We start from the raw sequence: 67,825 nt of genomic DNA, 5'->3' as shown, positions 1-67,825 counted from the left end.
CAAGGTCATCATTATCCTCATCATCCTCATCACTCTCGGAGTTTTCATGAGAAGGAGTATTTGAAGGAGGGGAAGAACGGATTTTTCTCTTCTTTGAAGGAGGAGCAGTTGGTTTTTCCCTGCGAAGAGCACCTTTGCCTTTATCACCATTCTTTGCAACATTGGCAGGCTCTTCTATTTCAGCAATAACCTTCACACACAGATAGAAATAAGAAATAGAGGCAACAATATATTGTTTAAAATCATAAGAGAATATTTCTTACCTCATCTGTGTATGAGCGAAGAGCTAACAAGGTGCTAGCCTTACCAGTCCTGTGGTAGCTATCTTTCAGTTTCTGGATCTGTAGAATTACGCAAGAGTCAGCGAACAAAAGAATAAAGATAAATAAAGAAATGTAAAGTGGGCGAAACTGGAAGAAACATACCTCTTTCTTATTCTCGGGCCAAGAGAATACCCAAGGTTGATAAGTACCGAGATTCTCAGGAAGAACATTTGACCCAGCAATGTAAGGTCCTTTCAACATCAAGGGAAAAACGCACCATTTATCATCTTTGGATTGGCGAGGGGTTGTGTTCTTACCAGAGTGCCAATCAATGTCTTGTATGAGTATTTTACTTTCATCAATATTATCTTTCCTTTTCAAGCGAATACCCTAGCGAGTATTCTCTTTCTTCATGGAGATCAATTCATAATTCTCAAAGAAACTCGCTACTGTGTATTTTTCAGCGATTATCTCCAAGTCTGCGAATTTAGGATCCCTAAGTTCTTTAGAGTAAAGAGATCCTTTACCAGCACCAACATTAGCGAACTCCAGCATCAGACGGATATAATCCCCACTTAATTGAAAGATAGCTCGCCAGAAGTTTGGATGAGCGAGAATATCATAAAATAAAGGAATATCTGGGTCATAAAGAGGAATGGGGAGACCTGCGAGAATTTGACCCAGCGAAACTATGATTATCTGATCATCACAGTATTGATCATAAAAAAGTTTAATAGAAAGAATTGATTTGGCACTTTCACCAGGAATGGTAGAAAGTGTAAAACCTCTCTCGTCGAGATCTTCTTGGCTTTCCTTAAAAGTTTCTCATGCTTTTGACCGCTTGGAGGCATATCTGAATATAGAGTATGGGAATGAATGAAAAGTAAGAAGATTGAAGAGGGAAGAATTACAGTAGTAGAACTTACGGAAGAACAATAGAGTTGCAGAGATGAGGGAGTAAAAAGAGAAGAGAAAGTAAAAAGAAAACGAAAAGAAGAGTAAGAAAAATATATAAAGAAGATTTTTTTTTTAATCGAAGAAATAAACACCATTAATGCGAAAAGACGTGAGCGGTTTAAAAACAGCGGTTACAGAAGACGTGTCAAGAAATAGATGGAAGAAAGGATATGCGTGATAAATGCAGAATATGAAGAGATGAACAGCTGTGGCATTTCTCACATCGTTCTCTACTTCGCAGAGAAGATATGAGAAGAGGCAAGATGTAGGATCAGAATCTCGCAACAATAATACCTCAGCAAAATTGTTAATAACACAACACAGCAGTGTCGCAGAACAACTTCAGAAACGAAATAATAAACGACGTCATCTAAATCATGAGAAAAATGTGATGGTCCTGCGAAAATTAGGGAGTCTGCGAGATTAACATTTGTAAGGTTGCGAGAATGTCGCAAACCATATCCGAAAATAAAGGACATATTAGCTGTCATCCACTATGTATTTCCCTATAAATAGTCACTCAGTTGTAAAGAAAGGGAGAGAGATATCTTTTGAGTGAGAAACAAGTAAATAGGAGAGAGAAAATCTTGAGCAGTAATTATTCTTGATTCCTTTATCTTTTCTTGTAAGATTGTTCAAAGATTCATCAATAAAATTAAAATTGTTAATCCAAAAATGAGTTGAATGTTAATGAAATCTTATGAGGGATGTAGTGTAGGATTTCTTCCAACTACACTCTACAACAAAGGAAAAAGATGTTGCATTTTCGAATTCTAAACTGAAATCCCACAATAAATTTAATTTTAATTGAATGTAAGCTTGATTATGTTTATCGAGTGGAGAATGGGATGGTGTTGTTATGATGGCACTGTTTGGTTTATAGTCATAAAACATTTGCTGTTATATAGAGTATGCTGGATTAACCATTTTTAGTCTCTCAAGATTAATGATAACAGCCCGTACATTTGCACGGGCATAAAAGGACTTGTATGTATATATTTTAAAAATTGACCAAACTATTATTTCTAGTCAATTGTCACTGAATCAAACTCTCTCTAATATATTATTTTTAGGACCATATGGTATTTCCAACTAAAATCTATAGTTGCTAATTCTGTAGGCTTCGGATTATTAGTTAATCTGTCTCAACATTGTAAAACAAGTGGAAATATTAACGGAAAATGGATCATTTGTCCAACTATTTTTAAAACGTGGTTAAAATGGACGAGTAAAAATTATTATGGGTGAAATGGACACCAAAAAAATAGCAAGGATGAAACTGGATTCATCCTGACTTAAACTTAAAAAATAGCAAGGATGAAACTGGATGCATCCTGATGTAAATTAAAAATAAGAAAAAGTATTTGAAAATGGGTATGATGAAACTGTTACATCCTGGCTATTTTTACATTTTTGTCCATTTAAACAATATCAAAATCTAAATGTCCTTTTCGCCTAGGAATTGTTGATTTTGGTATTTTTAATCAATTTTGTGAAATATTAATTTTGTTGGGAAACTTCATAATTAAATCATGTGCAACTGAGTTCAGATGTCTTTGTTTTGATTAGCACCTATGGTGCTTGCAGTTGCAGCATTAATTAAGCTGTTTATTCGATTCCTAATTAAGAATGCTTTCTCATTCAGCTTGTACTGCTTGCTGCTAATCCCAATTCTAGTGTTTTTCTTCTTCTTTTTTTTACGAATATGTTAATTACCATTCAAAGCTAGTGCTGGGACTCTGTCCTGAACCAGAGCCAAACATAAAAACAAGTAGAGACCCTTGAACAAGCCTCAAGGGTGGCATTAACGGAAACTGACAAGAAACTAATCAGTAAATGTAACTACTGGAAATCCAGTAGTACACCCAAAAAGAAAACAATCAAGATCTAAGACATGTTTAAGTAATATAAATTAAGAAATCTTTATTGATGAATTTTAAGGAAACAAAACAAAAGTTCTTGAACACATGGAAACCCTAATCTCGATCTCTACACTAAGCTCTTTTTTCTCTCCAAAATCCGATCTCCCATGCCTTGCCCAAGGATCTCTATTTATAAGCCAATCAACCCTAATGGAATATAACTCATTTTTCTTCGCCAGATCTTCTCGGGAGCGCTTTATACTTCGTCCAGGCCATTTTCCATAAAGTTTTTCCCCTTCTTTCGCTACCTTCACATGGATTTGTCGGGACAACTGTCTCTTTTCTTGTTCCCGAATATATTTACTTCGCGATCAATCTTTTCAACCAAGTTACCGTACTTCGCCCTTTCAGTTTTTTCGTTGGCATCTTGTTAGGTACTCTATATATCTTGGTTTTTCGTAACTTAAATTCTTCGTGTAAGTCTCCTCGCTTCTGTATGATACTTCGCGGGATCGATCGGTGACGAGGTAATTCTGACATTCGAATTGAGAAGTCCCTGACTGAGATCTTTTAAGAGAGATTTCCTAGTCATGCTTCTTCCTTTTGTGTTCGACACGTGGCGAGTCTATTTCGTGTACCCACATTTTGCCTTTTCTTATTCCATTCGAGCTATACAAGAACGGAATAAGAACCGCTTTGGATTCCTTAACCGCCACGTTCCCCACTTTCCTGCTTCTATGTGACCATGTTTTCTGAGTAACCGTCGGTTACCGGTTAGTATACCTCGAACGTGTCGTCGACCCACTAAGCCGGTCATCTTTTCTGTGTTATTTATATCCCCCTTGACTTAGGTCTGGCGTTTCTTTTCCTCTTCCCTTACTCTGCGTCTATCTGGTTTTTGCGTTTTCTCTTTCTTCTGCCATTGTTACTATCCTTCTAAATCTTTTACTCTTGTTTCGTTATCATGGCACCCAAGAAGGTTTCCGCGACTATCTCACTCAAATCTCTTGAAGAAATCCAAGCATATTTTTAAAGGATGGGTTTAACCCTAACTCCCGCCGTCGATTTTTCTGTGAGTCCACCCGTTACCGCTACTCATGACATGGAACTGAACTACAGGTGGATTCAGTAGGATATTTGGATGTCCGACAAGATGATTGTCACTCTGGGTCAATTGAGGGATGGGTTATCTTTCCCTCTTTACGATCCTTCTAACCCCATCTTTCTCGAGATTCTGGGTAAGCTGCAGTGTGGAGTTTTCCAACTTTATGGTAACGCAATTCGCATCTGCAGCGAGTTTAGGATTCACTCAGGTAATGGTACTTCGCAAGTCCCATCAGCAGCTGAAGAATTCAATTCTCGTGACTTCAATGTGGACTCTTTCGTGGCCAACTACTCAGATAAATTCACCAGCATGAGAGAGTACCAGGAGTGGGGCATTGATCTTGTTCGAAATGTCGTTGTAACTCCGACCAAAGCTCTTCTGTTAGACGTGGATTCCCAACTTCGCCTCTCTTGTGATGATGATTGGGCGATGTTTCCTTTGGTGGTTGGTGGCCCTTTTGTTTGGGGTTTTGACGAAAAGGGGGCTCCTCGTCAGGGGCCTCTTCCAAAACACTGTTATCTCGCTGGTTGCGACCCCTAGAGATTTCGGTGGTCTGTGCCAGCCGAGGTATAATTTTCTTCCTTATGATTTATCTCGTTTCGTGGCTCGACTCGTTCTTACGTTCCCCCTTTCTTTCAGTTCGTGATGCCTGTCGCTGGTCTTCTCAAGATTTCCAAGGGGAAGGTTGTTACTTCCGAGTATTTAACTCCCAAACATGTATCTATCTCGCCTATTATTTTCTTTTTGTGATATCTTTAAATTCTAACCTTCTATTCTTCACAGAATGACTCCCTTCTTGCGAAGCAGCCTGTTCATGAGTCAACTAAGGGGCGGAAAAGGCGTGATCATCCTGTTCCACCTCCTCCTTCTTCTCAGGTATTTTTACTTCGTCATTATTGTTACTTCGCAGATTTCATCTTTTTAGTCATTTTCCCTGACGAACTCGTTATCTCGCAGACTGGAGTCCCCTCTTCTGGCGGGTCCAAAAGGCAACGAAAGGTCTTGGATCTGGATGCTTTGACCGCAGTTCCAAGTTCAGTCGTACTTTCAAGTCTCTCTACCTCTCCCAAGCTTCAACCTTCTCAGCCTCGCACAACTCCTCCTTCCAAAGTAGTTGATCTTCCTGTTCATCCCAAGGTTGAACGTTTGAAGAAATCCATAGAGGATCCCTCTGCTGGCGAGAAGAATAAGCAGGCGACTCCGCCGGTGCTGTCTAATCCTCTCCATGATCCGGGCATGAAGTTCCTCCAAGAGGTCTACGACAAAGCTCGCAAAGATCCAGCCACGAGGTCTCGTACCTTAGAATCTCTGGTGACCTTTAGTGCTGATGACTTCCTTTCTCAAGAATCGTCCATAATGCTAAATGCCTCTATGAACTTGTCTCTCCAAAAACATTCAACTTTAATGAACCAGGTGAGCTTTTTATGCTCTTCCCATTATGTCTTCTTTCTGTCCCGAGGTACATGTTTTGAATCTCGATTGTTCAACTCGTAGGAGGTTCACCGTCATATGGCCAGCCTCGTGGAAATTAGACTTGTTCGCGAGAAGGCTAAAAGGGACGAGGCTCAAATCAAAGTTTTGACAAAGGAGCTTCAAGAGGAAAAAGAACATTCCAGCAAGAAGAGCCATAAGATAGAGAAGCTTCTAAGTAAGTTCTCTCCCCTCTCAGAATTGTTCTTTGCCTTTGCTTTTACTTCTGTTATTTTCTTATTTTGTATTTCGTCAAGCTCGCTGTATGCAACGCCAAATGGATTCCTCCGAAGCATCTGCCTCCCTAGAAGATATTCGTGCTGAGAATATGAACCTCGTGACCCAAAATGATTGCTATGTGTCGGAGAATATGATTTTGAATGAGAAGGTCGAGACTCTTTTTTTACAAGTGGACCGCTTGTCTATTGATTGTTCTCGTAACGGGGAATTAAATTATCATCTTCACGACGAGAATGAGCGCCTTAGGTCTGAACTTCAACGGGTCAGCAACTCCCTCGCTAATTTGAGGAACCTTCATTCTTCGTCACTAGCTAACTATAAGGGACTGGAAGAAGATAACAAGCGCGTGATCAAGAGTAAAGATAAAGTCGTGGTTGATCTTCGCAAATCTCGTAACAAGGTAGTTGGTTTAAATGAAGAGATCGACTGTCTAAAGAAGAAAGTGGAACTTCTTCAAGCTCAGTTAGATAACTCATCTCGTCCGAGATCTATCAAATCTTCTTCTCAAACCAAGTCCACAGGTTCTCGCAAGAACAAGGGTGCTCTTGTCATTCAATCTGACAAAGATACCTCAAAGTCAGGTCACGGTACAGGTTGGGACAATGCCTACCACGAGTTATGTGTTCAACTCCACGAGTCGGATCTAACTATCTCCAGGCTGGATCATTTTCATACCGATGTCCAAGAAACCTTGAACACCACTATCTTGCAAATGGAAGGTAACTTTAGGTGCAGTGCAGAATACTATTGATTATGTTAGACTTCTAGTTTCTGATGTAATTTTGTTTGGTTTTGCAGAATCTGAAGATCGTTACAAGAGCCAAGTCCTTCGCCTTTCCCGTGAAAGGGATGAATTTCGCACAAAGGTTTCTCGTCTGAAGAATGAGGTCAGTGATTTGAATGCTGACATGGATGAGATGATCGTGACTTCTGCGAAGGTAGCCAAGTTAGATCGCAAGAACACCCAGGACTATCTGGTTTCTCTTTTTGGTAATTTCTGCGACGAACATGATCTTCCTCGTCCTGTCTTTCCTCTGGAGGTGTTCTCCGATGATGAGCAACCAAAGGACGATGGAATCATCTCTGGAGAAGAAGAGAGGCTCGGCGAAGATGACGAGGAACAGAAAATCGACGAGGCGAAGGTCGAGGAAGAAGAATTCAAGGGTGCCTCTGCCAGTACTGGTGCTGGTCCTGGTGAAGCGGGCGATGACGACATCCTTCTTCGGCAACAATCTTAGTTTTTCTTCCTTCATATTTTAGATTTTTGTTTAACTATTTTTGGAAACAATTTATCTTTCAAGGCGCTCCCAAGCTTGGGGGGAAAAACATCTTAATTTCTTTGGGTAATCTTTTGATTGAATTGTTAGTATTATGATTTTCTATTTTGTCAAGTATATGCTTACCGAGGAAATACTCAAAAGAATAATGAAGTTTAAAGTATATACTTGCCTCTTATTCTTTTGTGTATTTCTGAGCTGTGCCCATATGAGCCTTGAATCTTGCGAGGTCCTTCCTTCCCTCGGGGTTCACAAGGTATCTCGCCGCGTCTGTCTATACTTCTCACGTTGTCTCCCTCTTCAACTTTCTTATTTTCCTTGCTCTTGCTTTTGCTTCCTTGACAGGGTCTTATTTTGGCGGAACTCTGAGTATTACGAGGATAATGCTAAAGAAGAACATAAAATGTAAAAGTATATTCTTGTCTCTTGTTCTTGTTGAGCATTACCCGACCAAGGCGAGGTTGTACAAGTCAAACTATCATTTTTCCTTGGTTGCTTTACCCTTATCGCGGTTTTACAAACTTTGAATCTCGCTAGATTTGTTATCTGCCTTCTTTTCTTTTTGGAATTCATCACGTGTCTCGTTGTAGTTAGTCTTTATTTACTTTCTGATTGTTACATGTTACTTTATACAAGGTCTTAATGCGCCTCCTAATTAAGATCTTATTGTGCCTCATCCTTCTTTAAGGATTTTAATTCGGTGAAGTCTCAGGCGCTTATTACCCTTTCGAATAATAATCCATCAACCTCACCTTAACATTTATTTTTCCCCATTTCGCGACAATGCGACAGGTCTAGCCATTCCCATGATATTGCCGTCTTTTTTGGTCACACAACTCCCTAATCTGGAGGGTGCCATCCCTTTATATTACCCCTGATTTTCCCTTCAAGGAGGTTAACCCTAACATGCATGTTGGTCTCTTCCCATCCAGTTATTACGACATTCAGTTGTTTTCGTGACTTCTTGTCACCTTCGCCGATATGGCTTAGGGTTAAGAAGTCACACCCTAAGTGAGGTTTCTTTGGGATCGAGTGCATCATAGCCAAGAATTGACATACGGACATGGCCGGTAACGCTCCAAACGTCCCAGGCACCCGCAGCTCAACCGAATACATCGGTGCCTTGGTCATATTTCTGCACCCCTTACCGAAGGCCATCACAAAAGGGACCCTCGGTGGATAGGTCTTATTGTTGCCCCTAACTTTCTCTCTGAGAGTTGTTCACGACATGCGTCAGGTCTTGCCTCTTGCACTTTTATGCGAACTAGGGTGCATGCCGTGGATTCTCAGCCTTCCTAGGCGAAGGTTTTAAGTTTCCCTGGAAACTGTTTACTTCGTGAATCTTATCTGTCTCCTAATGCGAGGTCTTATCTTTCCGTGGTTATCTTGTAAGTATAAAAATTCATATTTATGATACGATTCATCAAAATTTCATTACTATCCTTTTGAAAATTTGATACATTATCATTTAATGAATTAAAAGATTGATATCTTTCCTTGATTATCAGTGTTCAATCAGAGTATATTCGCATGGAATAAGTACATTCATTTTATTCCTGCAATCCTTCCTTGATTATCAGTGTTCTTCTTCCATGCGAATATACTCTGATTGATATCTTTTTAACCACCTTATTTTTACTTCGTTCCTGATTTTGAACAGAGTCGGAAATAATGGCTGCCTAGTTGACAGCGCATTGATGAACGAGCGCACTAAATCTTCCTCTGAAATCCTTCCTTTTAGTTCTTCACAAATCACGTCCCATCTCGCCACTAGACTTCGTAAGCTTTCATTTTCCCTTTGCTTTAACGAGAACAATGCCGCTATTTCCGGCTTGCACGGTTCGTAATTCACGCATTTGTTCATCATTTCTTGCTGCAGTCCGGTTGTCTTTTTTGTCACTGGCATATTTCTTCTTTTCCCACCGTCCATCGTCGATTGATGCATTAGATACTCTGTTTATCTGAATTCCCTCCTGCTACTCTCTATGTCTCTTTTTAGGTCTTCCCATTCATTTTGTTCTCCTCGTCCCTTGTTTTCTCGCCGGTATCTGCGACGTCCTTCAATTGCAAATGCCCTTTCTGGAGAATATTTTCCTCTTTGTGCATTACCTTCCGTTTGCTTTCTTTTTAGATGATTGTTCTTAATAACAAGTTTCTCATTTTGCATTTCCAATCTTATACGCTCCCTCACCAAATCCTCCTTCTTTCGTCTTTCTTCATAGAGTTCTTTCTTTAATTGTTTCATCTCTTCTTCTTCGCAAGCTTTTCCTTCCTTATCTAGAGAGTCATGTAGTTCAACGCTCTCCTCAGCTTCTTGTATCAATACTTTCTTGCGCTTATTAGTGTTTTTTTTTGCTCCTCCTCGTGGGGTTCGTTTTTCCTTAATGGCAGGGGTTTCTTTCTCATTTTTTGTTACCTCGCTTTCTTCAGCCGTTTTTCCCTTCTTCGCCTTTCCGCTTTGCTTTACTTCGGCTTGGCTTCCTTTTTCTGGAGTCATCTCGCGGTTCTTCTCGCCGTCCGTCGTTGTTTTCTCCGTCTCTTCTACGTCTTTCTGCGTTGCAACTAGATCTTCACTAATCCCTATTGTGAATAACATCATCCGCTCTGCTCTTCTTTCTTCGCATGCCTTCTTTTTTTGTCCTATTTTCTTCCTTATTTTCTCCTCACAGTTATGGACATCCTTTTTAATACAATCTTGTGCGTTCTTAAGATCTTCCCTTATTTCGCCAATTGCACTTGGCATAGAAAACCGTATGGCCTGATGATATGTAGATGGGATTCCTTTTATCCCGTGTATCCATGGTCTTCCTATAAGAGCATTGTAAGGTGAGTCTATGTCTATCACGCAGACGGTGACTTTCGTTTCCAGCTCGCCAGCAAAAATCTTTACAACTAGTTCTCCCTTTGGCTTAGACGCAACCCCGCTAAACCCATATATGTTGTAAGTCGATGGCACGAGATCCGAGTCTTTATATCCCATAGTTCTAAATGTATGATAAAAGAGTATATCAACCGAGCTCCCCGTATCCACCAAGATTCTGTCAATTTCCCAGATTTTTGCTTTCTCGGCTGGATCTTCTTCCCATCTTGAATATTTCCCGAAATTCAGGGTTATAACCAAAGGGTTTGTGTGCGAATTTCCTCCTTCAGGTGCATCCTTTGATGAGAACTTTATTTCTCTTTTCTTCCATTCCTCCAATGGTTCCTTCGTATTGATGCTGAATATTTCGTTTCCATCGAAGTCCCTCTTATGTACTCTCTTGAGTATGTTGTCGTTGAAATTTCGGATGCTCTTCGCTGCATGTATTATCGTATTACAATTCGGTCTTTGTGCACCTCGATCTATTTCAATTCGGTATACCGGCTGATTGTCACGAGGTGGTGGTGGTGGTGGTACATAATTTTCTAGGAAAGGTGCGAGTTTCCCCTTCTCTATCAGACGAAGTATAATTCGCCTGATGTTTCGACAATCATTTGTATGATGCCCATGAAAGCGGTGAAATCTGCAGAACTCATGACTCCCAGTTCCCAGAGGTGGCTCTCTTCCCAGATTAGGTGGTGGTGGGATCTCCTCTGTTAATACCATTGCCTCCCATACTTTTTCCACGGTTGTGTTAAGCCTAGGGAGCTTTATGTCTTCAAAAGCTGGCGCACTTGGTCTTCGCTCTCCAAATCTGGGCCCTTGGTTGTTTTTTTTGTTGATATCCCGTGTTGTAGTTTCGTGGCTCATAATTCTTTCGTCTCGACTCTGCATATCTTTGTTGATCGATCCACTCTTGATCTCCACTTGATACAGCTACTAACTTTGTCGGGACTGGAGTTGAAGGCTCTCCCTTTTCGTATTTCAGATCATTCTCCACGACATGAACTGCCATTGGTAATAGCCTCGAATTCCCTTCTTTTGATGGAGTTGGTACTGCTTCGCTGACTTGGCTCTGCTTTTCTTCTAGCGCTATGTACTCCTCTTGGTACTCTCTTAATCCATTCCTTGTCAAAGAGTTGCGAATAATGAATATTTGAGTGTACAACAGATCAGTTGGGATCAACGTGTTCACGAAATCTAGGATGAAATTTTTCTCGTCAACTCTCCCTGCAAGCTCGCTGCATACGGTCCTCCACCTCGTTAACAATCCTCACAGGCTTTCCGTAGGTCTCCTCCTTAAATTGAATAGAGTCTCAATCCCCGGCCTTAGCATGTTGTTAGTGATGTAAGTGGTCAGGAATATTCTCTGCAAGTCTTTGAACGACGAAATTGATCTTTCTGGTAGCCCCTCAAACTAAGCTAATGCTTCCCCGACCAAGCTCGCGGGGAAATGTCGACAAAGTACCGCATCATTTCGTCCCCATTGCATCAAAAAAAGAGTGTATCGTTTCAAGTGTTGCACAACACTTTAGGATCCGCTAAATATGCTCGGAAGTGTTGGTAGTACACATTTCTCTGGGATGTCAGCGTACATTATCTCATAGGTAAACGGAGATTTATCGGCCTCCTCTATTGCCTCTGCCAGCTGCACTCTGCCGCCTCTTCGCGAATTATTTATCAACGTCCTCATATCTCGTAGCTCATCCAAGACTTCCTAGTTTAGGTTTCCTCCGTTCTCTTCTCGACGACCACCTCTCATTATGCTGAGTCTTCCTTCACCCCGTCTTCTTTCTTCCTCGTTCCTACGGTCGAGTTCGCGCTTTCTTTCATTCTCCCCATATCTCCGCTCTTCTTCATACGTCCTCCTTTGATCTTCCCAACTTGATATTTCCAATGCTCTTCTCAGCTCTATTTCTTCACTGCTTTCTCTTCGTCGTCTCCTTCTTTGCTCTCCTCCGTCGTCCTTGCGGATATGTCTCCTTCTTCGTAACTCTTCTTCTCCTGATGATATCATGTCCACCTCTGAATCCGTGACGTCAGCTGCAGCTTCCTCGTTTAGTTGGCGATTTTGCAACATCAATCGGGCGTTTTGTCTCGTCAATCGGGCATGCTGCTCCGCTAGATCCCTATATCGTTTCCTTTCAAGGCGAAGTGTCTCCCTTAGTTGTTCCAACGTCATGTCTTCTTCACCGATATTCTCCTCCATTTCCTCATGAGTCATCTATTCTCCTGCAATGGTGTCCGTGTCGGAAGTGTGTACAGAACACTCTCTGAAGTTATCTTCATTGACCTCCTCAGTCCGCTGCTGGTTCATGCCTTGCCTTTCTCCTGTAGCCGATGTTCCTCCCTTTTCCATTCTTCCTCCTCTTTTGGCCTCCAGTCGCTTGCTTCTCCTCGCCGCTATCATGTGTGCCGCTCGATCTGGTGTTCTAGTCATCGACTTATCCTAGTTTCAGTATCAATCACTCTTAAAACCCTAATCTTAAAAGGACTCACTCCTACAACTTCAGCTTTTCTCCACTCCTTAGATGAGGATGAATCCCCAATCTAAGTTCCCTGTTCGTGGACGCTAAAATGTAACTACTGGAAATCCAGTAGTACACCCAAAAGGAAAACAATCAAGATCTAAGACATGTTTAAGTAATATAAACTAAGAAATCTTTATTGATGAATTCTAAGGAAACAAAATATAAGTTCCTGAACACAAGGAAACCCTAATCTCCCTCTCTACACTAAGCTCTTTTCTCTCTCCATAATCCGACCCCCATGCCTTGCCTTAGGACCTCTATTTATAGGCCAATCAACCCTAATGGAGGACAGCTCATTTTTCTTCGCCGGATCTTCTCGGGAGTGCTTTATACTTCGTCCAGGCCATTTTCCATAAAGTTTTTCCCCTTCTTTCGCTACCTTCACATGGTTGTTGGGACACATGTCTCTTTTCTTGTTCCCAATATATTTACTTCGCGATCTATCTTTTCAACCAAGTTACCGTACTTCGCCCTTTCGGTTTCTTCGTTGGCATCTTGTTAGGTACTCTAGCTTGGTCTTTCGTAACTTAGATTCTTCGTGTATGTCTCCTTGCTTCTGTATGATACTTCGGGATCGATCAGTGATGAGGTAATTCTGACATTCGAATTGACAAGTCCCTGACTGAGATCTTTTAAGAGAGATTTCCTAATCATGCTTCTTCCTTTTGTGTTCGACATATGGCGAGTCTATTTCATGTACCCACATTAAATATAACGAAGACAAATACAAAGATGCAAGGAACCCCCTAAGCCGAAACCGGATCATGCTAATAGGCAAATAAGTGTATAACAACCGATTAATCCCAATTCCAGTCACGGGGTGCAATTCTTGTACTCTCGGTGACTAACAACACACGCAATCTTAGTGAACAATTTAAGTTAGGTGACTATTGGCACACCCAAAAAGGTGGCAACAGTCGGCATTGTCCCAAAGCAAAGAAAGATGCGGTTTGGATGGAAAAAAAAGGGAGGGCGGCAACAGTTGAAAAAAAAAAGAAACAAGATTTAGATGTTGATTTTGTTTGTGCATATATAATTTAGTAGTAGTCATAGAAACTCCTTGGTTAAATTTTCTACTTTAAAACGTCTCGCCTAAGATGTCACAGCCCCTAGCTAGCTATAATAGAACAGAAATGGGCAACAGCAAAGCCAAAGTTAGCACCAGTTTTCTTCTTTTTCTTTCTATCTCTAACCTACTAACTTAAATGTGAGCAGACCATTGTCTAGGAACAGTTACATTACGGATTTACTTTAGTTACCTCCTTTGTCTAAAGGATTCGTGATCTCACCTCACGCCTACTGGTTATGCCATTTTATGCAATCAATTTGACGTTAAACAATTACAGATTTACCTAAGAATTGACTGTCCAGTACGTGGCATTCAGCCATCGGTTGTGCATGGCATTTGTGTGGAACTCATCATTTAAAAAGAGTTTGCCATCTATAGGTTGGTATAGGGTCTAGATTCGGGTACATCTAGTGATCTACATTTGAAAACCTATCGGTCAATATCTAGCTAGTCGCTTCCTTTTAACTACGATTCCTTGTCCAGATGATCTTCGGCTACAAATGAGAGTTGCATGGCTTTGGGAATTTATTAATCAGGAGGACTATGTTTTAGTTTAGAGCACCCACAGCCCAGGGGTCCCTTTTTTTTACTTGAAAAGGTTAAAATATATTTAGGTAAAAAGGGTACAGAAAAGAGCACCTAGGCGATACAAAATTTGTAAGCACCTTCCTCTGCCCAGTTTGTGCTTGAAATTTGTAAGCACACACCACGATATCCGGGTAACTAGATTTAACGAAGTCTAACACCGAGACAAAACAATTTTTATTTGTATTTTTGGCTTTTATCGTGAAACTTCTGACTCAATATTCAAAACAGAAGACTTGATATCCATGGATGGTCGAATAACTGAGTACACCGTCTTAGCCGTGAGCAGGGCCGTTTTATAGTTTCAGGGTCCTCTTGGCAAACTGAAATTTTGAGGTCTTCTTATGCGATATGAAGTCAACAATGGAGGAAAAATTTTAGTTTGAGAGATAAGTTTATACCATTAAAGCCGTAATTCTCATTGCCAAGGGTTTTCTGTTGGAACCATTTATCTTCTTTTATCTTTGGTCATATCTGACTTTCAGCCGGGACAAAGCAACTCAAGACAGGTAGGCAGTCACTCGACCAGGAAAGAGGAATGACACGTGTCGCATTAGTTATACAGGTGGAAGAAAGTAAGTCAACAGTTCCAGGGCAAGTCGATCCGGAAGGGAGTAAGCGATGATCGGTTGCGCGCGGAATGATATTAGATGACTATGGAACTTAGGGCTAGTTTGTAAGCCCCTCTTTCGTGTGCTAGCCGACCCATAACTAGTCCAGTGATTCAAGCTAGCGAGAAGCAACCCCGCTTTTGTTTGCTCTGTCCAGTCAGTCTTTATTACATCTAGCTGCTCCATGCTCTCGGCCTCGGCACGAAAGGTTAAGTTCCTTCTTTTCTTGAAGTGTCTAGTGGAACATCGTATATAATAATCAGTATGGGCTCCTGGCCTCGCTCGAGAGGTAGAATCCGTATTTGCATTCTTTCTAGATATACGAGGTTAGAAAGCTTCGATCCCCTTCCTAGGTTCAGTTAGCAGCTGTGGGTTGTTGTTCTTGTAGGGCCTTGGTTTCGCCTTCCTGGTGTTTCAAGTTGAACAATTGAGACTGTGCGTTGACTGTGCATTTTGTTATTGATCTACGAGTTCTTCTTAGAGAGATGCCTCTGGCAAACTATATGAACGGATGTCACACATCCTTCTTGGTTACAATACTTGATCTGTCGAATAATGCCAACCACTATAGAATAGCGCTTTCTTCCTTGACAAATAGGTTGTTTTCACTTGATGGAAAGTAGATCCTAACTGTGAGGTGGGAAAAGTTAATTTGCGCGACCAAGATTCGAGCGCTAACTTTACAAGCTATGAGCTATAGAGAACTACGACTTCTTTGACTGGATATTCCTGCTTCTGCAAATCTAGCTTATCCTATTATGGCGAACTTCTTCTCCAGCTTATTCGCCGAGCAACAGTCTGGCTTTATTCTTTGCTCTTCAATCGATGCCTAACTCAAGCTGGTCCATAAAACGAGCTCCGCTAAGCAACTAGCTGCCTTCTTTCCTAAGTCCGTAGCTCCCTAGCTTTTTTAGGGTAGATTCTCGGTTGCAAACTTTCAATTTGGCCTAAACATTCAAAAATCACAACCAATAGATAATTAGTTATACTTATAGTTGTAACAAATGAGTTTGTAAAAACTATAATTGCCACATCGTATGTTACATTAATAAATGTGATAAAAACATTTAGTAACACTTACAACTGTTACAATTGACTTATAAACAAAACTTGTTTTTTTTGGGCCCAACAATTTGGGGCCCGCCTAGTTCGCCTGCGGGCCCGTGACTATATATTGTAGAATATGGACATCCAACTCAAAACCAATTGGCAATGAGTGGAGAGCTCTAAGGGATTATAAACCGCAAGATCTTAGATTGCCCAACAATGTGGGAGTAATAATCTCAAGACGCCCACTCACGTGTAGCCTCGTTGGGTCTAACACGTGGACAATTAAATTGGGTGACGCGGGAGTAAAGACGCGGTCAAAGACTCGTCACAAATAGCCTGCTCTGATACCATCTTAAAATATGAGCATCCAACTCAAAACCAATTGACAATGAGTGGAGAGGCCCTAAAAAATTATAAATCGCAGGATCTTAGATTGCCCAACAATATGGGAGTAATAATCTCAACATATATTATGGAACTAGGTCAACAAAAAATTATAAAACACACATTAAAGCAACTTATAATTGCAACATAACATAAATACGAGTATCATGTCTAGGACCCATCTATACCCCTTTTCTTTATTCTGCTTTTGTGGTTCTTTGATATCTTGATTTTTAATGTTCGTAAAGCGATGGCGCGGACCTTATGTCGATCAACATATTTATATAACACTGCAATGTGCTCTCCAATTTTGGTTATGATCAACGCTAAAGGATGACCTATTTTTTTAATCAATAAAAAAATTTGATGTTGAAGTGTTTCGAACTCAGGGACCTAATCAGTTCTGAAGGAGCAGACCCTTACACTCTATCGAACCTTATGTTCATTGACTGGATAACACTAAGTACGTATTCCGACGGTATAAATGAGTTCGAATATATGCTTTCCTTTGGGATTCTTAAGCTATAAAATTAGTGTGACTCTTCTGCGTTCGCTCTACTCGGAACCAAAAGCTAATAAAAGGAGAAAGAGGTCCTATAAAAGGTAGGGTGCATGGGAGGTGGACAGTGGTAGCTTATCGCAGAGACATTACTTTTCACCTTTTCTTTAGGTAGAGAACCCTAAACCACAAGTCGGCAAAAGTACTCACATTTTGTGTTCTTGTTAAGTAAAATGAGTTTCGCATGTTTACCTCTTCTTCAATCCTGGTGGAACCCCAGTTCGTAAATCTTGCTCCATAATGTTAGGGATTTAAGGAAAGTTCAGGTGGCCCAAGCTTCCATCTTTTTTAACTCATAATTCCTCCTTCAACTTTTTAAATTTGTATGATCGTTCGATGATTTACCCATTCTACTACAGTAGCATTATTATAATTATCTTCATTTAATATATTGTTTCACTGGTCTAACTGTATATTTATGGCACAATGCCGCTGAAGTTTGACCGGTCAAGTATCTCATACAATTTTTTTCGAAGAAAAATGTTATATTAAAAATCTTTGCACAAAGTAAATGGAGTTGCACAATCATAAAAGTCACTGAATTGCTCCAAATAAGACTAGAAGAGACAAACTTAAATGTATGGGACTCATAAGATCATACAACTACAAGTTGTTTGATAAGATTAATAATCTCATTTGCCTCCTTTTTTCTAACTCCCGTTTCCTTTCTTCCACAGCCTCCAACAAATTGCATAATGGATAATCCCCAAAACTGCTTTACCTCTATCTCACAAAACATTTGTAGTCCAAGCTTCAAACAAATCAAAAAATGACCTCGGCATTGACCACGAAATCCGGAAAGCTTTAATGAAATAGTTCCATACCTCAAAGAAATAAGGACAATGCAAGAACATATGATCCGTTGTTTCTCTTTCAGAATTACAAAAAACACACTAAAAAGTTACTACATTTGATAATTCGGCTTAGGGGAGCTTGTGGCTAACTCTTTTTTTTCTTTTCTATTTGGTTGATAAAGAATTTGATGGCGACAAGTTTTGGACTCGAGTTATGATATCATCACCTAAATTTTTTACCAATACTATAGTGATAAAAGAATTTGGTGCTTACTGCCAACAACATAAAAGAGTTGGAGGGTCTACCACTTTGTGTCGAAAGTGTGGGTTAGCTAAGAAGTCACTTTCCTTCTCAACCATATGCAGTGACAACAATGTGAAGATGTAGTAATGTTAAATGCAAATCTCTCAAAAGTACTATCGTACTATTTGCTTTGATAAAATGAATAATTTTGGACCAGAATCCTCCATAAAATTGTTCATGCGCGGTTAACTGTAACAAACTCTTTTAGTAGTTATAACTATTATGGCATCATCAGTTCTATTAATCCCAAATCTGATTACTGTGTAGTAGACTGTAGTGTACATATTCATTTTTTACAATAACTATTAATCCCAAGTCTAGTCTCGGTGACTATAGGCACAACCAAAAAGGAAGCAACAGTCGGCATTGTCCAAAAGCAAAGAAAGATGCGGTTTGGATGTAAAAAAAAAAAGGATGGGCGGCAACAGTTGAAAAAAAAAGAAACAAGATTTAGATGTTGATTTTGTTTGTACATATATAATTTAGTAGTAGTGATTGAAACTCCTTGGCTAAATTTTCTACTTTAAAATGGCGTATCCCCTAGCTAGCTATAATAGAATAGAAATGGGTAACAGCAAAGCCAAAGTTAGCACCAGTTCTTTTTTTTTTCTTTCTATCTCTTAACCCAAATGAGACCAGACCATTCTCTAGGAACACTTACAACGGAACTACTTTAGTTTCCTCCTTTGTCTAAAGGACGAGTGACCTCACCCCTACTAGTTATGCCATTTTTTATGCAATCAATTTAACAACAATTACAGATTTTTTATCTACGAATCGTATGTCCAGTACGTGACATTCGGTCATCGGTTGTACGTAGCATTCATGTGAGACCCATCATTTAAAAAAAGCTTGCCATTCTTACGTATAAGGTATAGATTTGGGTACTAGTGATCTAGGTTTGGTCTGATCAAAATGGTCAGTGTCTAGCTAGTTGCTTCCTTTTGCCCATTCCTTTGTCCAGATGATCTTTCCACCTTGGCAACAAATGAAAGTTGAATAGCTTTGCTAATTTATTTAGAAACCGGTTTTGAGGTATATCAATTTTTTTAAGGCATACTCCTTAAGTAGTTGTAGGTTGATAAGGGGTGTCTAAAACTAATTAAATTACTTAGATAACCTTAATTAATTAATTTTTTTTAATTTTTTTAATTTTTTTATTTGATTTTTTAGATATACGTAATTTATCAACAAAGAAAAATTCATGTGAATATATAGTTTTAACGTTGTCTGTTTGCTCGGTTCATGAAGAATTTTGCTTCTAAATATAATTTCAAACTGCAAAAGTTGAGTGTGTAAATTCGAAGGTGCAACTGTCTATACACAGATCCGAAACTTGGTTCACAAGTTAAATCAATATTTGGGAAAAAGAAAAAGGTTCTCATACGAGAAAAATAGGAACAACAACCATGAGCGTGCAAAACATTCGCCTTCAGAAACAAAAAAGGAAAGTCTAACAAACACAAGTGAGTTCTGAGATGATAACTTTTATTTATTAAACCTTAATTAATTAATTTTATTTAATTTTATTAATTTTTTTATTTGATTTTTTATATATACTTAATTTATCAACTATATTTTTTTATTATTATTTAATTTATAAATTTTCTGAGTTCTCCTTGGAGGTAGGTTTTTAACTGTTTCTCCGTATACATACTCTATAAATGTTTATAATAGTATTATGAAAAGAATTTTTGTATTTTTTTATTTACAAATTGTTTGTGGGTAGCCTAGCAACAAGTTGGACACCAACCAACACCTTTTTGAATAGTGGCGCCTAATTTATGAAAGAGGGAAAAGACTGATCCAGAAGTAGCATCATAACTATCTAGGCAGTTCTTAAGACGCTTCAAAAATAGAATCATATCGTCACCAGGTTCACCTAGAGTTGAAAAGGCCAATACCCCAAAACTTTAACCATGTGCAGTACATTTTTCAAGATATTTGTTGCATTTGCGCGTAACTGCATCACTTATGGCCTGACCGGGTGTAATGTTGCGAGTTCTAACAGTAGTAAAGGGTGAGACCCCTGTAACATCAAAGAAGACATCTTTCTCGTCTTCCCAACTGTAAACAAGAATATCAACATGCTTTAGGGCAGTAGCATTTTAAAGAAAACCCAACGGAACTTCTTTTCCTGCAGCCACACCAGACTTATAACACATATCGGCCAAGACATCTCTAACCAAATTATGCCTGAATTTGGGCCCTACATCTTTTGCACAGTGTAGCGCATGGTCACCAAGTATGTCCATGCCACGATGACAACTTGAGCACAAACTGCCTTCCGTGAAGAAATGAATGCCAAACCTGTATTGAATGATGGACCGAAACTATCTCGGTCCAATAATTTGGTTCAGATCTGTAATAGGAATGGCTTTGAGGAAACCCATGGAGTGCTTATTCCTGTTGAATTGCCACAATGTAAAATCTCGCTCAGATAAGGTGAAGATGGTTGACACTTTCTCCTTGATAACACTAAAGTAAAGAACTGCCAGTGATTTCATGAAATGAGAGGCAGCATCGTTGATGTTGAAATTAATTGGAGGTAGAAAGACCACAAACTTGTGTGAATATCTCTGTAAGGCATGCTAGATTTTGTAGCTTGAGTCTGTCTGTGGAGGGAGTCTTAGGAAGATGTCTTGCAGGTGCTGTGTCTGGGCATAAGATACTAAGTAGCAGTAATGGCCAGTGTCTTCCATTGTATGAACACCCAGGCCATCGTACTTAATTGGTAAAGTAGAAAGTCGCTGATGTAACAAACTAAAACCAGCGCCATCACCAACAACAATCTGTTGAAGATATTGCAGTAGATTCTTGTCGAATAAAGCTGTTGCAACCTGAATTGCAGTGGATTTGGTGGTACGGAGAGTGAAGTATAGCTTCGAGACGCCAACGCAGTTGCGTAAGAAAATTAACTCACATTGCGGGTCTTGTAACTTCTGGATATTTTTCATGAGCTGGATAGATTTGTCCACTCTCCCGAGGATAATATCGCTGCAAAACTGTGTGTCGAGGCTAACAGGACCTCCAAGGATCTTAACCCTTATTTGTGGCCTGTCGATATTAGCGGGGAAAACTGCATCAGCATCTCTTCGTGGATCAGAACTAGGCCAGAAGATTTCAGTCTTTGTAATATTCAAGTGCAAGCCTCTGCTCGGACCATCATCCTGGATAATCTTCAGGGCCTTAGCAACTTCTAAAGTATCACCTGATATGGTTCCGTCGTCCAAATACCAGGAATTAAGATCTAAAGAACACTATACATTAATCTTAGTCACAAGGGGGTGTAGGGCTAGAGCAAATAAGAGGGGACCGAGAGGGTCACCCTGTTGCACCCCCTGTGCAGATGAAAGGACATGGTCGTTGTAGTATAATGATGAGTAGAAAAACTCCACCCATCTGGAGATGCTAAGTCAGTAAGCTCTCACTTCTCTAATCAATATAGACCTATTAACCAATTTAATGGCATTAGTGAAGTCTGCAAGCAACATAGTGTGAGTGTTATGACGACCTTTCAATTCCAATAATATGTTAGCAGCGTGTAGAATACCTTCACCATCGCATGGAACTCCAACTCCTGGTGGGTACTGTGAATACCAATATTCTCATGGGAACATGTCACGTATCTGGCGGTCATATGCAAGTTAACAAAGTATCCCTGGCGATACACGGGTATCTGAGAAGTAGCTGATCCCTTCCTGATCTACTTTACCCCATCTCGAGGAAGGATACCTCTTTGGCTTAGATGCTAAAGTAGATCCTAGCATAGGGAGGTGGCAGCTGTTGAAGGGACAAAGGTAGCTGAGATATCCAATCAGCATTTAATGTCGCGATCCTTATTTACACATTTGGTCAAAGCGTGTGGAGGAAAAGTGAGATGACATTGTCTGACTGGAGAAGGCATGCGGTGAATGAAGGTACAAACTGTACTAAGGTTGGGGAGTTCACGAGGGAACGTGGGATGGCTGAGGTGGCAGAGCTCGACTAGAGAAAGCGTGTGGCCAACGAAGGTACCATTTGTACGGAAGATACATCAGGATACGATGGACCCAAAGACAACGAAGATGTTTTTAGAGCAAAAGGGGCTATAAATACCAAACTCCACCAACAAATAAGGGCATTCAATGCGCGAAGGAGAGAAGATCTAATATTAAGCTTATATCTCTTTAATGTTTAGAACTTAAATATTTATTATAGCTTGAGTCTCTCTATTACTTTGGGAAGCATTTAAGATCTTTGTAACCCTCACTACTTAATACAAACAAACACTCATTATCCCGTGGACGTAAACGAAAGTCGAACCACATAATTTCTTGTGTCTCTTGATAACTTAGTAGCATTTACATTACCTAAGTATTGTTCGTTATTATTGTCTTTATATTGAGTATATTTTATTACTTAACCATGTCATTTCAAATGATACATCTTTACTACTTAGTATCGGATTATCTTAGCTGTTCACATTACGTAGACTATGGGAAAAATAGTAGTCAAAGTTTAGCACTAGAATACAGGCTCTGTAAGTCTGAGTTATTATTATCATTTTCATTTTTTACAAACCCTTCTTTTGAAAAAGAGATCTTAGTCTAAAAACAATGGATTTCACTTCCTAGTGATGCGTTTATATCTTTTTAGGTATACCACAAAAGACTCGCACTATTATGGATATACAAATTTTTCCTCTCAAATTTGTTCAAAAACGTTAAAATTTTGTTTCTACGAGAAAAAGACTTTTCCGATAAAGTATCATTTGGATGTGAGTATCCCTGAACATTAGGGAATCTCAGTGAAAATTTTAGCAAAATTAACAGACCTTAAAAAACCATTTAATAACTTCAAATCTTTAAGGATCTGACACCTTTTTGGGTTTTTACCAACATTTATTACCGCTTTTTCGCATACGTGTCAGCCAAAAGTTAAGTACCCATATATTCAAATCTTGTCTTGGTAGCTTTATAAAAAGCTTCTTAGCCTCCTTCCGTGTCAGAGCATTAATTGTTACTTTAACGAAGTCCCCAAAAAACGGACCTTATCATTTTACTCCGTGTTTTCACGACAACGCCGAAGATATGCAGAAACCAAGTGACGTACCATCTAGTTCAAAACCCGTTGTTACCAGAGGAAGGCCACAAAACCCGTCACGTGCAAATCAAAGAACCAAAGAAAATACGGACAAAGCGACCACCTATTCGTGCTGAGGGGATGGGACAAACATCTGTAGTACAACCACCTTACGGCATGTTGTTACCGGAGACCGCTCATGTTACGCAGCCTCCTGCTGCTAATAGAAGGTTACCCAGAACCTTAGCTCCTAACCAATGAGGGTTGGGGAACCTAACACCAGTTCAAATCAATCCCAATGCTCCAGTAATAGAAGAAAAAGAAGACTCTGAGGACCCGGATGACAGTACTCCTAGGGGTGGCGGAATCAACAACGAAGTGCAAATGGCAGCGCAGATGGTAGCTTTGATATTGTGCAACAAGGAGCATGAGGATGCGATGCACGCGATGGATCAAGAGAATCCGAAATTGAAAGATATGCTGGACGTACAGATCTAAGGTTCGCAAACTCACCCTTCCTTAAAGAGGCGTGATCAAGGAGCCGTCTCCGGACAACGAAGGGGTGGTCTCAACCCACCGAAGGCTCACCCACCAGGAGGATCCAGGAGAAAAAGACACGATCCATATGAGACGTATCCCTCGTACAGGCCCTCTCAGTATCACTACGATGAGACGCGGGGATAGTCAGGGAGAAAGATGCGAAAAGAAATCCAAGGGCTAAAGACTGGCCATGCATGCGCAAGATTGGATGAAGTACTTCAGGAGGTGAAAACATCTCTGTTATCCTATCGCATTTTAAGGGAACATATCCCTGTGAAATACCTGGTACCTACGTTCTAGGCGTACAATGGTACCTCAGATCCCACAATTCACCTACGATACTATACTTGTGTCCTTGCCCATTGGGAAAGAGATGAGGTAGTACTTTGTAGGTACTTTCCCGCAAGCTTAACAGGATAAACGCTAGCATGGTATGACAACCTGCCGTCAAATTCAATTGACTCGTTTGTGCAATTGTCAACCGTGTTCTTGGAGACGTACATATACAACACAACTACGAAGGCAGGGTTAGATAGGCTATTTGCTTTAGCTATCGGACCCCGAGAAACATTGATGCAATACACAGACGGGTGGGAGAAAACATGTCAAGCAATTGTCAAAGTCAACCCAGAAATTAGCATTAGTTTCTATAAGTATGGCCTTGATAAGACATCAGCTATCTTCATGGAGCTCCACAATTGGACACTTGATTCCGAAGGGGAGCTTCGGGTCTTTCAAGACCGTTACATCAAAATTGAAGAGATCCACAAGGACAATCCCAGAGCAGAAACCAAAGCAACAGTTGCTCTGCAACCAACCAACTCTCTAGAACCAATTCCGTAGCAACCTAAGAGGCAGGACGAATTTGTGGGCAGAACCAACTCTAGGGACAAAATATCGAAGTACGAAGATGGAAAAGGTAAAGGAAAAAGAAGGGACGACTTTGCAGAAGGAATGAGAGAATCCAGAGTTTCCATACCCTAACACTAAGGGAAAGTAACCAGATAAAACGAAGGAGAGTATTGTGTTTACCACCAGCACTACATGCATACAACTTACGCTGTTACCACCTAAGGAAAACAATTCAACGACTCATAGATGATGGAAAACTCAGGGAGTATGTGCATCTACCACCTACCAGCACCGATGAGACATCAAATAAAAGGGTGGAGCTACCACAAGACGACAAATACATCAACATGATCACATTCTCGGACGAAGCTCAGGAGGAGATACTCGAAGATATCCTCGAACTTGCCCGGAACATAAAGAAGATAGAAACATACAAAGTGTTTAAACTAAGCGGACCACCAACTAGAACATGGGAGGAATGGATGACCAAACCATTAACATTCTCAACAAAGGACGTCAATCAGGAGGTCGAAATGCACAATGATCCACTGGTGATCACTCTTACCATCCACAGATGGAACGTTACCAAGGTTCTTATCGACGTGGGAAACTCGTTAAATGTCTTGTTTTACGAACATACCTACGTATGGGTTTAACAAACGAGCATATGGATCCATCAACTTGCACAATCTACGGTTTCAACAGAGCAGTCTCTAGACCAAAAGGAGAAACCTTTTTAGAGGTACGCGCAGGCCCTTTGGTGAGTAACACAAGGTTTTTTGTTGTGGAGGCGCCTTCTCCTTACAATGTAATTATGGAAAAACTCTGAGTCCACCTCCTGAGGGGGAGAACCTCGAACTACCATCAGTACCTTCAATTCCCAACACTTATGTGTGAAATGGAAATCAAATGTGATCGGCAAGATGCAAGAGTTTTCAATCTAGCGGAGGTCAGACTAAACGACGAGAGAGACGCAACACAACAACAGGCATGAAAAAGACGAAGGGAGAATGCCAACGAAGTGAGAAAAGGAGATTTCATGGTTACCGAATCCCCTCAGCTGACGGAGCCATCACTTCCACGTACTACTCCGGTAGCGGATACCTCCTCCAAATGACAGTTACATAAAAACAGTCATCGATAACCTCAAAATCCAACCTTCTTACCAGTAGAACCAACGAAGAAAATCAACATCAGAACAAAGGAGCATCCAAAGATGATCACCATCAGAACTTTATTAGACGAGGATGAGGAAGTGCAGTTGCAGAAGTTACTCAAAGAATACACAAACATCTTCGCTTGATCTATGGAAGATATGCCAGGAATTGATCTGAACTTAATCTCACACCATATTCGGATCAAACAAGAGGTCGCACCTTTCAAGCAGCGCAACCGCAAAGTAGCAGATATCAACCAAGAAGCGGTATCAAAAGAGTTGCAGAAGATCCTAGAAGCAGGATTCATACGTGAAGTCAAATATCCCACATGGTAATCGTACCTAAGAAGAACGGAGGTGTGCGCATCTGCATCGATTTCAGCAACCTCAACAAAGCATGCCCCAAGGACAGCTACCCGCTGCCCAACATCGACCAATTGGTCAATGCAACTGAAGGACATCAAAGGCTATCCTTTATTGATGGTTACTCCAGGTACAACCAAATAGCACTTGCGGAAGAAGACCAGGAGCACACTGCGTTCTTCACTCCACGCGGCATGTATTGTTATACAAGTCTAGGATGCCTTTTGGATTGAAGAACGCGGGGGAAACATACCAACGATTAGTAGATAAAATCTTCAAACAATGGATAAGCAAGATATTAGAGGTCTACGTAGATTATAGGCTTGTCAAAAGCAAGGATGCAAAATATCATCTGTCAGACTTAAGGGAAATATTTGAAGCCATGAGACCCACCACATGAAGGTCAATCCTAAGAAATGTACGTTCGGAGTAACCTCAGGAAAATTCCTAGGATACTTGGTAACCAAGCGATGAATAGAAGTAGATCCCTAAAGAATCACAACAATAATGAAGATTCCATCACCAAATTAAAGACGCTGAAGGAAGTGCAAAAGATAAACGTAATCCTATATTCAATGAGAAGATTCATAGCAAGATCATCGGATAAATGCTAAGCATTTTTCGATACGCTCAAGAAAGGAATTTGGTTCATGTGGACCTCAGAATGCGAACAAGCCTTCCAAAAGATCAAAGAGTACTTAACTTCCGTCCCCATCTTACAAAAACCGGAACTAGGTGAGGTACCCACTCTCTACTTAGCAGCAATATTGGTACAAATCCAAGGGCAATAAGAAATGCCCATCTATTACATCAGCAAGGCACTTAATTCAGCGGAGCGTAACTACACTAAGGTGGAATAACTCATATATGCCTTAGTAGTTGCAACAGAGAAGCTGAGGATCTATTTTGACGCACATACCATCCGAGTCTTAATAAAGGCCCAGATAGGTCAGATCCCCGAAAACACGAAGAAGATATGACGAGTATCAAAGTGAAATGCATTGATCAAGTAGCTCTAGATAATTTTTGAAACAAGGAAAGCCGAGAAATCGCAGATACTAGAAGATTTCTTGGCAGGCTTACCCGTCAACGACGAAGCATAAATAGACGATATCCCGGGAATGGTAAAAGACAAAGAGGATTCTGAGAACCTGCTGGAACCTCAGAATCTACGAAGGTGGGAAATATTCGTAGATGGATCCTCCAACAGAGAAGGCGCATGCATATGAGTGGTGATAGCAACACCCACGAGAGATCGATTAATCTATGCCTTCAGGCTAGAGTTCGATCGATACACTAACAACATTGCGGAATACAAAGCAGTGATACATGGCTTGCGCTTAGCAAGGGAGCTCTGCCTGACAGATGTCCGATTAACTAGTGAGTCTCAGTTGGTCATTAGGAAAATCGAACTCAAATATCAAACTTTGGATCCGGTACTATCCACGCACTTAAAGCTAGATTAGGAGCATGCGTCCCAAATAAGGAACGTAGAATTCAAGCATGTTTGTCGAAAGGAAAATAAGCACGCACATGCCCTAGCATACATATCATTTATGCTGAAAGACAGAACCACCTCAGTTGTGCAGATCAGAAAAATATATGAACCTTCGATAGAAGGACCAGTCTCAGGAACGGAGGAGACATTGGATGTCCGAACTCGGGCCATGAGAAATCCAAACGAAGACGAGCCAAACAATGAAGAATCCAATGAAGAAGATAAGGAATAAGATGAATATCATCCCATGACGGAAGACGACGAAGGGAGCGAACCATAGGATGATTGGAGAATCCCAATTCACCAATACCTTGACGAAGGTACCTTGCCCGCAGACATAAAGGAAGCAAGGAAGATCACATCCAAGGCATCCACATATGACCTACATGATGGGATACTGTATAAAAGGTCATTTGTTGGACCTTTAATGCGATGTCTCTTAAGAACTGAAAGTAAAAGGATACTTAACGAAATACATAGTGGAGAAGCTGGCAACCACAGCGGAAGAAGGTCACTGGCCGTCAAGGAAAAAATGCAAGGATACTACCGTCCTTTCATGGATGAAGATTCTAAGAACATGGCTAAGCGCTATGAAAAATGCCAACGGTTCACCAGGAAGATTAAGGCCCCAGCAACGGAGCTCAATTTGGTTATCATCCCTTGGCCATTTTTCAAATGGGGGGTTGATATAGTCGGACCCTTGGTGGAGGGAACATTGAAAAGAAAATACTTGATCGTGGCTAAGGACTACTTCACTAAGTGGGTCAAAGCAAAACCTTTGGCGAGGATCTGAGACTGTGACGTCTTCGGATTCTTGTTTGAGAAAATCATATGCAGGTTCGTGAAGCCTGCACCCATAGTTTCGGACAATGGAAAATAGTTTCAAGGGAAGAACATCGACATGCTAATCGACACCTTCAACATCAAGACGAACAAATCAACTCTGATTTATCCAAAAAGCAACGAACAAGCGGAGGCAACAAACAAAACCATAACTATGAATCTGAAAAGGAAGATTTGTACGCACAAAAAGAGATGGTGCGAACAACTACACAACGTCTTATGGGCCTACAGAACAACTACACAACGTCTCTGGATCACCTACGGAGCTGAAGTAGTCATCCCAAGTGAAGTTCAAATGATAAGTTATCAGCCGAACCTATGTATGTTTTAAAAAAAATTAGTTCAGCTGATATGTTATCAATCTAGATCTAGGTTTTATAAATACAGAAAACACTTTAAAAAGCTAAAAAAAAAACTTTAAAAAACTACCAATCTGGCTGCCCTTCAACAAGCTACAAATCTCTCTGATGACCATTTGTTCAAGTATTTGAGACTCCTAGTTACTGGTGATGGTGCGGGCTTTGGGCCATTGCAACAGAGATTAGCTACCTTACCTATCAAGGGTGATGGTCTCGGTATTTATATTATGGCGGAAACTCGTACCTACTGTTATCTTGCCTCTCAGATTCAGACTGCTTCAGTGAAAAAGGTGATACGTGGTATTTTATTCTCTTCATCAAAAGGTTATGCATATCAGTTGACTATTCAGAACTTTATCCAGGTATGTGTATAACCTTCTAGTAATTGTGTTGACAGTACTAACCCCCCCCCCCCCCCCCCCCCCCCCCCCCCCACACCCCCCCACCCCCCCATGCATTCTCTGACAGTTACTTATTTTGATGCAATCAAGAAGTAAATCCCCATCTTATTTTCCATGTTTGAGAGAGATTCCATTTTGTGGCAATGTAATCGCATTAAGCATGCAAAAAATTATTTGTTAGCTGTACCAATTAGTGGGCTTAATCAATGTCTTGGTCGTAGATAGTTCAGAGCTGTACTTTGCTATCGTCTTGGCATCCCTTTGTTTGTCGAGAATGGTTTGTTCTCAAGCTGGAATAGATATATGAATATCTTTGGTGATCATGCGCTACGTTGTGATAAGGTAGTTGGACTCAAGTTTTGACATGATCTTGTACATGATGTAATCACTGACATTTGGTACAAAGCCGATGTGCTTGCGTAAGGAAGTGGCTCTTGGGTTTTTGTCTGATAATGACAAAAATTTACTGCATGCTGACATCCTTGTTTATAACTGGGAGAGTGGTCAAGATCTTTGTATAGATGTCACAGTCGTCTCGCCCTTCACTGGCGAAGGTACTTGTGCTTTCGTCCCAGGTAAAGCCATTGTGAATGTTGTTTCGCGTTAACACACTAAATACCTGGACAAATGTGTCTTACATGGTTATGGTTTGGGTGTTCTAGATTTCTCTATTTTAGGAGAACTCGGTGAAGATAATTTGTGTCTTCTTAAGCGTCTGAAAAACTGTCTTGTTAGTAATGATCCTAGTAGTGGTCTAGGAAGTTTTATTTTTATAGGTTAGGTATTGCATGCTATTCAAAAGGGTGTTGGAGCTCAGCTTGTTACTAGGCTACCAAGCAAATTTCGGTACGAGTCATAATATGTATATTTGACTGGATCAATTATAATAATAAAATTAAAAAAATTAATAAAAAAGGGCTTCCGACGATTTAAAAAGGGCTTGCGGCGCAGCTTGTTGCTCGCTTGCCTGCTATGTAAAGACAATTATTTTTAAAGTTTTTATTTTGGTAGTTTTCTTTTTCATAGATTAAGTTGGTTTTACCTAAACACCACCCACACTTTACCTAAATACCACCCATGGTCTAAAAACTTAATAATTGTAAACCTTCTCTAAAATGGGTGATTAAAACTCATCTCCTTCTACGCTACCAATACCAGCCGTCTTCACTTCCTGATGAGTGCCAAATATTGTATATATTTATCCCTTTTTGTTGGCATTTTAACTCATCTTTTATGCATTAATTCTACATTTTATCCCATATTCTGTATTTTCATTGTTTTCAAGAATAAATATTTTTATTAATTAATTTTGCATTTTTAGGTAATAAATAAAGTTCGGATGAGTCGCGGAGCGAAAAGAGCAGAAAAGTAGTGAAAAGCCGGGAGAAATCACGCAAGGAAGCCGCGAAGAATGGTGCGCACAACCTCATTTTCTACACACAAAAGCGCCTCCGTTCTCAGCCATCAGATCAGTTCTCAGAAGCATCCGACGGTCGCTCCTTCATAGAGCATCAAAATCTGAAGTCTCTGCCGAGCACCACAGCACTGAAATTCCAAGCCTTCAGATTAGATGGTAGTTGAATCCAACGGTCGCTCCCTTGCTGTTCATCAACGTTTGATATCTCCGCCTTACACTACAACACCTAACCCCATCTATAGCCGTTAACTTCGTTGTATCAAAAAATCTGACGGTCGCTCCTCGCTTGCCTCCGAATCACCATCCGATCTACCTACCATCTTCGCATCTCGCAGCTCAGAGTCACAGAACATCAAGATTGGATGAAGCCGCCTCACACCCTAGCGACCGAACCCTACCACCTAACCAAACAACCCCCTTCTCTCCCAAACCATCGAGCCCTCTCCACCATCACCTCCCCTCTGCAGCTCTGCAGAAACTCCACCAGCTTCGCCACCACCCTCTCCACCTCTGTCACCACCTGCTCCGCCACCCACTCTCTGTCACCACGTCAAACAATGATAACCCATCATTGTTCCCATCTCCCTAGTCCATCTAATTCACTTATTCCACACATTTTCAACCGAAACCCAAAGTGTGAAATAGGTAAATTAGGTTGAGCTAGAGTGAAATTGAAGGCATGGAGAGGTAGAGAAGGACAAATAGAGTAATGGGTCGAGTTCAATTTGATGTTGCTACATCAAATTAGGTGAGTAATTACCAAACCCTAGCTCTGTCAGTTTGGGGATTTTTATTGTAGAACCCTAATTGTCTGTGGGTATAAATATGTAGTGTTGGGTGTGATGTAAAAACCATGCTTGGAGTAGCCAACATCCAGGACTTTCATGTCCTGTTAATTTTCAATTTCAACTCAGTTCATGTTTCAGTTCAATTTCAGTTAAATGTGTATGTTTTAATTTCTTGCTTTGTCACTGTTAAATGTGCTTATGTTATGTTCTGTTAATGTTATGTGCTTGTTTAATTTCATGTTTGATTTCCAATTCATTCCTGCTAATGTCCTGTTTAGGTTTAGTTCATTGTTAGTTCAGTTAGTTATGTTCATGTTTGTTGTTGCTCACTGTCAGTTACATGTTCACTGTTGTGTTTAATTTGCTGTTACAGTTGATGGAATGCTAGGCTAGATACATTTGAAGCTTTGAACTAATTGTGCAATGGAAGAAATCAGTGCTCATAGCAAGCTGATTATCTTGCCATTCTTGTTGTATGCTTAGGTTGCAATGTGATTGAGCATTGGGAGAAACTAGTGCTCATAGCAAGCTAGTTCTCTTCCCATTCTTTTAGTATACCTCCTGAATGCCTTAGCCTAGCCTTGCTTCATTTCAGTTTCTCCACATCCCTGCCCTTGGCCTCAGGCCTTGGTTCATCTTGTTTTGTTTTGCTTTTGTTCATTGTTTTGTTGCTGTTTAGTTTTCATTTGCTTTGTTCCTTGTTTTTTTTCCCTGTGTTGCTTTTGGTTGCTGCTTTCTCTGCTGCACTGCTGCTGCTGTTGCTGTTGCAGCTGCTGTTGCTGTTGCTGTTGCTTGTGCCCTGCAGCTGCTGTGCAGCACTTCTGCTGCTGCATTGCTACTTCTTTCTTTCTTGGCCTTGCTGTGCAGCTCTTGCTCCTGCTACTGCTACTACATGCTGTGCAGCACTTGTGCTGCTGCCTTCCTTTTCCTGCCTGCTGCCAGGCTGCTGCTGCTGCCACTTCTTCTCCTGCCAAGCCAAGTCCAGTTCCTGCAGCCAAGCTCAGATCCCATCCAACTGAGCCCAAGTTCAAATCAGTAAAGCCCAAAGGCCCAGTGCAATTCCAAAACAAAAGCCCAAGGTTTAGTTCACTGAGGCCCATTTCATTAAGGCCCAAAGCCCAGTTTAGGTTAAGGTTAAAAGCCCAATCCAATCAACTGTGGGCTTAATCAAAAGCCTAAGTTTAAGGCCAAAGCCCATTTACATTTCAAAGACCAACTGAGCCCAAGCTCAGTTCATTTTATTGTGAACAAACCCATTAGTATTCAAAGCCCAATAGCAAATTTAGAAACCAAAATAGCTAGAAACATTTCCAAAACACACCCGATCTCTGTGGATCGACCCGTACTTGCACGAGCTACAACCGACGACCGTGCACTTGCGGTATTACTGTAGGCCCCCGTTTTTATCACGCTTCATTTCTATACCCTTTTCTAGGCCTGCCAAGTTTTTGGCGCCGTTGCCGGGGACTACCACTTCCACTTACGACAGCCATTGTTATCATCACCACCACCCCCTACGCAACATATCCATGGATCTTAAATATAATGTTCCCAAATTATAATATATCAAATTCAGGGGCGGAACTACCTTGTGACTAGGGCCAGCTTAAGCCAGCCCCAACAAGAAAAAATGTCATTTTTTTCAAAGCCTTTTTTAAGTTGGGCCATAATTGGTTTATGAGTTTTACGTATAAACAAGCCTAAAAAAAACTCAAGCCATCCCTATATCGAATGTATAGTTCCGCCACTGACCAAATTCGAAAGGCCCCGATGTTTTTTCTTATACTGCGGTGCATTTTGCGCATCTAATCGTTAATGCTCAGTCATGCCGGGTTTTTTTTGTTGAATTTGGTCTTTCCGATTGATGTTGCTCTTTTCCATGGTAATTCGAACAAATTTTATGGAATATACCTATTTAGCAACAATTGGTTTGTAAGAAAAGCAAATCAAGTTAAAACCATCTAGGAATATTTAGCACCCTTATGTCTGTTTTTAAAAATAAAACCTAAATAATGAAAATAAAATAAAATCAAGACATAATTTCTCTAAAACAGATATGATGATAAGATTAAGTCTAAAACTTAAACTTAAATCTGAATAAGATTATGATCTTGATTTGAAGGTGGCGGCTATTATAGGTGATACTGAATCACTGATACGGGGTATTAGGTGGAGAAGAAGGTGAGTGTTCACCACCCAACTTGTAAAATATGGGTGGTATTTAGGTAAAATCATTAAGTTTGGTTATTTAGAAAGGTATTGATACCCAACTTGTTGCTAGGTTACCCATTATAAATATTTTTCCCTTTTTTTTCAATAATAAAAATAAAAATTTTATTTTATTTTATTCTTTAAAAAAAATAAAATAAAGAGCATAAATAATAAGGCATTACTGTTATTATCAAATATCGTTGATATGGGGTTATTGATTTTACTACCTAGTGACTCTATTTTATCCTTATTTTTTCTTTTGACAGAAAAAGTTAAAATATTATTAGAAAGAAAAAAAGAAGTACTGAGAAGAGAAGCGCCGAAGCAAAATAAGAGGAAAGGCAAAAGCTACTCCGGAAACTATTTTATCCTAATTGAGTATGACTAAAAAAATTTGGTATGCCTTAAAACGAGGTTTCTTTATTTAGAGGACGATCTTTTAGGTTAGAGCACCCAAAGCCCAGTTGCTGTTTAGAATTTGTAAGCACACAAGAAAACATACATCTATGATCCATGTAACTATATTTAACAATACCAATATACGCATTTTTTTTTTTTTTTGAAAACTCAACTACGCTTATAGTGGTGACCGTAATCCATAATCATACATTCAGACTACTTTGGTCGACTGTTTGTCTTTGTCATCAGTAATTCTATCCACAAATTCCATGACTTCAAAAGCTTAACTGGAAAACAAAGCCCAAGCTAAGCTATATGGGTACGTGAATTTGACCCCGTCAATTTGATCAAATTTTGATAATTATTATTTTTATTTTTTTTTACTTTCTTTTCTAAGGAAAGTTATTCTCCAAAAACATGTGTAGTTACACACAATACTCTCTTATTTGAGGTTAGGGCGGTCTTAGAATTAGATGGCCGCCAAACCCTAAACTCATTTTTTTTTATAAAAAACCCTAAACTCAAACCCAAACCCAAACCCAAACCCAAACCTAAAACAAAGTAATTGGGGTGATGAAAAACCTATTACAGATACATGTCTTCTGCCGATATTAAGAAGAAAAGTTTTAAAGATACTCAGATCAATGGAGAACTTACCTTTAGAAACCACTGAAAATATACTTTCTCGCTTGCCAATGGTCTTAAAAATACAATCTAGAGAAGTATGCAAAACATGGCGAACTTTGGTACCTAAACCCAATATTGGTTTAATCTACGGGGCTTTACAGGGAAACCCTGCTCTTCCAAACCCACTCTTCGGACACAGAAGAACCAAAGTTGAAGCACAATTCTACTTTTCAGAACAGAATACTAGTAAGGTTAATGACCACACGGGAACAGTTACAAAGTTAAAACACATAATCTTGCCATTATCACCTTACTCCAAAAGTTTCATGGTTGGTTCTTGTCACGGTTTAGTTTGTTATGCCAGTTACTCCAGTTCAAGAGCACGTGAAAAAAAAATCCAAGTCCCAAGAGTATTGAAACCCTGGCCTTCAAAAAGAAAGACAAAAGAAAAAAGAAAAATCTGTATTTGCAATCCTGTCACTGGAGAGCAAATTCAATGGAAGGATGATGCTTACGCAGAAGACGCGATTGGAATTGGTTACAATCGTTCAAATAACGAGTACAAATTTGTTAGAATTCTGCAGGATAAAACCTTTCACGTGAATACCCTCCGGAATGGTACTGTGTGGAGAAACAAACCAAGTAAGATAAATGCAAATGAAATATGCTTTAAACCCCGATTGGATGCTTTACCATCAGTGGGTGTTTTAGCAAGTGGAGCTCTTCACTGGATGGATAAGTCTGCGACTGTAGTAGCTTTTGATTTGAAACATGAGACATTTAAATTGCTCCCACCAATACCTTCTGCAGTCTGGGACGGTAATGTGGATCTCATGGTATTGAGAGGGAATTTGTGTGTTCTACAAGTACTTCCCAGTAAACATTTCAGGATATGGCAGTTGGAGAATAGGAAGACTGTCAAATATACACAGAAACATTCCCGTTGGTTTATGAAGTTTAGTATAGCATGGGAAGACTGGAGGTGGTTAGAGCGAGTTGCGCTGCCAAAGAGCGACAAGTATTTCTTGTGGTACAATGCTATTCTCTCTTGTTATGACCCTGAAACTAAGACTTTGAAAAAGCTAGAGGAGACTTTGAAAACTTAATAATTTTGCGAACCAACCGAACTTCTAACACTAGGTTACTTTTAACCTGATGCTTAGTTGGGAACTTGGTTGCGTTGAAGTTTGTGAACTAACCGAACACACAAGATGTACTCAAATAAATTGTCAAGTTCAAAGTTCGGTTACCTACCATTTTATCCTAGGTAACCGAACATTGCACCGTACGACCAAAACCTCCATTAACGAGCGAGTTCGGTAACCTGCGTGTTTGGAAAACATAACCGAACTACACTTTCAGGTGAGTTTGGTTACATGTTCTTGACATATGGTAACCGAACTACACTTTCAGATGTGTTCGGTTACATGTGGTTGACCTATGGTTAACCGAACTGGCCCAAATTTACATAAAAAATTTCATTTTTTTGAAAGTTTGGAGAAATTCAACCAACATTATCTAAGTTTGAAGCATACCTGGGTACCCAAATACCTTTCCTCCGGTTGTGGTTGGTAAAATCCATCGTTTTTCATGTTTTCCTTCATCTTCTCTAACTTTACTCTCTCAATAATTCTACTTCTTTAAAAAAAAAACTCATCTGATTTTTTAATCTCACTAATTATCTTTAACTTAATCATCTCACTAATCATTACACTAACTATTGTTAACACTAGCTAATCATCACCCAAAATTAATCAGGAGGGTAATTTAGGTATTAATATAAATATCTAGATAAGGGGTGACCTAGATTTACTTCTAATGTCTTTACCCAAAATAAAACCATGGTCCCCAAAAAACACCATGGTCCCAAAAAATCGTTCAAATGAAAGTTGCATAGCTTTGCGAATTTATTTGGAGGACGATTATTTAGAGCACCCAAAGCTCAGTTGCTGCTTAGAATCTGTAAGCACACACCAAGAGAAAACATACACCCATGTAACTAGATTAGTCTAACACCAATATATACATTTATTTTGAAAACTCAACTGATACCAAGAGAAAATATTTATAGTGGTGACCATTAATCCATCATCAGACTACTTTGGTCGACTGTTTCTAATTCTATCCACAAATTCCATGACATCAAAAGCTTAACTGGAAAACAAAACCCAAGCCAAGCTACATGGGTTTGACAAACAGCCAGTACTTATTGGGCTCATAAGTCAGTATTGCATGATTGTCAATGTGCATGTCAAGGAGAAGGCAGTGAGAGGAGTGTTCTGTGGAACGGTGCGTAATTTCGCAATGAGAATCTTTCATTTGTATTTTTGGCATTTGAACCTTGTATCATGAAACTTTTGACTCGATGATCTTGTTAATGCAACACTGAAGACATGATGATATCAATGGACGGTATAATAACTGAGTATATGTTTTATACGATTGTCTCTTGATTTTACTGTTATTTGTATTCTTATCGGTCCAACAACTGAGAGTTTAATTGATCAGTGAACAGTCACCTTCCGAGAGACCTGCGTCTTACTTGGTTGACGCGTTCCTGGAAGGCGAAATGAACAAATGGTTGGCCAACTTGACGACTTGAACTAGTCTTTGGTCATCAAAAAATTATAAAATGGTAGAAATTTTGTAACTATCCGGAAGTTGTTTTTATTTATAGTCGGTAAATGTTGAGAGAGTGAGAGGCAGACCAATTACATTGGTGTTTCCTATTTTCTTACAGAAAAACATATGTCATCGGTGGTTCAGAGTGTGACGTTTGGACCATCAAGTTGATTGCTGGGAGTTGGTAATTCCCCAACTTGACTACATTTCCACAATTTAAATACTTGTGTTCCTCCCTTTCTTTTTCTCCACTCAATCTCTCGATTTTTCTTCTTCGAATCTCCAATCGAGTCTCTACTTTCTCAACGTCAGGGATCTCAGAAGTATCAGACAAATGCAGGTGAGTGAACTCTATAAACGCATGAGATTGGTGAAGTCTTTTTTCAGTTTGTATGGTGGTTTTGCAAGATATTTCAAATATTTAGTTTTCAAGCTTCACACAATCTAGTTTTATAATGTTTGATGCGTGTTCTTTTGTTGTTACAGAAAGCAGTGTTGAAATTAGATGTACATGACAACAAAACCAAACAAAAGGCCTTAAAATCTGTTTCCGGCCTTGAAGGTACTACAAGTTTTCACCACACCCTCTCAACAAACGGTTCTAACTTCTCACATTTCTTTTGCTGATTATTTTTTCTTGCCATTATGTTTGTAGGAGTTAATTCAGTATCTATAGACATGGAAGCGAAGAAGATAACAGTAATCGGGGATGTTGATCCAGTAATGATAGTGTGCAAACTAAGAAAAATTTGTTTTGCAGACATATTGTCTGTTGGTCCTAACAAAGAACCTGAGAAGAAGAAGGATCCGTGCGAGACAAATATAGCAGACATCATTTGTGCTTTAAGCAGGGCAAACTACGATCCTTGTTACGCAAGTGGTTATTATGTTGAAAACAATCCTAATTCATGTGTTATTTCTTGATGTAATCTCATTTGGAGAAAAACAACAATTGTTATATGTGTCTGCAACAAAATGAAATTGTGCTCACTTAAGAGAACCCTTTTTGTAATGTTCCACTGAAATGAAATTGTGTTATTTGTTGATATATATCACATTTTGTGCGTCATCCTGATCCTTGTCTTAAGTAACTTTTCACAGGATAATTCATAATTCATTAAGATTACTTACTTATTGTTCATTTGATACATTTTTGCCTAAATGAAATTGTGTTATATTTTATTTTGTTCTAGATTGTTATTGGTTCAAAAATCATAACTATTGTACTAAGTTTTGTTTTTCGATTTATGGATGTACTGAATATATATTTTTTATGTATTTGCAACTTATTATCGATGAAGAATTGAGGCATTGCTTCTTCCATCAAATATCAAATAAATAAATACAACAAAATCTTAGAGATGAAAATCTTGGAGATGAAAATCTTATCATGTTCTCCACGTTATGGTCTGTGTCGTGTTTGATAATGGACAACCCATCCAGTTTAACTTGGTTTATTTCTGCAACGACAGTTGTTGGTTAATGTGTTTTATATCTTCTACAACTTTTCTTAAACTTCTGTCTTCTTCTCTCTGAGTTGCTACAAGATTCATCTTGGATAGGATACAATCTCATTTTCATTCTCATCATTTTCAATCTGCTTAATTAGTATCCTCTTAATTATTATGGCACAAGATATTCTTGTTAGTGGCGCGTCCGGAGCTTTGAAAAAGCTGGTTTCTGTTGTTGCAAGTGAGATTAGTGGTGCGTGGGGTGTCAAGGATGAGCTGAAAAAGTTTCAAGAAACATTAGAGTTGATCGCCGCTAAAACATCTGATGCGGAGGGTAAGTAGGAGAACGATGCTCAAGTTTCACTTTGGTTAAAAAGACTCGAGGGAGCTGTTTATGATGCTGATGATGTTCTTGATGAATTATCCTATCAAGCTATGCGTCGATCTGAAAAGAACAGCAAGGTAAAAGATTTCTTTTCATCCTCCAACCAAGTTGCTTTTCGTTTTAAAATGGCACACAAAATCAAAGATGTTAACAAACGGTTCAACCAAATTTCAAGTGATATGAAAAAATCTGGATTTGAATCGACTAGCTTATACGATGACCAAACTGCTGAGATACGTAATAATCGCCTAACTGCTTCATTTTTCGGAGAAGATTTAAAAGTTGTAGGAAGAGAAAATGATAAGTCAGAGATAATAAAGCTATTGAACTCATCGGCTGTAAATTCTAATCAAGAAGAAAAAGTCTCTGTCATATCCCTAGTGGGAATGGGTGGGCTGGGAAAGACCACTTTGGCTCAATCTGTCTACAGTTCAGTAGAAAACCACTTTAGAAAAAGACTATGGGTTTGTGTCTCTGATGAGTTCGATATTTATAAAATCTTGATAGACATTATGGAGTCCATTACTAACTCTAAATGTCCTACATTCTCAAACATTAATGTTTTGGTAGATCAAGTTAAAAAAGAATTAGAAAATGAACTTTATTTGCTAGTACTTGATGATGTGTGGACCGAAGATTTCATGGAATGGAATAAACTCAAGAGTTACCTAGACGTCCGCGCTGCTGCCAGCAAAATTATTGTCACCACACGTAAACAAGAAGTTGCATCTGTGGTGCAGGGTGTAATTCCTCCGTACAATCTAGATGTATTATCGGAAGCTGATTGTTGGTCCATTATCAAGAAGAAAGCTTTTTCTCCTGGTGGAGCCTCTGAGACTCCAAATATGATAAACATAGGGAAGCAAATAGCTAAAAGCTGTGGAGGCTTGCCACTCGCGGCAACATTTCTCGGTGGTCTTAGGCGCTCGCAGAATGATGAAATGCATTGGTTATCTATCAGAGACAACACAAGCTTAGATACCCCAGAAAATCAAAGTGGTGGAATCATACCAATATTGAAATTGAGCTATGACAATTTGCCCTCCCATTTGAAACAGTGTTTCTCGTACTGTTGTTTATTTCCCAAAGATTGGGTAATTGACAGAGAAATATTGATTCAACTATGGATGGCTGAAGGATTCCTTCATCCACCAAATGGAGGATGTCAAAACTCAGTCGAAAATGTTGGGAATCATTATTTCCTAGATTTGTTGTCTAACTCTTTCTTCCAAGACGTGAAAAAAAATGTCTTAGGTGATATTCAAACTTTTAAAATGCATGATCTTGCACAAAGTGTCGCTGGCAGTCATGAAGTCACGGTTCTGAATGCAAGTGAAATGCAAAATGATGCATCAAAATCGCGTCGGCTACAATTAATCATGGAGGATGATGTTTTAAAACCAGTTTCAAATGCTTTGACCAATGCTAAAACACTGCGGACGGTTTTTTACCGGAGTGGGTGGCTTTCTTATTGGAGTCCACTTAGAAACAGGTACTTACGTGTTATATATCAAATTGATACTCGTAGTTATATTAAACTAGAGACTCTACCTTCACCTTTTATACACTTGAGGTACCTTGACCTCAATAATCTAAAAATTGGAGATGCTCCTGCTGCGTCCATAAGTTAATTCTACAACCTTCAGACTCTCAGGTTTCGTTCTACTGCAAATGTTCAAATGGTTCTCGACAGAATTGGTTCTTTAAGAAATTTACGACATTTATATCTCTCTCACACGGATGTTGTAGTTGCAAGAAATCCTACAACCACATCTATTTAATATTATATATTTTTCTAAGTAATCATAATGGAAATCACTCGTTTATTAATCTAGATCTTGGGATCGAATACAAAATATTACAAAGATTTTACTTATTCTCCAAATAAACTTTCTCTCTCTTGATTTCTTGTCTAACACTCACCTTAGAGTCCTCCCTCAATGTGCATTTCAATCGCTCATGTACATTCACTCAATCTTGCACACTTTACACTTCGCACAGATCATCACACTTTACTCGTGACTATGCTGACATCATTAAACACGTCATCCTTATTTTAGTATATGCGATGCTCTTCGTTAGATTAGATGACCTTTACTTCGCATACATAATGAATGTGCGATATTTCACTCCTACATTTTGCCTCTTCTCATTTTGTTCTCTTTATAAAGTGAGCGATATGAGAAATTTTCAACCCAACTTATCGCACATATTTATTTCTTCATATTTTGTTTTACCGACATTCTTCCGTAATTTCTTCCTTTCTTTCAGCACGTGTTGATTCTTTTGCTTTTTACCGATGCAACCCGTCTCTAACCGGTCATTTTTCTTCTCTATTTATTGATTTTTCTTCGAGAAATAACTTCTTCATTTCTTTAATTTTTGTTTATATCTCTTTTTCCTTGAGACTTTCTTCTCCCTTGATTCATCTGTTACTGATGTTGCTGTTTTATCTCCATTATTCTCATGGATCCAAATCCAAGGTCTGTACGTTCTATCAAAATCACTCTCTTTTTATTCTGTTGATTACAATTGTTCATCATAACTTTTAATCTCGATCATGATTGCTGATCTTATGATTAATTTATCTTCCTTACTGTTTTCAGGAAAAGTTCTTCTTCGAGCAGCCTCAAAGTGAATGTTTCCAACCCTAAATCTTCTTCAGATATCAAGGACAAAGAATCTCTCAAGAGGAAGACTTCGCACAACAAAGGAGTAAGAAATATTCTTGTTTTTATCAAACAATATTGTTGCCTCTATTTCTTATCCGTGTTTTTCGCAGGATTCTGATTGTGAGATGGGTGGAGGAAAATGACTGAAACCTAAGAGAGTTCGCAATCCCAAAGCTCTCAAATCAAATTTTTCCATTCCTGAATTTGGTGTCGCAGAGATCATTCCTCCATCTCCAATTCAAACTAATATTTTTTCTTCTCATGCGAATGTCTCTGTTACTCTTGATGAAAATTTTCCTCCCGAAGAGAAAACCGTTACTAATTAAGGTCTACAGGGTACCCCCACTCCTTCTTCTACATTTGCTCCGGATTTTATTCAAACTGTTTCAACCTTTGTGAACTCTCCTTTGTCCATTAGCACTGATACCACTCAAAGTAGGGGTGTAAATTCGGGCAGGCCGGGCCGCCCGACCCAAAAACTAAGACGGGCCGGGCAGGCCAGGCTTAATATTTGTGAGCCCGTAAACAAATTCAGGCCGGACAGGCCGGGCACAAGTAGATAATTTGCTACCCAAAGACCGTCCAAAGCCCGCTTTTTATACGGGCAGGCCAGATCGGGCCGGACAGTCCAATATTTTGATTTTTTTTTTTTAAGTTTAAATTTTCAAATGAACGGTATTAAATACAATATCCTTTCCTTTCCAACATCACATATCGTAAGTGATAGTATTATTTTATATTTAAATTACACTGACAAATTTTTAATTTTAGCCTATAATAAATAAGTAATTAGAGTACAATAAACTTTCTAATAAGAAAATATATTATCATTAATGTTTTGAAAAGGTTAATTATAAGTAAAAAAACAAATTATATATTTTATTTTTCTTGACACAAAATTGACAATTATAAAATTGTAACTTTTAAGTCTTTTTAAGAGGATATTAAATGATTAATGGCACATAGAAGGCTTTCAGGCCGGGAACCAGGCCGGGTATCAGGCCAGGCATCATAATTAATCGCAAAGCCCGAGACCGCCCGATAAATTAATCCAGGCCAGGCCGGGTGGTCCATGACGGGCCATAACAGGCTTTGGGCTACTTCGGGTACAGGCGGGCTCGGGCGGATACAGGCAGGCTGAGTATTTTCGGGTATTATTTACACCCCTAACTCAAAGTAATTTGGATATTTCTAGCTCTGCGAATGTTACTACTTCCTCTCCTTCTATTTCTGTTTCCCCTTCTTCATCTTCGTCTCTTTTATTAGAATCCCTTTCTCTTGATAAGGAAACTCTGAACAGTGTAAAGTTTGCTTCTCAAACCTTACTCGACATTATCAACTCTGCTCAGTCATCCATTAGTGATCCTCACAAAGTTCGCATATGTTCTGCTTTAAGTAAATTTCTATGTGAGTTTCCTTCTAATAAAGCTACAAGAGAAGAAATCCATTCTCAAATCGATCCAAGTTTTTGGTTATAATATTCTTACTATCTGTCCTTACTTTCTTTCTTCCTTAGGAATCTCATCGTCGAATGATTTTGGATGAAGGACGTTTTAGATCTACTTGTTCTCAATTAGAACTTTCACACAAGAACACCCTTTTATAAAAGGAAGTTGGTAGACTAAAAGGAGAACTCCAAGTTGCAATCCTTGATTCTGAAGGTCTTCGCAGCCAGAATCAAAAATTCATAGGTATTCTTCTTTTTATGTATTGCTTCTCGTAGCATATTTCTTCGCTTATATCCACCTTTTAAACTTCTCCTTGCATTTATTAAGATTTAAACCAGAATCGAGTTGCAGAGAGATTCACCTTCCAATTCCTCGCAGAAGATATCTGTGCGAATAATGAGACGTTGCAGATTCAACTAGATCAATCAAATAAGCAACATTCATATTCGCTTGACCAGATTAACAATCTAACCCATGAAAATAGTTACCTTAATCAAGAGATTGATGTATTAAATACCCAAATTTCCCATATGTCTAAATTGTTATATAGTGCTGATTTAAGACATCAATCCTTATCATAAGAAAACTATACCCTTTCTTTGGAGAAACATTCTTTGCTAAAGAAAGAATCTATGTTTTCGCATCGATACTTAATTCTCCAGAAAGTAAATAATAATCTAGAACAAGCCATTCGTTCCCTAGAAGTTCAGTATGAAGCATCATCTAAGGAATTAAGTACCCAGAACGAGAAAATCATCCAAAATAAAATAAACTTGACTGTGAAGATGAACCATCTTCAAGAACAATATGATCAACTGAAGCATTCTCTTGATGACCTTAAGAAAAAGAATAATTCCCTCTCTGCTGATAAAAAGAAGATTTGATCTCGTCTCAATGGTTTAGTTGGTGACGATTTTGATAAAGCTATGGAAAGTATGAAGAATAATACCCTTGCCTTTTCTAAATTCTGCGAAGGTAGTCATCCTGAGTTGACTGCCTTAAATTTCTAATCCTTTTCTTTATTTCTTTGAATTTTTGTTCTCAAATTATGATTCCATATTAATTTTTGCAGAATCTGAGAAGTCGAATCAATCCACTATATCCCAGTTGAGATCAGACTTAGATAAAGTTCGCAAAGATCGTGCAAACCTGGAGATTGCTTACACGAATCTTGAAGTTTCTCTTACTGCTTCCCGAAACCATGCGCGAAGACGGTTCACATATCTTCAAAATTTCGCAGAAATCAATGCCAAAAATATTGAGAAGGAAGTTATTCGCAAAGCTCATGTTAATGCTCAGACTTTAGTTAATCAAATCCTTCTGAGCAACTCTCTTTGTCCAGTAAATGTTCCTCCCCTTAATATAAGAGAAGACGAAAAGTATCCAGAACCAGATAGTGACTATGAATTTGTTAGCGATGATGAAAAAGATCATGAAGATGATATTGATGCTTCTGTATCAGAGGATCAATTTGAGAAGAATAAATCTGTCAATGTTGATGCTGTTGATAAGACTACTGTCGAAGTTAAAGACCCAAATCCAAGCCACAAGATTGATGCTGAAAAGTCTTTAATTGAACATGATATTCCCTCCAACAATGCTTAGTCCTCGCACTCCTTAATTATCTGAATTCCCCTCTTATGTTTTGATACATTTTGAATTTGTTTCTTAATCAAGAGAGATAATATATTTTTATTTTAACTCCCCTACTTGCCTCTTATTATATTTCTTGTAAGAAACAAGTATACGAATTTCGCAGATCTTTATTATCCCTGCAAAACAACATTAGTTTACATATATCTTTTCTCATAAGGTCTTATGTTGCCTTCCTAAGTAAAGGTCTTATCTTGCCTTAATTTATCTTTTATTTTTGTGCGACGAGATCGCAGGTTGTCACTACATCTAAATGTAAGGACTCTTTGATCTCGCCTTATCATATTACTGTATTATTGCCTCTTCAGGTTTTTCTCGTGCGTAAATATGTTAAGCCTTAATACTCCCTTGAGTAAAAAGCCTCATGACATTTACGTCTTTTGACGCAATTCAGCTCCCTAATGGAGGGTGTCGTCCTTATATTCCCCCTGGTTGCCCCTTCAAGGAAGCTTACCTCTACCGGGTAAAGTTTATGGTTACGAGACCGCACCCTAAGTGGGGTTTCTTCGGACCGAATGCATCATAGTCAGGACTTGTCAAGAGTGGCAACGTACGCTCCAGACGCCCCGGGCACTGTTGACTCAACCGTGTACCTCGGCGCCCTGATCGCGTTTCTGGACTCCTTAGGAGAGACTTTCTTACCTTAGTCTCTCAATCTAAGGCAATGAGCTGAGATTGAAAATTTAAGGCACCTCTCCTGGATGGGATTTTTCGTCTTTTCTCACCCCAAATCTCCATGAATCAAGTTCTAGGGTCGATGTAGCTTTCCCTTGAGTCATGCTTATCAGGTTTTCCCCAAATGTGACGTGCGATAGGTCTTACTTGTTGCCTCTTGCATTTATGCGAACTAGGGTGCACGCCACAGTTGGATGCCTCTCTTCTGTGGTTATATATTCTGCTGCCTTATATTAAGGTCTTATTATAAGGACTTATATTTGCCTTTTTCTTATTTGAGAACGAATTGAATCTCCAAACTTGTTTATTAAATTGAATGCTACACCCATGTTTAAAAAATAAGAACTCACATTCTTGACTTCGTATTGTTGAACCTGTGTGATTTATATCGCGTATCTTTATAGATAATATTTCTTCAAGTATAACCTATTCCAAGGACGATCTAATTTTCGTCCTACATTTCTTCCTTCAGGATCTCCCAACTCATAAGCTCCATTTCCAACTATTCTTTTTATTATATATGGTCTGTCCCACTTCTTTTCCAACTTCCCATCACCTCCTCTCTGATAAACTGGTATTTCTCGCAACACTACTTCTCCTGATTGAAATTCTCTTATTTTAACCCGTTTATTGTACTCTCGAGCTAATCTTCTTTGATAATTTTTCATATGTTGCAAAGCGACCTCTCTAGCTTCTTCCAGATCATCAAGTTTTGTTAAAATTAAATCCGCACTTAGATTCTTCTCCCAAGCTTCTCTCTTTGTAGTAGGGATAATGACTTCTGTTGGTAACACTGCTTCTACCCCATATGTTAAACAGAAAGGGGACATTCTTGTCGCTTCCATCCTTGTTGTTTTATATGCCCATACTACATTATGTACTTGTTCGCACCAACCTTTATTATGCCCTTCCAACTTCTTCCTTAATGTGTCTGCGATCGTTTTGTTAGTCGTTTCTGCTTGTCCATTACTCTGCGGATAGAGGGGGGTAGACTTTCCACTTTGAATTTTGAACGCATTGAGTAGCATCTCTATATTCTCACCCTCAAACTGTTTCCCATTGTCAGATACTAACTGTGCAGGGATTCCAAATCTGCATATGATATTTTCAAAAATAAACGTGAATATGTCTTTATCACGAATATGCTGAACTGTTTTCACTTCTGCCCACTTTGTGAAATAATCTGTTGCGACAATCGGATATCTTTTTTTCCCCGTTCCTGGTATAAACGGACCAACAATGTCATTTCCCCATTTTCCGAATGGCCATGAGTTTGCTGACGTGTTTAGCATTGCTCCTGGTGCGTGTATTTTCTTCCCATGACGTTGACATTCTTCGCATCGTCTTGATACTTGTTTTGCATCTTCATGCATGGAAGGCCAATAATATCCTTGTATGTCCGCTCTGTATGTGAGTGATCTTCCACCGTTGTGGTTTCCAGCATCACCATAATGTAATGCCTTTAAGATTTCCATTCCTTCTTTTCGCGTGAGACATCTAAGCGAAGGTCCGAGAAATGATCTTCTATACAGAATACTATCTCTTAATTCATAATTCGTCGCTCGACTTTTTAACTTGTGTGCTTCTAATCTTTTTCTAGGTTACTCTCCCTTGTCTAGGTATAGATGAAGCTCAATTCTCCAATCTTTGTCTTCATTCATTTGTTCTCCTTGTCTTCTACTATCATCACATCTGCTTCAGTTTCGTCTTCTTTCTTTATTGATGGTAAATGGAGTGTTTGTATCTTTATATCTCGTACAATTGGATCTATTAACATGGAAGGTATGAAAGCCAATGCGTCTGCGTGCCTGTTATCTTTTCTACCTATATGTCTCCAGCTTATGTTTGGAATTCGCTCTGCTAATTCCATTACCAATTTTTTGCATTTCTGTAAAGATGGTTCATTTGTATAATATTTTCCTTCTATTTGTCGAATTACTAATTGGGAGTCACTAGTTACTCGCTCTTCCTTTGTCTCCATTTCAATTGCTAACTTCAATGCATGTACAACTGCCTCATACTCGGTTTCATTGTTTGTGGATGCGAACTCTAACCTGAATGAGTAAACCATTCGCGCTCCTTCTGGTGAAATAAAAACAATACCAATACCATTTCCTTCTCCATTAGATGATCCATCTACTAGTATCTCCCATCTATTTGAGTTTCGATCTGTTAATCAATCTTTAAGATTTCCATGTTCCTCACCCACGTCCATCATATCTTCTACATACTCATTTTCCTCTAATGGAAATTCGTCCAGAAACTCTGCGATGATTTGTGACTTTGGTGAAGATAATACTTCAAAACCAATTTCAAAATTTCCCAATTGTGCATTCCATCTTTCAATCTCCCTGATCTTTTTAAGTTTTTCATCGCAGGCTCAATTGGTACTTTTGTTAATACCTTAATCTTATGAGCCTGAAAATAAATGTGAATTTTAAAGGACACATACACGAGTGCGAGAATTAGTTTTTCAATCTTTGAACAATTTTTCTCTGCAGAATTATATGTTTTGCTTATATAGTATATTGGTTTTTCTACCCCTTGATCCGAACGTAATAAGACCGCGCTTAATGCATATGGTGTTGATGCCAAATATAGCATCAATTCTTCTCATGGCTTTGCCTTTTGCATAATGGATAAATTCATTAAGTAATTTTTTATGCTTTGTAATGCCTGTCACATTCCTCTGTCCACTCAAATTTTGCTCATTTCTTTAATATGTTGAAGAAATGTTTACACTTATCCGAAGAACGTGAAATAAATCTTCCCATCGAAGCTATTAACCCATTCAACTTTTGAACATCCTTCACCGTTGCTGGGAGTGGCATATCTCTAATCGCTTGTACCTTGTCTGGATCAACTTATATTCCCTTCTTAGAGACTATATAACCCAAAAAAATTCCTGATGATACTCCAAAAACACATTTTTCTGGATTCACCTTGATATTGAACTTTCACATCTGCTCAAAGATTTCTCTCAAATCATCAACATGATCTTCCGCCTATTTGATCTTTACCAACATGTCATCGACATAGACCTCTAGTGTTTTATGTATCCATTTCTCAAACACCTTTTCTATCATTCGCTGATACGTTGCACCCGCATTCTTCAATCCAAACGGCATTTTTTAATAACAGTATAATCCTCGGGGTGCGAACAAAGTGGTATGTTCTTGATCTTCTTCAGCCAAAGGAATTTGATTATAACTTCATACTCATCCAACAATGAGATTCTACCATTTCCTGAAGCCGATTCTACCATTTGTGGAATATCTGGTAAAAGATAATTGTCTTTCGGACATGCTTTATTTAAATCACTGAAGTCTGTGCAAATTCTTATCCCCTTGTTTTTTTTTGGCATCACCACCATGTTTGTTATCCATTCTGGATATTTTGCTGGTCTTATAATCCCTGCCTCTAACATTTTTTTGCATCTTTGTTTCTATTTTAGGATGATATGTTGTTGCGATTTTTGGTATTCTTTGTTTAAACGTCTTTGCATTCTTTTTAATATCCAATTTATTGAATTCAACAGATGGATCTATTCTTGGCATTTCTTCCATACTCCATGCGAAGATATTACTATATTCACGCAAGATGTTTATTGTTTTTTCTTCCTCTTCTTTATCCATATTGGTTCCTATTTTCAGTATTTTTGGTTCTTCTTCTGTACCAACATTAACTTATTTCGTTGGCTTTGCTGCAGTGAAATTCGCTCTTGGTTCTCCCATTGGTGTGGACTCCTTAATCTCTAGAATTGGTTCCCCTTCCTTCTCTGGTATTTCGCTTGGTATTCTTTTCCCTTCCTTCGCTCTAATCATGTATATCCGAAATTCTTCTTCTTACCTTAACTCCTTTGCTTTTCTCCAGCGATCCTTTCGCTTCTTTGCACGTCCTTCATAATTTTTTACATCTACCTGATGGAAGATCTTCGCACTTGTAACATCTCCTCTAATTTCACCTATTCCGCTTGGAATTTGGAATCTAATGCATTGATCTAGTGTGGACGCTACATCTTTTATCACGTGCACCCATGGCCTCCCCAACAACATATTGTATGGTGATTCGATATCAGCCACACATAATGTTGTCTTCACTTCTACTTCTCCCAACAGTATTATTGTAATTTCTCCTTTTGGTTTTGTGACTGTTTTATTAAATCCATGTATATTATAAGCTGGACATGTCATGTCCACATCTCTGTATCCCATTTCTTTGAACGCACGATAAAATAGGATATCAACAGCACTTCCGATATCTACCAACGTTCTATTAATCGCCCATTCTTCTGAGTTTTCCGTCTTATCACCAACTTTTCTTCGCTCGGCCGCTATTGTAATCACCAATGGATCTGTTCGTGTTAAATTTTCTTCCGGAATTTCATCTGCTGCAAACGTTATCTTCGTTTTTTCCCACTCTTTTACAGGAGATCCTTTTTCCACCTTCGTCACCTTCTTTCCTCTATAATCTCGTTTATGTATTCTTCCAGTGATTCCTGCTTGAAAATCCGCATCATAAAGTGGTGCTTTAGTTATAAAATTACACTGTACACCTCTACCTCTTCCTTGTATCGTCATGATTTTTATTTTTCTTACAGATCCTATAGATTCTTCGCTTTTCATCTTTATCTTCTCCAAAATCTCCAGATCCAATTTTTCAAGATTCTACAAACTCGTTGACAGGATTTATCACTCCAAGCTGTTTCTAGCGCCAAAATGTAGTTGCAGGAAATCCTACAACCACATTTATTCAATATTATATAATTTTCTAAGCAATCATAATGGAAATCACTCGTTTATTAATCAAGATCTTGGGATCGAATACAAACTATTACAAAGATTTTACTTATTCTCCAAATAAACTTTCTCTCTCTTGATTTCTTGTCTAACACTCACCTTAGAGTCCTCCCTCAATACACAGATTCCTTCCCCTTATATAGGGTACTACATAGTGGATGGCAGCTAATAGATCCCATATTTTCGGAATCACTGTGTGTTCCAATCGCTCATGTACATTCACTCAATCTCGCACACTTTACACTTCGCACAGATCATCACACTTTACTCGTGACTATGCTGACATCATTAAATACGTCATCCTTATTTTAATATATGCGATGGTCTTCGCTTAGATTAGATGACATCTACTTCGCATACATAATGAATGTGCGATATTTCACTCCTACAAATGCTAAAGTCTTACCAGAAGCTATATCTAGGCTCACCAATTTGCAGACGTTAGATATTTGTTTTACAGATATCACAGAATTAGCTATAAATATCGGATCTCTCCAAAACCTACAGTCCCTTAATATTTCAGGTACAAACATCACAAAATTACCTGACTCAATCACTCTCATCTACAATTTGAAGAATTTAGAATTCAGAAAGTGCTCGGAATTGGAAGTATTACCATGTAACCTTGTAGTTCTGACACAGTTAAGGTCTCTTGATTTGAGAGAGACCGAGATAAGAGAATTGCCCAAGTCTTTGTCTAGCAAACTCTGTAAATTAGAGTCAGTGAACCTTGGAAATAGGTGCCGCATTCCCAAAGATATTAAGAATTGGGTGGAATTGAGGTGTCTCGAATATTCTGGATTAGAAGATGCGAGAAGTACCAGAGGTATAGAAATGCTAAGCCGTCTGGAAGTGTTAGATTGCTACTATGTCAGGAAACAAGAGGACCACACCGGAACCAATATTAGTAGGAGGCTTACAAAATGTGAGAGGTAAAATAGATGCCGAAAGGGCCAAGTTAAAAGACAAGCAAAACATCCGAGAATTGGGTCTTCATTGGGAAAAAGAACTGGCTGATAATAATTCTGTTATGGTATTAGATGGTCTCCAACCTCATTCTAATTTAAGAAAATTGGAAATAGATCGTTTCTCTGGTTCAAAGTTTCCGAATTGGATGGGTACATCGTCTTGTCTACCGAATTTAGTGGAATTATATTTATCAAATTGCTGTGGATGTGAGAAACTTCCTGCACTTGGTATGCTCCCACGTCTTAAGGTTCTCTGGATGAATAAAATGAGTTCAGTCGAGTGTTTGGGTGAAGAATTTTACTACCAAGAAGAAGAAGAAGAAAGCAAAGGTTCTGCAAAAGCTACACCAACAACAACATCATCATCATTCCCTTCGCTAATTTGAGTTGAATATTGAATTCATGAGAAATTAAGAATTATGGGTTACCCCTTTACCACCTCATAACTACTTCCCTGTCCTTGAGATTCTATCTATACGTTGGTGTGATACATTGACTTCTATACCAGATTTACAATTAATCACTTCTCTCCGGAAGTTAAAAATCTCCAAGTCCAACAAATTGAATGAGTCAATACCGTATGATCTCAAGAAATCCCTCAGCTTTCTTCAAGAACTGTATGTTGATAATACAGGGACTCAGAGCAGATATAATTTAATGAAGGAGTAGTACATTAGCTTGCGCTGCAGCTGAAACTGTTCACTAGACCTATTTACGTACACTACCAACAGGTCATTTCTCTTCTCTTTATTGTAGTACTTTTACTATTTCAATTCTATTATTTGTGATGGGTCTATATTCTTTTCCTAAAGATCTCATCTTGTGCATTATTGTAGTTTTTGTACGTAGGATTCAACTGGGACTTGTAACAGAGCTAACTGAGATTGAGGGAGGAAAATGGCAAGGCCTAACGCGTTAGTGAATGTTTTAAGGTTTGGATGAGCATCATTTTAGAGTAAGTTATGGTATGCCATACATATTTTTTTAGCTATAATCTCACTCTTAGCTTTTTCTCTTTTATAATTTTTATACAGACGGATGCATTTTCGAAGAAACCTGTTTGTACCACGCGTGGTATTGATAAGCTGTCAGGTACGGTTGATCCCTAGTTTTTGACTTACATAATGTTTGGTCTCATCTGAATCCATGATTTTCAAAGATAAGTTTATACTTGCGCCTGTTTACTGATTCCGGAATCTTTTTTATTTTTTTCCTGTCAGGAAGAAAATCTATCGGCAACAAATAGGAAAGAGAAATGACTAGAAGAACATGAAAACTTCCTAGCACTTTTTTTAAAGATGGCATGAGTACTCTATAGAAAAAGATTAGTTATGTTAATTTTGTTTAGCAGCTGTGTATTTTGTTCAGGAGGCATCTGGTTGATATGTTTTAAAGAGGCAGTGAGAGGGGTGTGTTGTGGGAAATGTTAGTAGTAACATGAATTCTGACATTCGGACCTTTTATTGTCTTTGCCATGATGCTTTAGTTTCATGTTTCAGTTCACCTACAGAATAAATGTCCTTGAACCTTTCAAAAGTTCGTGTATTTTGTTCTGCATTTACAATTGTCTCTGGTGTTCACAGTTTTTCTTTTTTTTGATCGGTACTGGTTTTTACTGTCCGTTATTAATGATTTTACGAAGATTGTAAAGGAAATGGAAAAACAGTGAGAAATAATCTTACACCAGTGTATGCATGGTAGGTGTAAGATTACTCTAAAAAGTGCGACTTCAATGTATTTTGTTTTCCCAAGTACATACCAAATTTAGCTGCTTAAATTCATTTTACTGGTTGGGTTAAAATTTGAGAAGGATGTTTTGCATAATGGTGCGGAATCGGTTCTTCTCAGGTCTTGGGATTGGTAGTCAGATGTTATACTGGTGTTTCAATGAATTTATTGATCCTTGCGTGGACTTGCAATTGATGGTTGCGTCACCATCACAAAAATGTATGGTTGGATGGCCTAGCAAGCTCACTATTGAACAAGTAGTTCTGATAGCCAACAAAAAATCAAAAATGAAATTTGGTTGCTATTTGGAAGACTCGAAGACTTTCAATAAAACTTCTTATTCAAAGTCGTTAATGCTCTTCTTGCGTTAAAGACCGACAACGTCAATGTTTCTTGCATTTACACTTCAAATACAAACCCATTTTGGTGTCTATTTATCTATCAATATACTGTTTCTTAATTTTTCTTCTTCAATTTTCTTTCTCCTTTTGAATTTCTTCTCAGCATCAACATTATCACACAAATGAAAGTAGTGCTGAAATTAGATTTACATGACAGCAGAACGATACAAAAAGCCCTTCAATCTGTTTCCGGTCTTTCAGGTAATACTTCCAACTTTCATCTCACTAAACTCAGTATCCTCAAATACTTCTGCATTACTAGTCTATAGACAAATGGTTCTCATGCCTCTTTTTACTATTCGCAGGGGTTGATTTAGTGTCTATTGACATGGAGACGAAAAAACTAACAATAATTGAAGATGTTGATCCGGTAACGATTGTTAGCAAGTTGAGAAAAGCTTGTCATGTAGAACTAAGTTTTATAAGATTGTATTTAATTGGATTTTGAGAGTTCCAGTTTATTGCGTTATGTTTACAAATGCAAGAACATGCTGGATACTTTAGTTTTTGAAAGCCTCGTTAAATTGGGGCCTATATGACTTAATTGGGGCCTATAGCTAGATGACAAAAAAGGTCACTAGAAATCACTTCACACCACCCTTTATCAAAATAATTACCAAACTACCTATTTTACCCCTGATTAATTAGCACTAATTAATCATATTAGGGGTTAATTTTGTTTTGGATGTGAGATTAACTAATGTTAGAGAGTTTATCAAAACATCAACATTTTGATTTTTTTCGTAAAAGTTACACAGAATCGGTTTACGTTCATTCACTTGTAAACTGATTCTGGATTGGTGTTTAAAATTACCAGAGGACATCCAGAATCGGTTTACTTTGACATGTTTTAGAACCCGATTTCGGGAATCGGATTTTTCTTATGACATATATAAGACGATTATTTCCTTTTATCCATTGCATTGTTATCGTATGATACATTTAGCACATGCATCAAGCCTTTAAACCCCTAGGAGACCCTAGTGGACGAGTTATATTCTCGTGGGGATTTACATAGAGGTCTACCCACAAAACCTTTACAAAAACTTCTAAAGTTATCAATCTTCCTCCGACGAAGACAATACCGCATCCAAGTAGTCCGGGTTATCCTCCGGGATTCTATCTGCCAAGAAGTGATAGCTTGCATCGTGTAGTCGCAGGTTTTCCTACAACCACATCCCACTATAACTATAATCAATACCAAGTAATCATCCTGAATTCTTTATTGATTATCAAGACTCAAGTCGATTTACAAGATGGATACAAGTATTACAACAATTCTACTTGTGAACCTAAACTCACTTTCTCTCTCTTCCTATTTCTTTTTCAAGACTTGTCCTAGAATTCTCCCAGAAACAATGACTCTCTTTCCTTTATATAGGATTTTACATAGTGGATGACAGCTAAGAATCCCATTATTTTCGGGATCACTATGCGACATATTCGCTCATATACAATCGCTCATCTTCGTATAACATACTTCTTCGCATAATTCTTCACACTTTACTCGTGACTATGCTGACATCATCTGGTGCGTCATCTCAACTTTGTTATGTGCGATGCTCTTCGCTCAGGTTGTACTCTTCTCTTCGCGTAATTATTATCGTGTGCGATATTTAACTCCTACATTTGCCTCTTCTCATACTGCTTATTCTTCAAAGTGAGCGATGTGAGAAATTATCCTCTTGCAAATCGCACATGCTTGTCTTTTTTTCATTTTACTTTGCCGATAATTATCCGGGTTTCAAGTTCCTCTCTACACGTGTCGATTTTCTTCCTTTTTACCGGCTTGAACCGTCTTTAACCGGTTACTCCTTTTCATCTATTTATGGGTTTTTCCACAATAATCTTTCCCTTCTTCTTCACTTATCTTCTCTCTCTTGTTGCTACCCATCTTCATCTGTTATTACCCATTTATGCTGTTGTCAATGATTTCTTCTGTTATTGTTCTTCCACCATGAACTCTGAATCAAAGTTTGTTTCCTTTCTTCATGATGACTGTTGATTTTAACCATTCTTAAAAACTTTATTTTTATGATCTAATTCCCATACTTTCGCAGGAAAAGCTCTTTCATTAGCGCTCTTCGAATCATGCAAAAACCCAAGTCTTCTTCAAGTGAAAATAAGAAATCGCAGAAGAAGAAAGTGAGAATTGATAATGAATATCAAAACAAGGAATCTCACAAGAGGAAGGCTTCACATAATAAAGAAGTAAGAAGTATTTAATTATTTTAAAACAATATTGTTTCCTCTATTTCTTATCTACTTTATTTTCGCAGGCTTCCGATGTTGAGATGGTTGATAGTAAGAAGCAGAGAGTTAAGAAGTCTCGCAAACCCATAACACTTTCTTCAAACCTTTCCATTCTAGATTTTAGCACTACATATGTTGTTCCTGTGTCCACAGCTCAGCCTTCGCATACTAGTCCTCCTATCACTCCGATAATAAGTCAAACTCTTGAAAAAGATGTTTCTGTTACTCATATATCTCCCCAGACTTCTGAGAAGAATGTTCCTGCTACTCCTTCACCAAATATTTACGTCTTTTGACACAATTCAGCTCCCTAATAGAGGGTGTCGTCCTTATATTCCCCTCTGATTTCCCCTTCAAGGAAGATTACATCTATCTGGTTAAGATTATGGCTCTTCCCATCCGGCTTTTCAACAACCAGTTGATTTCGCAATCTCGCATACACTACCTATAGGGTTTATGGCAGCAAGATTGCACCCTAGGTTGGGTATCTTCGGACCGAGTACATCATAGTCAGGACTTGTCAAGAGTGGCAAGGTACGCCCCGGGCACTCTTGACTCAACCGTGTACCTCGGCGCCCTAATCGAGTTTCTGCACTCCTTAGGAGAGCCTTTCTCACCTTAGTTTCTCAATCTAAGATTGTTATCTTAGACTGAAAGTTTAAGGTATCTCTCTCCGGATGGGCATCATCGTTTTATTCTCACCCCAAGTTAGCTCCACAACTCAAGTTCCGGGGTCGGTGTAGCCTTCCCTTGAGTCATGCCTTCTAGGTCTTTCCGACTATGACGCGCGATAGGTCTTACTATATTTCCTCTTGCATATAAGCGAACTAGGGTGCACGCCACGTTTGGATTCCTAGACAATCTGATAATAAATATCATTTCTGTTGCCTTTTGTTATAAGGTCTTATTATTATTTTATAGAATTTCTTAACTTTCAAGTGAAATATTCGCATTACAAACTTGTTTCAAAATATGAACTTTCACGCTATTATCTTTTTATTCATGCGAATTGATTCGCAGGTGGCTATGGATAATATTATTTCAAGAATTGCCTATTCCAAGGGATATCTAGTCTAGGGCCTGTATTTCGTCCTTCAGGATCCATTAATTCATAGGCTCCCTCTCCAATTATTCTTTTTATTATTTAAGGTCCATCCCAGCTTTTCTCCAATTTTCCATCTTTCCCTTTTTGATATATTGGAATCTCGCGCAAAACTAATTCGCCTGTTTGGAATTCTCTTACTATAACCCGCTTGTTATATTCCCGAGCTAGTCTTTTTGATAATTTTTCATGTGCTGCAAAGCGCCTTCTCTTACTTCTTCCAAATCATCTAGCTTTGTTAAGATCAAGTCCGCACTTAAATTCTTTTCCCAAGCTTCTGTTTTTGTGGTAGGGATGATTACTTCTGTTGCTAGCACTGCCTCTACTCCATATGTCAGACAAAAGGGCGACATTCCGGTTGCTTCTCTTCTTGTAGTTCTGTAAGCCCACACCACATTATGTACTTGTTCGCACCATCCTTTATTGTGCCCTTCTAACTTTTTCTTCAGGTTGTTTGCGATTGTTTTATTTGTAGCTTCTACTTGTCCATTGCTCTGAGGATATAAAGGAGTAGATTTGTCACTTTGAATTTTGAACGCATTGAGCAGCATTGTTATATTGTCGCCTTCAAACTGCTTCCCATTATCAGACACCAATTGTGCAGGGATGCCAAATCTGCACATAATATTTTCAAAAATGAATGTGAAGATGTCTTTATCGCGGATATGTTGAACTGCTTTTACTTCCGCCCATTTAGTGAAATAGTCTGTTGCGACAATTAGGAATCTTTTTTGTCCTGTTCCTGGTATAAATGATCCAACAATATCTATTCCCCATTTTCCAAAGGGCCACACATTTGTTGATGTATTAAGCATAGCTCCAGGTGCATGTATCTTCTTGCCATGACGTTGACATTCTTCACATCTCCTAGAAACTTGTTTTGCATCCTCATGCATGTATGGCCAGTAATAGCCCTGTATTTTTGCTCTGTATCCCGGTGATCTTCCTCCACTATGATTATCAGCATCTCCATAGCGTAATTCCTTTAGAATTTAGATTCCTTCCTTTCGCGTAAGACATCTGAGCGAAGGTCCAAGGAATGATCTTCTATAAAGAACACCATCCCTTAATTCATAATTTGTCGCATGACTCTTTAATTTGTGTGCTTCTAATCTTTTTTAGGCAATTCCCCCTTCTCTAGATAAGAGTGTATCTCAGTTCTCCAATCCTTCTCTTCGCTCACATTTTCTGCTTGTGTATCGTCTATGATCATCACATCTGTTTTCATTTCTTCATCCTTTTCTATAGATGGTAGTAATAGTGTTTGTATCTTTATATTCCTTGCGACCGGATCTACTAACATTGATGGTATGAACGCCAATGCATCTGCAAGTCTATTGTCTTTTATCCCTATATGTCTCCAACTTATTTTTGGTATTTGCATTGCTAAATCCATAACCAATCTCCTATATTTTTGCAAAAATGGTTCATTAGTACTATAGGTGACTTCTATCTGACGAATTACCAATTGGGAATCACTTTTTATCCGTGCATCCTCAATCTTCATTTCAATTGCTAATCTTAGTGCGTGGACGACTGCTTCATATTCATTTTCATTATTTGTGGATGCGAAGTCCAATCGGAATGAGTAAGCCGTTCTCGCTCCCGTTGGTGAAATGAATACAATACCAATCCCATTTCCTTCTCCATTGGAGGATCCATCCACCAAAATCTCCCATCTGTTTGGATTTCGCTCAGTTAATAAATCATTAGAATTTCCATGTTCTTCATCCACCTCCATCATTTCTTCTACATATTCATCTTCTTCTATTGGAAATTCTGCAAGAAACTCTGCGATAACTTGAGATTTTGGTAAAGATAAGATTTCATAGCCAATCTCATAATTTCCTAATTATGAGAGCTTGAAAATAGATGTGAAGCTTGAGTGATGCATATACCAGTGCGAGAATCAGCTTTTCGATTTTTGAATAATTTTTTTCAATTGGTACTCTTGTTAATACTTTAATTTTGTGAGCTTGAAAATAGATGCGAAGCTTGAATGATGCATATAGCAGTGCGAGAATCAGCTTTTCGATTTTTGAATAATTTTTTTCTGCGGAGTTACATGTTTTGCTTATGTAATATATCGGTTTTTCTACACCTTCCTCTGATCATAACAGTACTGCACTTAATGCATGAGATGTTGATGCTAGATATAATAACAGTTCTTCTCCCTGCTTCGCCTTTTGCATAATGGATAAGTTTACCAAATAATCTTTTATGCTTTGCAATGCTTTGTCGCACTCCATTGTCCATTCAAATTTGGTTCCCTTCTTTAATATATTGAAAAAGTGTTTGCATTTGTCCGACGATCTTGCAATGAATCTTCCCAATGATGCTATCAACCTATTTAACTTTTGAACATCTTTGACTGTCGCAGGTGGTGGCATATCTCTAATCGCCTGTACCTTCTCCGGATCAACTTGTATTCCCTCCTTGAATATAATATAGCCTAAGAATTTTCCTGATCATACACCAATTATACATTTTTCTGGGTTTACTTTAATATTGAATGTTCGCATCTGTTCAAATATTTCTCGCAAATCATCAACATGATCTTTTGCCTCTTTGCTTTTAATTAGCATATCATCTACATAGACCTCCAATGTTTTATGTATCCATTTTTCGAATACTTTCTGCACCATTCTTTGATAAGTCGCACCGGCATTCTTCAACCCAAACGGCATTTTCATGTAACAATATAAACCTCCTGGTGCGAAGAAAGCGGTGTGTTCTTGATCTTCTTCTGCCAAAGGAATTTGATTATAGCCTTTGTACCCATCTAACATTGTGACTCTATCGTTCCCTGATGCCGATTCCACCATTTGAGGTATGTTGGGTAATGGGAAACTGTCTTTAGGGCATGCTTTGTTTAAATCTGTAAAATCTATGCAAATCCTAATTCCTATGTTCTTTTTAGGTACCACCACCATATTTGCTATCCATTCTGGATATTTTGCCTCCCTTATAATTCTTGCATCTAACATCTTTTGTAGTTCTTCTTCGATTTTAGGATGATAATCAGTTGCAATTTTCCTTATTCTTTGCTTGAATGGTTTTACATTCTTCTTAATGTCTAATTTATGACATGCGACAGATGGATCTATTCCAGGCATTTTTTCCATACTCCATGCGAAAATATCATTATATTCTCGCAGAATGCTTTTTTTTTTTCCTCTTCTTCTTTATCCATTTTAGTTCCAATTCTTAATATTTTTGGTTCTTCTTCAGTTCCTATATTTATCTCTTTTGTTGGTTCTGCTGCGGCAAAATTTGCTTTTGGTTCTCCCATAGGTGTTGGTTCCTTAATTTCTTTACTTCGTCCACCTTCCTCCGCTAGATCTTCGCCTGGTATTCCTTTTCCTTCTTCGCTCTTATCATGTATATTCGAAATTCCTCTTCTTTCCTTTGTTCTTTTGCTTTTCTCCATCGATCCTTTCGTTTTTTGGCTCGTCCTTCATAATTTCGCACATCTATTTGATTACAAATATTCGCATCCTTAATGTCTCCTCTGATTTCACCTATACTGCGTGGAATTGGAAACCTGATGCATTGATGTAACGTTGATGCTACCGCCTTTAATCCATGTACCCATGGTCTTCCCAACAGCATGTTGTATAGTGAATCAATGTCAATCACACACAATGTTATCTTTGTTTCAACTTCTCCCAGTAATATTCTCATTATGATTTCTCCCTTTGGCTTTGTAACCGCTCTATTGAATCCATGAATGTTATAGGGTGTAGTTGTCATTTCAGCATCTTCATATCCCATTGCTTTGAATGTGCGATAGAATAATATATCAACTCCACTTCCTGTATCTATCAATGTCTTATCAATCGCCCATCCTTCAAATGTCCTCTGTTTTGCAATAGTGTTTTCTCGCTCGACTGTGACCGTCATTACCAATGGATCTGCTCGCGGTAAGTTTTCTTCTGGAATTTCATCTGCCGCAAAGGAAATCTTCACCTTTTCCCAATCTTGTAGTGGTAATTCTTTCTCTACCATTTCCATCTTCTTGCCTTCGTAATTTCTTTTATGAATTCTACCGGTTACCGTCGTATGAAAATCTGCCTCAGAGATTGATACTTTAGTTATTTTATGACACTGTATATCTCTGCCTCTGTCTTGAATTGTTTTGAATCTTATTATGTTCATGGATACCTTGTGAATTTCATATCTATTAACAGGAATTAACATCCAAAGCTGAATTCTAGCGCCAAAAATGTAGTCGCAGGTTTTCCTACAACCACATCCCACTATAACTATAATCAATACCAAGTAATCATCTTGAATTCTTTATGATTATCAAGACTTAAGTCAATTTACAATATAGATACATGTTGAGACTATTAGTCCCACATTGTTGGGAATTCTAAGATCCTGCGGTTTATTATCTCTGAGGGCCCCTCCACTCATTGCCAATTGGTTTTGAGTTGGATGCCCGTATTCTAACATGGTATCAGAGCAGGCTATTTGCGACGAGTCATTTGACCGCGCCTTTGCTCTGCGTCACCCGATTTATTATTATCCACGTGTTAGACCCAACGAGGCTACACGTGAGGGGGCGTGTTGAGATTATTAGTCCCACATTGTTGGGCATTCTAAGATCCTGCGGTTTATTATCTCTAAGGGCCCTTCCACTCATTTCCAATTGGTCTTAAGTTGGATGCCCGTATTCTAATAATACAATTATTACAACAATTCTACTTGTAAACCTAAACTCACTTTCTCTCTCTTCCTATTTCTTTTTCAAGACTTCTCCCAGAATTCTCCCAGAAACAATGACTCTCTCTCCTTTATATAGGATTTTACATAGTGGATGACAGCTAAGAATCCCATTATTTTCGGGATCACTATGCGACATATTCGCTCATATACAATCTCTCATCTTAGCATAGCATACTTCTTCGCATAATTCTTCACACTTTACTCGTGACTTTGCTGACATCATCTGGTGCGTCATCTCAACTTTGCTATGTGTGATGCTCTTCGCTCAGGTTGTACTCTTATCTTCGCGTAATTATTATCGTGTGCGATATTTAACTCCTACACATCGAATGCGAATGCTTCCCCCTTTACTTCCAAGTAGCGCGCTTTCACGACTTCGTGCAACAAAAACACAAAAACAAGCTTACATTTGTTAGTGGTGTTTTATTGGAGATAACACAACATGGGGTATGTAAAAAAACCTACAAAATTACTTACAAATTGTGCAATGGACAAGGTGAAGGGGCGAGGGTTAAAAATCGGAGGTTGGAGAGCTAAAAAAGCAAGTATCGCATTTTCAATGACTATGTGTCTTTCATGGATGGCTTGAACACTTCTTGCATTAGGATTTCCAAATTCTTGTATAAATTTGTTGTGTACTTTAACCCAAAAGGTTTTTGAATCCTCTCTTTCGGAGGATTGACGTCTAAGCCGATTTTCCGCATACCATGCTTTCGTGATTGCCAAATCTTCCGCGGAGTCGAATGATGTCATTTCTTGTATGTATATGTATGAAATGAGTAGTTGTGGAGTATATGGAGTGAGAGGGAATAAAAAGATCAATTTTGGGGCAAATGGGGTCCAAGGGTGAGGTTTCTATTTATAGAGAAAGTCCCCAAACGACTATTTTTTTTGAAAAACGTGTAATAATTTGAAATAATCGGGCTTTTAGAAGGACTATAAAAACCGATTGTGTTTATATGCCACAAGGAATCGGTCTTTATTGCGACCAAAGTAAACCGATTAGAGTCATTTGAAATTTTGAATTTTCACCGACATTAATCGGTTTATATATTTCCATATGTGATCCGATTCTATAACATCCAGAAAGATTGGCCTGCATAATCGGTTTATAATGACATATCGAGTAAATCGATTCTTGACATGTCAGGCTAGAATTATAGAGCAACACATAAATATAATTAAAGCTTCAAGTTCATCAAGTTCAATACAAATATCATCCAAAATAAAAACCTTAAAATAACCACAAGTCTTGTAAACTTAAACTTTTAATATCTATAACTTAAACAGCAAGAGCACCGGCACCAGCATCACCACCATCAGCAGGAGCACCAGCAACAGCAGCACCACCATCAGGAGCAACTTGTACTTCAGCCATCAGTTCCCACATTTCTTGCATTTCTGTATGGACCTCTCTCCCAGATGAAATCATGTTTCTCCTCATCTTGGCGAAGGTGATGACCTCAATAAGCTCTTCAAGTGAAAGCTTATAAATCAATTCCAGGGCTTGTTCAAGTCGGGTTTCAGCTCCAAATGCAAACTTGTATAGGTTCCTCACCGACACTCTTTGTGGTTGCCTCAAGATATCCTCATCGATTAAATCGCGATTGTAGAATGGTAGGTTTCCGAAGTCCATCCTACAAAAAAAAGAAACGAAAATCAAGTTAAAAATCGGTTCATAAAGAAATATATGTAACCCGATTTTGAAGAGACCACTAAAATCGGTTTATGTGGTACGTGTATAAAATCCGATTCTGAAAGAAATATGAAAAGACTATATTAATCGGATTATACATATTACATATATAAACCGATTCTGGCGATCTATTTTCATATTTCATTTCTAAGCCAGAATCGGATAATGTCCATCCTAATGTAAACCGATTACTGTGCATGCTCTTCATGGTCGAAAAAAATCCAGAATCAGTTTATTCGATAGGTCAAGAAAAACCGATTCTGGGTCTAATCAGAGTTTTGATTTGTCAAAAACGATGATTTAAAGATGTAAATCAAGAAGATAAGAAGATGGGTTGATGGAGATTACCTTATTCTTGGTTGGATCGAATATCGTCGGAGTAGAGGATGAAACAAAATTGATTAGGGTTTTGAGATTTGGAAAGTTTATGATAGAAATGGAAAGATTTTTTAGGTTTAGGTTTTTTTGATTTTGGATTTACTGAAAATAGAAAGATTAGAATTTATGTTAGTGAGTTTTAGAAATTAATGTGGGGGTAAATTAGTATTTTTTTAAGGTTTGGGTACCTAGAGTAATTTGGGGTGTGAGAAGGAAAAACCTATAGGACCCAATTAAGTGGTGTAGGCCCCAATTTAGCCAGGTATTGAAAGTGATAGACGTTTTTTTGCTCGTTGATGGCGATGTGACATGCTTTACACAAGTGGCAGAACTAGGTCCAGGAGTGGGATTTCCCTGGCTACACTCAGAAAAGCATGACCAGCCCACTTGTAATCACTTATTAGGCCCAACGATTTCAGTTACGGTTTACTATCATGGTTTTCTATGCACGTTCCAATGATGCCATAGTTATTTCTATGCTATGAAATCCTAGTTTCCCCACTCGTTTTGACCCTTTATTTTTCCAGTTATCCAGCATTCAGTCATGCGAGTGTCCCACTCATCGTTCTCGGTTTTGATAAAGATAATCAAGTTTTACGGTATGATGGGAGGAAATTGATAGACACATTTTTGTGTCTAATTTGTCCTCAATGTTTTGTATTGTTAGTACTCGATTTCGTACTTATTATGATGTTTTATGTTTTTGTAGATGTTTTTGGAAAAATAATCTCTTGCGGCAAAATTGGCTCGAAAAGTGGTGTTTTACACCCCCGAAATGTGTTAAAGGCACCCCAGAAATGCGCTGAAGGAATCCCAGAAAAATTACTATTAACATCTAAAAATACTATTTTCACCCCATAGCAAGTGCTAAAGGGACACCCGTACAGGATTAAGGGGAGGACATCTTCTTCCCAAAATTCAAAAATGAAAAAAGGCGGGAAAAATGGCAGCAACAATGGCAGAGTTTTCGATCGGATTTTGGAGGAGTTTTTATGTGATTCAATCGCTGAAACTTCATGGGTAGTTGTGATATGTCCTAACAAAGCTAGTATGGGTGTTTGTTTCGATCAAATTTGTCTGGATAACTTGGTTTAATCCAAACAGGGAGTTGGAGGAAAAAAATGAGCTTACACGAGTTGTGGTGAATCTAAACGTGTACGGCACGTGTTTGGAAGCCTTAATCAACACTTTGGAACGTGAAGAAGATTTATAAGGAATCTAATCCAGCTGCAGATGCGTAAAAATCAAGTAAAAGAAGATTATTTGGGATTAATGGAGGAGATTCAACGCGTGTTTTTTCTTTAAATAGATTCCCTGGGAGTCCTAGAGAGGGGGTCGAGAGTTTGGGGGGCTGAGGAGAGCCAGAGAAGAAGAAATTCGAGTTTTCTCAAACTTGGTTTCTGTTTCTGTTGCTGCTGCTGCTGATGAACATGAAGAACACGAAGAACGGACCATCCAAGACCGTCGTTTTCCAACAGTAACAACGACTCACAGCCGTGGGTCGTACATCAGAGGCAGACTTATTTACATTTGCGACACAACGTCGTGGGTCTTATAGCAACAGTAACAGTGACACATTCTCTGTATCGTCTTTTTTTTTGTTTGTAACAAATATAATTGTTACAAAACCTGGTTTTGAATTATTTCTCCATTTTCATCATTTGTAAACACCCTTTGAGCAATAATAATGATTTTTGAGCGTCTTTCCAACATGATGAGCGGCTAATTCTCCCACAACCAAGGCAATGAGGAAGCTATTTACGCATGAATAATTGGTAACTATTTTATTTTCTCTAATATTTAATTATAATTCACTCAATCACTGCTTTTGCAGAGTTTTAAATTGTTTGCGTAATTTTCCTAATCAATTGTGATTCAATTAGATAGGTCATGCTTTGTTTAGATAATCTATGCTTAAGGGATACAATTGATGTCTGAGAATTTGCTTGATTATTAGTGAATTAAGATATAAAGGACTTAAAAGATAATTAGAGTTTTGGATTATTTACCATCATTAATTCATGTGTAATAGTGGAATCAGTGTCTCCGTTATTTTCTCATACCTTTCGCCCACTTTGTTAATATTTTTGTATATAATTTTATTAAATCTTTAAATTTAACCTTCACAAGTCCGAGAGTTTGAACCTCATTACTACAACATCATTCAAAAATATTATCATTTTGGCGCCACCGACGCGGATTTGTGCTTAGGTAGAATTTTTAGGTTTTTTTTATTTCATTTGTTCTTTTTACGTTTCTTTGGGTGTGTCTTTGTATTACAGGTTTGAAGTTGGATACTAAAAACTTGGAATCAAAGATTAAAGCCAAAAGATAAGGAAAAAGACAAAGCAAAAAAAAAGAGAGAATTTATTTTATTTTATTTTATTTTTAGAGACATTCCATTTTTGTAATTATTTTTTTTATTTCTTTTCTTTTGCACTTTATTTGGAATTGGACAATTATTTTTTTTAAACCCTAAGGAAGGGTACATTAAATATAAAACTGTTTGCAGGGAAGGACGACGATTACAATATCGTTTCGGCCCCTCGGGTTCGCACATGACATAGGAGTCGTGGCCCGAGTCGACTTCAGCGGTTCTGCGCTCGTCTGGTACGGGAGGTAAGCTTTCGAAACACCCGTGAATCCCCTGTCAGCGGGTTTATTGTATGCCTTAAGGTGAATATATGCTGAGGATTTGAATACGGTTTTTTTAATTTCCTAGTAAAGGGAAAGGTCTGGCCAAATTAAGATAAAGACTCGGATTTCATCACCGTTTCCTTCTTTCCCGCCTTAGGAAAACGAAACCAAACGCGAACCTAAGCTTAAAATTTTGACTAGAACGAAACCTATAGGGTAACGAGCTTAATAGGAAAGTCGTTCGAAAAATATTGGTTACTCTTTTGAGCATACTTTGAAGTTCATGATGGTTTCTGCGAGTTGAATGCGTGACTGCGCCGCCTTATAATACCGGTGAGACCTTGGGTATCAAAGCTCCTCGCAGCTTCCCTCATCTCAATTCAACTTACTTAAACTCAGATTGATTCCAGAGAAGTTTTCTCAGATTGTAACGAATTCCTTTTCGAAAGATTAGAAGCTGGTCTAGAAACAATCTAAGTGGAGCCATCATGGTTGTTGTTTGCTAGATTTTATAGGTTTGATTTGGTCGAGTCAGCCTTGTTTATGATTTTGCAGAATTCCTTTGCGGTTAGGATGTCGAACTGGTATTATAATAGCCAATACAATGAGTATCCGACTGAGCAGCTTGGACATTATCCTTTTTATGACCATAGTGTGAATAGTGATTGGGAACACGAAACTTTTGAAGGTTATGGTCCATACCATTGTGAGCCCAATTACTATCCATATACCCACAGGTCATACGAGCAAAACAATCCTTCTATTTCTCTAGAAGAGTCTCTCAAGAGTTTCAATGAGTCAACACGGAAGTTATTTATGAAAGAGACTTATAATATTCTTCTCCCAGAAGAGTCCGTAGAGCGGTCAACTAAGATATCTCTAGAAGAGACCCTCAAGCAACTTACTGAGAGTAAAAATAGGATTGTGGAAAAACTTGCTCAGGAAAGTCTTAATTTCCAGTGTAGTTTTGCCAATACCACCCTCGAAAATAAGGATAGTTTTTATTCACATAATCAAGATGACGAGGTTAGAATTGGTAACACTACTTGTTTTGATGAGGTTCGACCTTTTTCATGTTATTATAATAAGGACTGTGATGAGGATAGTATTGATGAAGAATCTGAAATATATAGGCATAGTGATGAGGAATCTGTTACTCCCAATGAGCTCTTTAATGATAATATTATTTCTAGTTCAAATCCAAATAATTTTAATAATTATTCACCTATTCAAAAGGACGAGGATTTGACTATAGATACCCCCGTTTTAGACGATGTAGTATTTCCTGTTTACAAAGCCGATAATGATTTAGAGGAAAGAGTTTACCTTGAGAATACTGTTTTAGAATCTAGCGATTTAGAAACACTAGTCTTAGAAAATGATAAACTCGTAGAAATGAGTGAGGATGAACCCAACTTAGAAGAATCAATTAACCATTTCCAGGAATATGATGACCTAAAAATTAGGGAAGTTGTGGCTAGTCTTTATAGAGACACAGAAAAATCTAAGTTTGGGGGTGATTATCATTCTCCGTGTTCTTTAACTCTTAGAAAGTTCCCCCGTGTAGGACTTGACATTTATGACTCAACCATCTTACAAGATTATCTTCATACATGTTTTACCGAACCTAATGATGTCCAGAAAGAAGCTCAGTTGTTAGAGACCCATCCTCTGGTTGATGTGGTTAACCCAGGCTATGATACCAAGATTGACTTTGTTTTCCCACCAAAAACTTTTCTTCTAATTGTGGGAACATATGATTTTCAGATGTGTCGGTATTTTAGTTT

The 67,825-nt window shown here is 38.5% G+C and overlaps 5 protein-coding genes across 5 annotated transcripts; 3 read left to right on the top strand and 2 right to left on the bottom strand.

Moving 5' to 3' along the window:
• Window positions 1–34,456: 34,456 nt before the first annotated feature.
• Window positions 34,457–35,545, top strand: LOC113271844 (F-box/kelch-repeat protein At3g23880-like). Its single transcript, XM_026521768.1, has one exon. The coding sequence runs from the start codon at window positions 34,457–34,459 to the stop codon at window positions 35,543–35,545; it is 1,089 nt and encodes a 362-aa protein (XP_026377553.1).
• Window positions 35,546–37,270: 1,725 nt separating this feature from the next.
• Window positions 37,271–38,116, top strand: LOC113273448 (heavy metal-associated isoprenylated plant protein 12-like). The gene is made up of 3 exons (XM_026523163.1): window positions 37,271–37,401; window positions 37,548–37,623; window positions 37,717–38,116. Exons 1-3 carry the CDS (start codon window positions 37,396–37,398, stop codon window positions 37,983–37,985), a joined length of 351 nt encoding a protein of 116 aa, XP_026378948.1. The 5' UTR covers window positions 37,271–37,395; the 3' UTR covers window positions 37,986–38,116.
• Window positions 38,117–38,686: 570 nt separating this feature from the next.
• On the top strand, window positions 38,687–41,712 carry LOC113271843 (putative disease resistance protein RGA3). Its single transcript, XM_026521767.1, has 4 exons — window positions 38,687–38,846; window positions 38,946–40,389; window positions 41,504–41,612; window positions 41,680–41,712. Exons 1-4 carry the CDS (start codon window positions 38,687–38,689, stop codon window positions 41,710–41,712), a joined length of 1,746 nt encoding a protein of 581 aa, XP_026377552.1.
• A 7,037-nt stretch (window positions 41,713–48,749) lies between these two features.
• On the bottom strand, window positions 48,750–51,054 carry LOC113273447. The gene is made up of 2 exons (XM_026523162.1): window positions 50,761–51,054; window positions 48,750–50,081 (listed from the first exon to the last, which is right to left on the bottom strand). The coding sequence occupies exon 2, from the start codon at window positions 49,968–49,970 to the stop codon at window positions 49,191–49,193; it is 780 nt and encodes a 259-aa protein (XP_026378947.1). The 5' UTR covers window positions 49,971–50,081; window positions 50,761–51,054; the 3' UTR covers window positions 48,750–49,190.
• Window positions 51,055–56,763: 5,709 nt separating this feature from the next.
• Window positions 56,764–57,569, bottom strand: LOC113271842. The gene is made up of 3 exons (XM_026521766.1): window positions 57,472–57,569; window positions 57,035–57,211; window positions 56,764–56,974 (listed from the first exon to the last, which is right to left on the bottom strand). Exons 1-3 carry the CDS (start codon window positions 57,567–57,569, stop codon window positions 56,764–56,766), a joined length of 486 nt encoding a protein of 161 aa, XP_026377551.1.
• Between the last annotated feature and the right edge of the window lie 10,256 nt (window positions 57,570–67,825).

This window comes from Papaver somniferum, chromosome 4 (assembly GCF_003573695.1).
Source record: "Papaver somniferum cultivar HN1 chromosome 4, ASM357369v1, whole genome shotgun sequence".
In the NCBI taxonomy this organism is placed as follows: Eukaryota; Viridiplantae; Streptophyta; class Magnoliopsida; order Ranunculales; family Papaveraceae; genus Papaver; species Papaver somniferum.
The sequence above is the reverse complement of the archived record's forward strand: the minus strand, read 5'-3'. Positions and strand labels throughout refer to the sequence as shown.

Excerpts from the sequence above, each read along its gene's own strand:
- LOC113271842 (XM_026521766.1), bottom strand. The coding sequence starts at position 57,569 with ATGGAGATGCTGATAATCATAGTGGAGGAAGATCACCGGGATACAGAG. Across the intron at positions 57,212-57,471 it reads TGCATGAGGATGCAAAACAA|ATTTGGCATCCCTGCACAAT; the intron begins GTTTCTAGGAGA and ends TATTATGTGCAG. Across the intron at positions 56,975-57,034 it reads GCAAACAACCTGAAGAAAAA|AACTACAAGAAGAGAAGCAA; the intron begins GTTAGAAGGGCA and ends GTGGGCTTACAG.
- LOC113273447 (XM_026523162.1), bottom strand. The coding sequence starts at position 49,970 with ATGAAAAGCGAAGAATCTATAGGATCTGTAAGAAAAATAAAAATCATG.
- LOC113271843 (XM_026521767.1), top strand. The coding sequence starts at position 38,687 with ATGGCACAAGATATTCTTGTTAGTGGCGCGTCCGGAGCTTTGAAAAAG. Across the intron at positions 40,390-41,503 it reads TGGAGTCCACTTAGAAACAG|GAAAAGTTCTTCTTCGAGCA; the intron begins GTACTTACGTGT and ends TACTGTTTTCAG. Across the intron at positions 41,613-41,679 it reads AGACTTCGCACAACAAAGGA|GATTCTGATTGTGAGATGGG; the intron begins GTAAGAAATATT and ends TGTTTTTCGCAG.
- LOC113271844 (XM_026521768.1), top strand. The coding sequence starts at position 34,457 with ATGGAGAACTTACCTTTAGAAACCACTGAAAATATACTTTCTCGCTTG.
- LOC113273448 (XM_026523163.1), top strand. Across the intron at positions 37,624-37,716 it reads ATCTGTTTCCGGCCTTGAAG|GAGTTAATTCAGTATCTATA; the intron begins GTACTACAAGTT and ends TTATGTTTGTAG.